Raw genomic sequence first — 72,089 nt, 5'->3', positions numbered from 1 at the left:
TCAGCACGAAACGCAGTTGAGTTTGTAATGCACAACACTGCAATAGAACACAAACTTGTACTGACTGAAAAACATGTATTACAGTAGCTGTAAAGTATTAGCCCACATTTCATGTTTGGGTTGTACACAGCTAGCTCGACAGTGTATGTAATTCATTATAGTGATGTGCTCATACTTGCCAACCCTCCCGGATTTTACGGGAGACTCCCGAAATTCAGCGCCTCTCCCGAAAACCTCCCGGGACAAATCTTCTCCCGAAAATCTCCCAAAATTCAGGCGAAGCAGGAGGCCACGCCTCCTCCAGCTCAATGGGGACCTGAGTGACGTGTACAAAGAGCGTGTCTGCCCAATGACGTTATAACTGTAGAATGATCGAGGGCGAGTTCTTGGTTTGTTATGTGGGTTTATTGTTAGGCAGTTTAATTATCGTCCTCCCAGCGCGGTAAAACACACAACAACAGTAGTCCGAATTTGTCTACCTAAAACAGCAATGTGTTGTGACACTCTTAAACAGGACAATACTGCCATCTAGTGTACATGCATATGGTTAGAAAATCAAGGATGGAATATTCAACCCTCAACTCAACAATGAGTAGATGAGTGTTATGTGTGTGTAAATGTGTAAAAAAATGAACACTGAAATTCAAGTATTTCTTTTATTTATATATATATATATATATATATATATATATATAGCTAAAATTCACTGAAAATCAAGTATTTCCTATATATATATATGAAATACTTGACTTGGTGAATCTATGAATCTAGATAATTATACTCCTCACCTCTTAACCACGCCCCCAACCACGCCCGCCCCACCCCCGATCATCCCCCCCACCCCCCCACCTCCCGAAATCGGAGGTCTCAAGGTTGGCAAGTACGGATGTGCTGCATGTTTCATGATCGTTAGTAAAGTGACTTACTCGATGGACAGTTGTCCGTTTGCTCCAGCTGGCCTGGTATTTTTTCAAGTTGACTTAGGTAAACAATCCATTAATTCTACATAGATAGATAGATAGATAGATAGATAGTACTTTATTGATTCCTTCAGGTGAGTTCAATAAAGTACTATCTATCTATCTATCTATCTATCTATCTATGTAGAATTAATTAATAGCTTGGCTGAAAAGTTCCAAATTTGCTCCGGATTTGCAGCAAGACCAAGTCACACTTTTTTCGGCTTCCAGTCTGCTTCATTGTTTCAGGCTCTTCTTGGTGCTCGCTTCTAGAAGCAGCAGTTTAAAAAAAAAATAAGGTTGTGAATCCTCATTTGTCCAAAAAATATTTTTCTTCGTTGTCTATTACCAAGTCTGCCATGATTTGAAAACCCACTTGCGTTGAGTTGGAACAAATTTGTTGCAGGAATCAGCTTTGATAAGCAAAAAAACTGATAACAAAAAATTGTCCTGAACAATTGTGGCACACTGCTTACGTCTTACCCATTTGTCTTTGTTTACATATTTCACCGAGAAGGCTGAGTGTTCTCAAAGAGGAGACTTTTAACATGGAAGAGTGTTTTCAACTTATAGATTCTCCTTGACACTATCGCTAGCAATACTCGGCAAAGGCTGGACTGCACAGTAATTGTTGAGCAAGAAGACACTTGATGCCATAAGCACTTGCTGTACTTCACCTAATGTGTATTGTATGGGAAATCGGTTCTCCTCTGTAACAAACCGACATTTTTAGAGTTTGTGTTGTGTTGTCATCTCAGAAGCGTGGTTTCTCTTTCTGATGACCTCCCGTTGGTTTGCGCTACGTCTGGACAGCATTTGCTCCGTCTTTATCACCTTCGCAACATTTGGCTGCATCTTTCTCCGAGATGGTAAGGGTGTATTTTATGTTCGTGGCAAAATTGTTCTGTCAATAATGTTGACTTGATCAATGACTCTTGTGTATTAATTTTGTAAAGAATATATTTGTTGGGAGTTGTTGATATAATGTAATGTTGTGTAACAAGCAATACCCAAAAGTTAAAGCGTGGCTATGATGTTTGTCAGGGTTGGAGCCTGGCGAGGTGGGCCTGGTGCTGACATACGCTGTGACACTTGTTGGACACTTTCAATGGACCGTGAGACAAAGTGCCGAGTTAGAGAACACGGTATGAATTGTTTACTTTTGTTTTTTTAAAGACCTGACATCCCCTTGAATACTCTGCTCAATATACCCAATGGCTTTGCGATGGATTGCAATCATGTGACTTAGAGGCACTTCTAGGTTTCAGGCGATGGTCCAGAGTCCCATTAGGCTGCTGAATCAGTGCAGATTTGGGCATATTTTGAAAGGTTTGAGGCAAACATATACAGTGGGGCAAAAAGGTATTTAGTCAGCCACCGATTGTGCAAGTTCTCCCACTTAAAATGAGGACAGAGGTCTGTAATTTTCATCATAGGTACACTTCAACTGTGAGAGATAGAATGTGAAAAAAAATCCAGGAATTCACATTGTAGGAATTTTAAATAATTTATTTGTAAATTATGGTGGAAAATAAGTATTTGATCAACCATTCAAAGCTCTCACTGATGGAAGGAGGTTTTGGCTCAAAATCTCACGATACACGGCCCCATTCATTCTTTCCTTAACACGGATCAATCGTCCTGTCCCTTTAGCAGAAAAACAGCCCCAAAGCATGATGTTTCCACCACCATGCTTCACAGTAGGTCTGGTGTTCTTGGGATGCAACTCAGTATTTTTCTTCCTCCAAACACGACGAGTTGAGTTTATACCAAAATGGATTGGGAGAATGTCATGTGGTCAGATGAAAGCAAAATACAACTTTTTGGTATAAACTCAACTCGTCGTGTTTTGAGGAAGAAGAATACTGAGTTGCATCCCAAGAATACCACACCTACTGTGAAGCATGGGGGTGGACACATCATGCTTTCGGGCTGTTTTTCTGCTAAGGGGACAGGACGATTGATCCGTGTTAAGGAAAGAATGAATGGGGCCATGTATCGTGAGATTTTGAGCCAAAACCTCCTTTCATCAGTGAGAGCTTTGAATGGTTGACCAAATACTTGTTTTCCACCATAATTTACAAATAAATTCTTTAAAATTCCTACAATGTGAATTCCTGGATTTTTTTTTCACATTCTGCCTCTCACAGTTGAAGTGTACCTATGATGAAAATTACAGACTTATGTCATCATTTTAAGTGGGTGAACTTGCACAATCTGTGGCTGACTAAATACTTTTTTTGCCCCACTGTATACATAGAAGAGATCATGATCTTTTTTTTTAATGAGATGGAGTGGATTTTACACTCTGAAGAAATATGTTTTTTAATGCCTTAAATCATTTATCATCACCAATACGTTACTGCTCGCACCAACCTCACTTCTTTCGACACTCATGGTATTTAGAGAAGAAAAGATTAGCACGGCATGCCTTTACATCTGGAGGGTCCACAAATTGGACCTATTCGTGCATCGGTAAGTACCGTATTTGATGGACATAACGAGTGCTGTGCTGCTGAGATCGTGACGTTAATTACAAAAAGGATAAGTTTGTTTGCAGTTGATTTCCTGCTACAAATAATAGTATGTCATTTACAATTCATAACTGCAGTTGTTTTTATGGTGTGAAGTTCATATTTTGTCTCATTATTTAGACTTAGACTCCCTGTTATTGTCATTCAAATTTGAACTTTACAGTACAGATAAGAACGATATTGTGTTGCATTAGCTCGTTGTAGTGCAGGATAATAGAGAAATAAGGTGCAGATATTAAAAAAAATGGATTACTGTACAGATGAATATATTGCACTTTTGCATATGCATCCAGGTATATGGATGTATTTTTTTTTGTATTCCAGCGAGTTAATACATTTTTGGGGGGTATGGAAGGAATTATAATGATATTAGCTATATATATATATATAGTATCTATATCTACAAAATATAGTATATTCTGTTGAGCCTAAGAGAGATTTATTAATCTAGTTTATCAATGCTACTAAGGATATTTTCTTGATGCTACTAAATAGCACCGAATACGCTAATGTGGTCATCCGTGTCGAATAAAGCACTTGGCTTTCCTGCTCATCAACAAGAACTAAGCTTTTAGTTCCTGTTATGAAAATGGACAAAAATACGTTGGATTGGACCAACAATCACAATATTCACTATTAGGACTTAAAAGGAAATTAGATTATTTACACAACCAGGTCCTCGTGGTTATATTTAGGCATAGCAACCACAAAATAACACAAACTAATGTGATCTATTGTCCTTTCCTTACGTTTAGTTCTGCTCTCAAATACTACTATTATAGCAGAGAATAAACTCTTATTGCATCACAGAAAGTTTCTCAAACAAGGCAAATGTACAAACATTTTACAAAGTGATCGCTGCAGACACTAGCAAGGTCAGATCGTATTCCACAAGATGATAAAAGTGATTATTTTAAGAGCTGTTTTCTTCGACGCACTTCTGTTTTTTTCTTGACTTTTTTGAATATGAACAACTTATTTCGGGACTAAATGAAATATCTTTCTTATCTCTCTGTTTGAACGATTGGAACGCCCGAGAACAGAACAGCAACGTGGCATTTATTGCTCAAACGCTTCACTCACTCTCACTTGTTTTAATGCTTTGCTCAAGCTGCTTGACCATTGTGCGAATTAAGCTGTGAAGAATGAAAATGGACGACATATGTAAACCGGCTATTGTTATAATAATAACAATCAATGTTGTCAAGCAATTAAAAAAATTGCAATTCGCCTACCGCCCTATTGTAGCTGAGATAGGCTCCAGCGCCCCCCCACGATCCCGAAGGGAATAAGTAGTAGAAAATGGATGGATGGATAAATATGATCCGTAAATGATTCAACTTGGTAATTGTTTCATCTCATTTAAAATGCTGAAAAAAGCCCTCAACTTGAAGTATTTTCATTTAAATTCATTACATTATTATAAAGATAGATAAATAAACAAAAAGTGACTTCATGAAGTCATATGTTGATTCTAACAGAGAAAAACAGATGCAGGCTGTTTTTAATCACCAAAATAAAAAAAACAGATCCATATAAAGTTAACATAAAAAACAGTAAGCTTTTCTGAGCATGCAATGATGAACTTTTTGCTTTTCTTCTGTTTCAGATAATCCATCTTTCCATTTTCTATATTAAATAAATAAAACCGACACATCAACCATGAATTCATTAACGTGGACCCCGACTTAAACAAGTTGTAAAACTTATTGGGGTGTTACCATTTAGTGGTCAATTGTACGGAATATGTACTGAACTGTGCGATCTACTAATAACAGTTTCAATCAATCAATCAAAACCACAGTGCTAGCATATGTTGCCAATAGTGGTTTAAGAGAAAACATTTACTAATAAATCTATATGTTTATCACAGTCACTGTTAACCTTTATGAAACGTTTCCCACGGATTGAAAGAAATAAATGTCCTGAGAATACATTAACCTGGATGAAGAACAACGTTTATAAACATGCTTTGTACAGCTGATAATCACATGTTTAAAACAAATGTTGCTTCCCCAGATGACATCGGTCGAGAGGGTGGTGGAGTACACCAACCTAAAGAGCGAAGCCCCCTGGGAAACCTCCAAGCGTTGTCCTCCCAATTGGCCGAGTCAGGGTCAGGTGACCTTTGACCATGTACATTTGTCGTACAGCGCCGAAGCCCCAGTGATCCTTAAAGACATCTGCGCGACCTTCTGTCCCAATGAGAAGGTGAAATATTTCCTCACTGTCGTGTGAGTCAGAGAAGAGACGGCACGCTTTGAAAGTTTTCTCTCGGTCAGGTGGGCATCGTCGGTCGAACGGGTGCTGGGAAAAGCTCTCTGGTGGCGGCTCTCTTTCGTCTGGCAGAGCCACAAGGGAACATCTACATCGATGGTGTGTTGACGTCTGAGCTGGGCCTGCACGACCTGCGACAGAAGATCTCGATCATACCTCAGGTTGACGTCAGCTGACATGTTCCTGTTTGGCTTGAACACAAACACACATACACTGTAGAAGATGAAGTTTTACAACACAGTTCTATTTGGCTAGTCAGCTGGCATAGCTCGGTTGGCAAAGTGGCCATGCCAGCAACTTGAGGGTTCCCGGTTCGATCCCCGCTTCCGCCATCCCAGTCACTGCTGTTGTGTCCTTTGGGCAAGACACTTTACCCACCTGCTCCCAGTGCCACCCACACTGGTTTAAAAATGTAACTTAGATATTAGGGTTTCTCTATGTAAAGCGCTTTGAGTCACCAGAGAAATGCGCTATATAAATATAATTCACTTCACTTCACTTGAAACTTCCTTCTCATGCAGTCGATACATTAATGTCCAAATATTGCACGCAAGGCTCGACACATTCCATTTTGACATCGAATATTTTAACACTGTTATTTTCTGAACCATAAGCCCTATCTGTTTACATGTAAGCAGCAGTCACGAAATTGCAGAAGAAAAAAAATATGTTTTTATGTATTAAGTCGCAGATATATACCGGTACATTGTGAAAATAGATATTTAAACAGAAACATTTTGTAAATGTTTATTTACTTACCTAAATTGTTTCCAATCGGCTTATCGAACAAAACAGAAAATTAATTGGTCTTTATTCATCCATTATGAGATGAATAAGATGTTGTGCTTTTTTAAAAAGGTTCAATATGTTTATCAGGATTTTTCTTCCCTGTAATTTGTAAACACTTTTGAGTTTGAACATTTTCTTTTTATATACTATATACGTGTATTTATATAGCGCTTTTTCTCTAGTGACTCAAAGCACTTTACATAGTGAAACCCAATATCTAAGTTACATTGAAACCAGTGTGGGTGGCACTGGGAGCAGGTGGGTAAAGTGTCTTGCCCAAGGACACAACGGCAGTGACTAGGCTGGCGGAAGTGGGGATCGAACCTGCAACCCTCAAGTTGCTGGCACGGCCGCTCTACCAACCGAGCTATACCGCCCTCTTAAAGTGGATTATTTTTGTACATTGTTTGAATTCTTTACTCAATCCATTCCATTAATTAGCCAGTAGCGAAGAAAAATTAATAGATTAGCCACGCCTTTGTCAATCAATCAATCAATCAATTATTATTTATATAGCCATAAATCCCTAGTGTCTCAAAGAGCTGCACAAACCACAACACAAACCACAATGACATCCTTGGTAGAGCCCACATAAGGGCAAGGAAAACTCACACCCAGTGGGACGTCGGTGACAATGATGACTATGAGAAACCTTGGAGAGGACCGCATATCTGGGCAACGCCTCCCCCCCTCCCTTCCCCCCCCAGGGGAACCGAAAGCAATGGATGTCGAGCGGGTCTAACATGACACTGTGAAAGTTCAATCCATAGTGGATCCAACACAACCGTGAGAGTCTAGTCCTAAGTGGATCCAACACAGTAGAGAGAGTCCCGTCCATTGTGGAGCCAACAGGAAACCATCCCAAGCGGAGGCGGATCAGCAGTGCAGAGATGTCCCAAGCCGATACACAGGCGAGCGGTCCATCCTGGGTCCCAACTCTGGACGAGCGGTCCATCCTGGGTCCCGACTCTGGACAGCCAGTACTTCATCCATGGCCACCGGAACCGGACCCCCTCCACAAGGGAGAGTGGGACAGAGGAGAAAATGAAAAGAAACGGCAGATCAACTGGTCTAAAAAGGGAGTCTATTTAAAGGCTAGAGTATACAAATGAGTTTTAAGTTGAGACTTAAATGCTTCTACTGGGATGGCATCTCGAACTGTTACCGGGAGGGCATTCCAGAGTTCTGGTGCCCGAATGGAAAACGCTCTATAGCCCGCAGACTTTTTTGGGGCTCTGGGAATCACTAATAAGCCGGAGTCCTTTGAACGCAGATTTCTTGCCGGGACAAATTGTACAATACAATCGGCAAGATAGGCTGGAGCTAGTCAAAGCTGGAGCTAGTCAAAGCAGCAGGTTTTTGAAACATCAGAGAGAGAAGGCTTAGCAGCGACTTTATTTCCTGAGGAGTCTAAAACAGGTCCATCTCCCTCCATCCCTATTCACAAACTTCTACAAGTCTGTCACAAAAAAACATTCTAATGTACTTCTACACTCTGGTTTGCCGGCGACACTCAAGAGATCAGGAACAACCTACTGAAGGTGGTGAGAACAGTAGGACACATCATCGACTCCCCACTGCCTGCTCTCATTGGCATTTACACTGGCGGTCTGACAAAGAAGGCCAGCAGCGTTGCACTAGATTACAATCACTCCAGCCACTATATGTTTGCCCCTTTACCTTCAGGGAATTTATTTACACATCTTAAAAGCAGAACAGACTGAAAAACAGCTCCTATCCAAGGATTGGAACCACCATCACCCCATCATCCAACCGACAAGCCAAATAGAATTGTGTTGTAAAACTTAATCTTCTACAGTGTATGTGTGTTTGTTCTAATCTTCACTTCAGTTTGGTCTTTGTACCCCTGTAAACCAGGACCCTGTGCTGTTTACCGATTCTGTGAGGAAGAACCTGGACCCGTTTAACCAGCACTCAGATGCTGACGTATGGAAAGCTCTGGAGCAAGCAAGTGTCTGCGTTTTCCTTTAATTCACAAACACTCGCAGCTTGTCCTGACATTTTGTCCTGCATCACCTGAAGGTCCAACTTAAGTGCATGGTGAAGGACCTTCCTACAAAGTTAGAGACTGTTCTGGCAGAGTGTGGCTCCAACTTCAGCGTTGGTCAGAGGCAGCTGGTGTGTCTGGCCAGAGCCATCCTGAGAAAGAACCGCATCCTTGTCATAGACGAGGCTACAGCCAACGTGGACCCAAGGTGTATTAGAAGAACTAGGCTCTGCCATCATGATGAGTAAAGTAATCTCAGGCACTCAGGAGTAACCGCGGATGTTTGTTGCAGGACTGACGAGCTGATCCAACAAACCATCCGACAGGAGTTCAAAGACTGCACCGTGTTCACCATTGCTCACCGACTCAACACCATCATAGACAGTGACCGCATTCTGGTGAGTGTTAGACCTGTAATTCAAAGTACACTATATGGACTAAAGGACTGGGACCTACCTAGTTATTAGTTCAAGTCATCAATCAATCAATCAATCAATTAATCAATCAATTCCTTTATGGTCATTGTCATGAATAACACTTAAGTCATACATGTCAACGAGATTCCGTTTGAGCTTTGTCCAGCGGCATAGAAACTGCATTGATGTGCAGGTTGACCATAGTTTACAGTTTAGCATTTGTCTATGAGAACGCGTATAGAGGGACGTGGGGGGGTGGGAACAGTCAGATGTCTGATGGGTGTTGATGCTGCAGCAATGTAATGTCCAGAGCACAATTATTGAGGTGGTGAAGAGTGAGGTAAGAAGATGGTCGGGGGCAGTAAAGGGGCATGCTGTTCATTTAGCAGTCTCATAGTCTGTGGATACAGACTGTGAGACATTCTGGTGGTCCTGGCGCGAATCGATCTATACTTCCTTACAGAGGGTAGCAGGCTGAAGAGGCCATGTGCTGGATGGTATCTGTACTTAAGGATTTTGCATACTCGTGTTAAACAGTGAGCTGTGTACATGGCACTCATCTCTGGGAGTATAGTCCTTGTATATTTCCCCGCCGTTTTAACCACTCACTGGAGGGCCTGTTGATTTGCTTTAGTGCAGCTAGCAAACCACACTAAAAAGCCGTAGGTGAGGACACTGCTGATGGCACAGTTGTAAAAGTTTACCATTGATTTCTGCGGATTGTTTGCACATTTTAGTTTGCTTAGAAAGAAAAGACGTTGTTGGGCCTTTCCGACTGTAGAAGTAGTCCAGTCTTAGCTAATCAAGCACAGAATGCTCTTGACAAGAGCTTGTTTCAGTTTCTTGTTTCAGTTTGCGTTGCAGTGCATACTTTAAACTGCTTGAGTCTTTGTATAGTGCAAATTGGCTTGAAAAACTGCTCTGGACTTATTGGCATAACGCTAACATGACGTCATTAGCAAGAGTCTCCAGGTACAAGGCATCCTTCCAGGTGGACATACATCTGTGCTACCAGCATTTGTGTCGTTGCTTCCAGGTGCTGGATGAAGGTCGGGTTCAAGAGTTTGGTCATCCCTCCAAACTTCTCCAGAACAAAGATGGCGCTCTGCACAGACTGGTTCAGCAACTGGGTCCCACTGAGGCTGAAGCTTTGTTGGAGGCAGCTAAAAAGGTGAAGAGCATCATGCTCCACACAAAAGCCAGCACTGCTCTGGATCTAAATCAATCAATCAATCAATCAATGTTTACTTATATAGCCCTAAATCACTAGTTTCTCAAAGGGCTATGTGTCATGTGGATCACATGCAGGCAGTGCAGACCACCTGATGGGCCAATACTGGAAAACATTCGTTTGAATCCCTGATGGAAGAAGCACCACCAAAAAGGTTGAGGTTTGTCAGGGTTTCATGAGAACCGACAGTTGATAAGAAATTTCTGACTTTGTTGGTGTTTCATTGTACAGAATACCTACTGTAACTTTTTACTTTGAATAGACTACCTACATTAAGATGTGATACAAGAAGATTGTTGAACGGATAATAAAAAAACAATTATTAGCCCTTGTAGTGTATAACCAATCCATTATGTGGGGCCAAATGTCTAAAGACCAAATCCATCAGAAGATAAGGTAGAAAAATAATCATTGCTTTGCCTTTCAGTTGTACCTGATAGACAAAATAGCCTTGCTCAATAAAAGACAGACTTGCGAGAGAGTGGGAGCTTTAGGTGTGCAAAAAGTTTATTGTTAGCAAGAAATGGAACAAGGGTGCTCAAAGGTGGGGAAGAATAATCAATTCTCCGATGCATCAGGATTACAATGAAGACAATTCTGAATCGATACAAATGTCCAAATATCGATTGTTTACGTATGTTAAATAAAGTAATACAGACAGTTCTAAAATGCAAAATTAAAGCTAATGTTCTCTAAGAATTAGTTCTAGGTTCGGTTCATGGGAGATTATTTTAACATATCGTGTTAATTGTGTCAGAACGGACACACACGGTGGAGGTAGCATGAGAGGACAAGCTGTGCTAGTTGCAGCGCTAAACTAGCTTTAATGTGAAGTAGTAAAACAAGACAATAATAATTTCTACACTTCAACAGGAAGCTAATGGAAACCAGCTAAGAAGAGGAAATTATTAGCAAGTAGATTAATACATCAGCCACAGATATGAATGAGTAGATAGATGACACATTTCTTTGAACTGCAAGGTTATGGCGACTGGAGCAAAGTGTCTGAACATGCTATGGTTTTAAAAGCCAAGAATGTTAAATCAAGGACGCCTGCTCGCCAAGTAAAGACATTTACTTACTTAATCTGTTAGCAGGCAGCTACGTTTCTCACATATCTAGTCTTCATATACCTGTAAATGCATATCTATGCTGTGCGCACTATCGTCTTAAAACCGGAAATTATGCAATACTGCATACGTCAGAAGCCAAAGGAGGAGCCTTGTAGACATATTTTTGATATTATTCATGATTAAATGTAATACATTTAGGATATGCAGTGTAATAATGATAATACACTACAGTGACGATATACAATATAATAATTGAAGATGTATTTAATAATTGATTTGCAATCAAATCTTGAGGTGCCCAAAGATTCCGACCACTAACGGTACTTGCTCGTTGATGTAAGTTGAGGAAAGGTCAGACAGGGTTACTTCTCACCCAAAGTCAGATGGGATAGGCTCCAGCACACCTGAGTACAATCACTAAAGGAAATTAAAGGGGAACATTATCACCAGACCTACGTAAGCGTCAATATATACCTTGATGTTGCAGAAAAAAAGAACATTTGTTTTTTTAACCGATTTCCGAACTCTAAAAGGGTGAATTTAGCGATTTAAACGCCTTTCAATTGTTCGCTGTCGGAGCAATGACCTTTCACCCGTGACGTTACAACGGGAAGCAATTCACAATTTTCTCAAACAATTTACACACACCAAGTCAAATCAGCTCTGTTATTTTCCGTTTTTACCTTGGAGACATCATGCCTCGTCGGTGTGTTGTCGGAGGGTGTAACAACACGAACAGGGACGGATTCAAGTTGACTTAGCACGGCATGCTATTTAGGCTAGTTGTATGTACATATTGCATCGTTATGCCTCATTTGTAGCTATATTTGCATCTAGCCTTTCCCTCCACCCACATTTGATGCCAAACAAACACATACCAATCGACGAAATTAAGTTGCACCAGTGTCAAAAGATGCGAAAGTCCCTCGTTTGTTCTGCACATTTTACCGACGATAGCGATGCTACGACAGAGATGTGTGGATATCCTGCGACACTCAAAGCAGATGCATTTCCAACGATAAAGTCAACAAAATCACAAAAGTGAGTTTTGTTGATGTTATTGACTTATGTGCTAATCAGACATATTTGGTCCGGGCATGACTGCCAGCTAATCGATGCTAACATGCTATTTAGGTTAGCTGTATGTACATTTGTAGCTATATTTGCATCCAGCCTTTCCGTCCACCCATATTTCATGCCAAACAAATACTTACCAATCGACGGATTTAGGTTGCTCCAGTGGTCAAAAGATGCAATCGTTGGTTAGAAGGCGATCGTCGAATTCGTCCACGTTGCCTTTGTCCGTCATGATATGGCTCAATAGCTTCAGTTTCTTCTTCAATTTCGTTTTCGCTATCTGCCTCCACACTCCAACCATCCGTTTGAATAAAATCGTAATTTGTTGAATCGCTTAAGTCGCTGAAATCCGAGTCTGAATCAGAGCTAATGACGCTATATCTTTCTGTTCTATCCGCCATGTTTGTTTATATTGGCGTCACTATGTGACATCACAGGAAAATGGACGGGTGGATTTACAGATAGCGAAAATCAGGCACTTTAAAGCCTTTTTTTGGGGATATTCCATGATGGGTAAAATTTTGAAAAAAAACTTTGAAAAATAAAATAAGCCACTGGGAACTGATTTTATTGGTTTTAACATTTCTGAAATTGTGATAATGTTCCCCTTTAAGGAATGAATGGAATGAGGGCAGCATTTGGGTTCAAATGTCCAGTACTACATGTAATGTTATTGAATGTACTGATAATATTTGCTTGTATGTCTTTAAACCAAATCTGACATTTAATCTTTGTAAAGGACATGACTTGAAGTATTTGATCACAAAGTCCAGGATGTTGTGTGAACGCTTGGTGTGAGTTTGTACATCTTAAGTTCCATCATGTGTCCGACATGTGACTCAAGAGACCTTTTGATAGGCGTTTTGGTCGCCAATTGTTCTTTTGTATTGTAAAATGCTGTTATATTGAGGGCGGCATGGAGTAGTGGGTAGAGCGGCTGTGGCAGAAACCAGAAGGTTGCAGATTCGCTCCCCCGCCTCTGGACATCCAAATCACTGCCGTTGTGTCCTTGGGCAGGACATTGCACCCTTGCTCCCAGTGCCGCTCGCACTGGTGAATGAATGATGAATGATAGGTGGTAGGCGCAAACTGGCAGCCACGCCTCCGTCAGTCTACCTCAGGGCAGCTGTTGCTACAAAAGTAGCTTACCACTGCCAGGTGTGAATGAATGATAGGTTCTCACCACTCTGTGAAGCGCTTTGAGTGTCTAGAAAATCGCTATTAAATTCAAATCCATTATTATTATTTTCTTATTAATATATTTTGTGTTTATTTGTTTTTTAGAATTATTTTCAATGTAAGACTGTTGTAGTATTTATCATTATTTTTGACTATAATTTGATTTTATTAGGATGTCAAGAGATTGAACCCTCTAGCAATACTGCACATGTACTGAAGGTGTGGCCAAAAACATGTTGTGTGTAATATCTGCAACAAGGTGAATAAATAAGAAAATCTGAGCGTTTCATTTGTTGGTTGTGTTCAAGAGACAGTACGTCTTTTTCAAGGTGAAGCTCTTGTTGAGCTCAATGTGTCTAATTTACGTAACTAATGCCTTACATTTTTCTACACCTACGGGCTGATCCCCTGCTACGTTTGTAGGTTTTGCACAGAGATGAACAGTTTGGCTGTTTTATCATATTACCATTTTAACAAAATATATTCATTAAAAACGTTTTTTTCTAAAATACAAAATAAAGTTAATGAATACATTTGTATTATTAAGGTAAATAAGTAATTAAGCATACAATGACCCCACAGTGCAATGATGTGTCCATTTATACACACAAATGAGTGTGTACTTTCTTTAAAGGGGAACTGCACTTTTTGGGGAATTTTGCCTATCGTTCACAATTATTACAAAATATATGACGACGGATGGATTTAATGCATTCTTAGTATTAAATAAACGTAAATAAAAGTCGTCTTACAGCGGAGCCATAGGAGCGCCACTATTCCATCCATAAAATCTGTTAAATAACCACCCAATACTCAATATTCATCAATACTCAATTTACATTTCGTGACTGTTATGGTTTAACAAGAGGGGTGACGGCAAACGGACACCAGTAGGCAGTAGTGTACAGAGATTTAATATATATATATAGTTAATATATATATCAATCAATCAATGTTTACTTATATAGCCCTAAATCACTAATAAAACTAATAATAATAGACAATACTAACAAACTATAGAATGGTGTGTCAAAAACCCAAGAGTGTGTATGGTGTAAGACTATGTCAAGTATTTAATTGGAGCGTTTTACCCAAGTGTTGGAGACGCGGCGGCGTCAGACAAGGGGGAGGCAAGCAGGGAAGTCCAAGGGCGGAAGCAGGGTCGAAAAGCAGGAGCGAGTCGTCGTTGTCTGGGGGCGAGCGAGGAGTCGAGGAATGATGGAGGCAATCAGAGGAAAAAGGAAATCCGGGGAAGAATGAGACGCACGGCTCACTTTGCAGGCGACGGAGGGTACTGCGGGGGACACGGGAGAAGACAAGGGACAAGTCAAGCCACGGAGAGGAAATGACAGAGCATAAAGCTTCGCTTACGGTTCACCATATGAGAACTAAGTTCCCGTGCCGATCCTTGGGTCCACTGGTCCCTTTATACAGCTTCACGTCATCAGTCACAGGTGTGCAGGTTGACTGATGGTCTGCAGGCTTGAAGTTGCTTGGGCGATCAGGATGAGCCGGGGTGCTGTCAGCGGGTCCTCTGGGTGGACCCGCAGCAAAGGGAGACGCAGACTGCACATGTGCCACAACAGTGACTTGAATATTAACCAAGTGTTTGTGATATTGTTATTATAAGCGCTATATCACACAAACTATATAAAGCAGTGACGTGATCACTTTTGTGCGTCCCTATGTTTACATCATTGAGTGGTCTGCTGCTTCCCTGCTCCCCGGAAAATCATGCCTCTCACGTGAAAAGTAGATGGCTGAGAATATAATCTGACAAATTGGGACACTTCGACAGCCATTTAGGGCCTTTAACTGGCGAGGACGACACAAAAAGTGCTTGTTCTCTCCTCTTCTTCAAAAGGATTATGAGACATTTTTCATTCAATGGGAATATATGAACATACTAGCAGTCAATATCCTAATGACAGCAGACCTTGCACAGTAAGTGATATTTCATTATGTTTGTTGGCACTCAAAGTGTGCAGTGAGTAGCAAGTGCAATGTATGCTTAGAAATGATCTAAATGTGTAAATATTGGCCTTAGGCTATGTCTACACTAAGCCAGATAACCCCTTAAACTAATAATTATTTAGCCTAAGTCCCGTTTCAGCCACAATAAAGTATAATTTAAGGTTTCCATCCTCAAACAATTTTCAACACTAGTAAGTGTGCTTTGTATTTCTTGAATCTCCGGCTCTAAGCTTGGTATGGACTCAATGATTGTTTACAAACTAAGTTTGGAGAGGAAGTGACGCCAGGAAGACCACACCCCACACAGGAAGTGACGTCAGGAAGACCGCGCCACAGCCAGCTTCATAACAACCAGAGGTAACCACTGGAGAGATGGAGGCGAGTCATCCAGTTGTATGTCTCACTCTTGTCTGTAAAATATCCATCCATCCATTTCCTACCACTTGTCCCGTTCGGGGTCACGGGGGGTCCCTGGAGCCTATCTCAGCTGCATTCAAGCGGAAGGCGGCGTACACCCTGGACAAGTCGCCACCTCATCGCAGGGCCAACACAGATAGACAGACAACATTCACACTCACATTCACACACTAGGGCCAATTTAGTGTTTCCAATCAACCTATCCCCAGGTGCATGTCTTTGGAAGTGGGAGGAAGCCGGAGTACCCGGAGGGAACCCACGCATTCACGGGGAGAACATGCAAACTCCACACAGAAAGATCCCGAGCCCGGAATTGAACCCAGGACTACTCAGTTCCTTCGTATTGTGAGGCACATGCACTAACCCTTCTTCCACCATGCTGCAACTTTTTGCTTTTCATTTGACCCTTTTATTTGCACTGCTCTGCTTATTTCCCTCCTCTACACATTTACAACCTTCCTCCTCATGCCGGGCATTAGAAAATGCATTTGAAAAGCACTGCAGAGAACAGCGACATCTAGTGGAACAATGAAGTCAAGGCAGTCAAGGGGAAGGTTCCCCTACCCCTTTCAATGCCATATATATATATATAATTATAATTGCAGAAAAGAATGTTTATATATATATATATATATATATATATATATATATATATAGTGGAAAAGTGGCTGTGCGCAACCCGAGGGTCCCTGGTTCAAGTTCAATCCCCACCTAGTACCAACCTCGTCACGTCCGTTGTGTCCTGAGCAAGACACATCACCCTTGCTCCTGATGGGTGCTGGTTAGCGCCTTGCATGGCAGCTCCCTCCATCTGTGTGTGAATGTGTGTGTGAATGGGTAAATGTGGAAGTAGTGTCAAAGCGCTTGGAGTACCTTGAAGGTAGAAAAGGTAGTACAACTCATCTATATGAGCGGCATAGCTCGGTTGGTAGAGTGGCCGTGCCAGCAACTTGAGGGTTGCAGGTTCGATTCCCGCTTGTGCCATCCTAGTTACTGCCGTTGTGTCCTTGGGCAAGACACTTTACCCACCTGCTCCCAGTGCCACCCACACTACTGGTTTAAATGTAACTTAGATATTGGGTGTCACTAAAGCGCTTTGAGTCACTTGAGAAAAGCGCTATATAAATATAATTCACTTCACTATATATATATATATATATATATATATATATATATATATATGTATATATATAATGTCCAATCAAAGTATACAAATAGCTGTATTCTTATTTAAGTATTTTACATCAAATAAAATGTAAATATTAAAACATGTTCATAGTCCAATTTCAGGTCAGCTAGGTTCACATAACAAGGGAAACTAGTCACAGTCGCCCCATTTGATTTATTGCAATATGTTAGACATCAGGGTATTAAATGAAATAGTTGTAAGGGGCAACTCATATTTCATTACTAATCCAACTCAAAAGTTTTGACAGAGACCAAATTAAAGCAGAGGATCAGAAATTATTCCAGACACCCAAAATATCAACACAAAAACATTTCATAGAGACTAATTACAGTTATACTTGCGTAAAAGAATCTTAAATATATATAAATATAGACATGAACACTTAACATCACTTTAATCTTCAATGAAAACTCCATAGCAAAAACAACAATGTGCGGTGAGAGAGGAGAAGAGCAACATACTGTCAGAGTTTGTTGGTGACGAACCCCATGATGCAGAGAAGGAGGCAGGCCTTGAATAAGGAAACGTGGTTTTAATATAAAATACCAGTACAAAACCAAACAAAGGGTACAAACAAAAAGCACGCACATGGGCGGATAACAAACTAGGCTATGAACAAACAAAAACTGGAAGCAGGGAACAAAAAACAGTAAACCAAATATAGCTTAGCGCTACGCTGCAACGACACGTCAGGAGCGACAATACAGAAGCGACATGCAATACAATAATCCAGCTGTGACTGGATGGGAAGACAGGTCTAAATAGGAGCGGACTGATTGACACCAGGTGCTGCCAAGTGCCAATCAGCCGCAGCTGAGGGGGTAACACGGCACTCAGGGAGAAAGACAGGAAACCAACAAATTAAGAGCGCTGACAGGAAACACTACACACACAGAGGAAAGAGGAAAAAACTAAAACGTAGTCAAACTGTCAGAGGTAAGCCGGTGACATACCTTTCTACTTTGCTAAAAGTTATTTCTTGAATTCAATCGTGTTCCTCGCCTTGTGTATCAAAATGCTGGTGCTCATGACTTTATTTGATCCCATGGTAAACAAATGTGACGGATTCTTCCTTTGGGCTATCCACTCCAAGGAATGACATTTTTCCCGAAAACCGAATAATACAAATAGGGAGGCGTACAAAAACCGAAGTACCACTTCGTACGATATATTGGAAAATATGTCTGTTGTCTAATATTGGCCCCTGGAAATGGAGGAGATCTGCGTCAACTGTTGATTTATTGACCAATTACATCTGAAACGCTCACACTGCCGCCACCCGGAGCCGTCGCTTTTTATTTTATTTTATTTATTTATTTTCTAGTCCTTCACTATCAATATCATCATCCACAAATCTTTAATCCTCGCTCAAATTAATGGGGAAACTGTGGTTTTCTCGGTGCGAATAGCTCTTGCTGCTAGTGGCTCACATTATAAACAATGTGAGGACGTGAGGAGCCCTCACCCTTGTGACGTCATCGTCTGCGACTTCCTGGAAAGGCGAGGCTTTTTTATCAGCACCAAAAGTTGCGAACTTTATCGTCGATGTTCTCTACTAAATCCTTTCAGCAAAAATATGGCAATATCGCGAAATGATCAAGTATGACACAGAATGGACCTGCTATCCACGTTTGAATAAGAAAATCTATTTTCAGTAGCCCTTCAAGTATTTTGTAACTTTACAAATGTCATTTAAAGATTGAACAATTTTGGTCCCAGTATTGATCCCTGTGGTACGCCACAGGACATATTTAGCGTTGTGGATGATCGTTCGCCTAGCTTCACGTATTGTTTCCGATTGGCTAAGTAGCTTCTAATCCAGTTTAAGACAAACCCTCTGATACCATCCCGCTCTATTTTTTTAAATGAAAATATTGTGATTCATTGTGTCAAATGCCTTAGTTAGATCCATTAATACTTCTGCACATTTTTTTTTTACCATCTATTGCGTTGGTAATCTATTCTGTTACTTCCATTAAAGCCATCAAATAATTGAATAATTATTCAAAAGAAGGAACATCAATCCCAACAATCCTTCTGGAGCTTCTGTTAACTAGCTGCAGACGCTGCAATTGAGTCACGAAGGCAGAATAATACATTTATTGACAGTGCAGTGTGAGAGCTGATGTGTTTAATTTGTAATTAGGTAAACTACATCTCAGAGGAATTTAACCTGCGAAGACACTTCTTGACGAAACATCCACATTTCGACGTCCAATCCCCAAGCCCTTGGACTCTTGAAGCTGCGGCCCTCTTCATTATGTTGTTAAATTGCCCTGGCATACGGCTTCGCGATCAGTAGGGGGCCCATTATGTGTGAAGAAGCACATTTAAATGTAAATTATTGAATGACAAGGCGCTTCATATGAAATTGTAGCCCAAATGTATTCTTGGCCACGTCATGCTCTCTCACTTAATGTGAAAACAGATTTTCCCCCCTTTCTTCCGGTTGTGTTGTGGCGGGCGTCATCAGTACTCGCTTTAAAAATCAGAAGGTATTGGGTTTGAATCCTGGATGTGGTATATATATATTTTTTTTATGTTCTGATTATATTAAAATAAAAATGTGGACTGTTACAAAATAATGCTTCTCCTCACACTATGTATGACACAAATCATTATATTGTGTTTTATAATTTTGTGTGGTTTTAATGGTGTCCCAATTAGGGTCTGGTCAACCCCCCCTCACAAGCTATGCTACTTCAAGATGACAACTTTGATAATTTGACATTTCATCCAAGTGGCAGCTACAAAATAACCTCGGCCTTATCTCAGTTGAAGATTTATGTGACTTTGGACAAAATAAAATGGCTGCATCCTATGGTAGAGTCCTTTCATTCTTATTGTTTCCTTGTTTTGAGAGATCACGTCAACATTACTGCATCCTCCCCAGTTATGAGCACTTACTTTCACGGATTAATGACAGACTCAAAAGATGGTTGTCAGGACTGTGACTTGGATTAGTTTTGCTTCTTTGATGCAAAAGGAATTTGGTACGAGCCAGGCGTGAATTCGGGTAAATGATTAATTTATTAATACACTAAATACAAAAATAAGCAAACACAGGGCGCTCACAAGGAGGTACTAATGCTAGACCACAAAATACGAACATGGAACAAAAACACTTGCTCGATGGCATGAATAATAAACTATAAACAAAACTAGCACAATGGCTTAAATAACAAAAACTTACTTGACGTGGACAAAACCGAATGGCATGGCATGAAGGTTGGAGCAGCAAAAAGTATGCAAGCAATAACAGAATGCAAAGTTCCCAGGCTGAGGAACAGAAAACAAATGACTTAAATAGTGGCTAAAACAAGAAAGGGCAAAACGGGATACAAGAGTCCAAATACCAAGACATAATATGATCAAACATAAAACGGATTTACAGGCATGACAATGGTAACTTTAAGCGCAAATGTTTAGTTATATTATTGTTTTTGCTCTAAGGGAAATCTTGAGACTAATCCAGGACCTGATACACCTACACCAGGCGTCGGCAATCCAAAATGTTGAATGAGCCATATTGGACCTAAAATACAAAAACAAATCTGTCTGGAGCCGCAAAAAAATAAAAGCCATAATACATACAGATAGTGTGTCTTGAGATATAAATTGAATTAAGAGGACTTAAAGGAAATCAAATGAGCTCAAATATAGCTACAAATGAGGCATAATGATGCAATATGTAATTATGGGTAGCCTAAATAGCATGTTAGCAGCGATTAGCTTGCAGTGACCAAAAATGTCTGATAAGCACTCCACACAAGTCAATAACATCAACAAAATTTCACCTTTGTGCATTCATGCGCAAAGGTGAAAGTTTGCTAGACAAAATGAGACGGAAAAAGAAGTGGCATAAAACATGTCTTAAAAAGTCGGACAAAGTTATGCATGTAAACGAACTATGGTGAGTTCAAGACAGCCAAAATTAGTAGGACAAAACGGCGCTTGCCAAATACTCGAATCAGTGAAGCATGTTTACTAAAAAACAGTGTGCTTTATAAGAATTAGGGAGGTTTGTGTCATGTTTGTCCTCCTACAGAAACTATATAAAAAAAATATATATATTTTATGGTTTTTTTCCTCCCCTTTTTCCATTTTTCATACGAATTTAAAAAGCTCCAGAGAGTCACTAGGGCGGCGCTAAAGAGCCGCGGGCTGCCGACCGCCGACCTACACAATGTTTTACACCTGCGGATTTTAAAACTAGATCTGGTCTTGGGATTATTCAAATCAATGTTTGGAGTTTACTCCCTAAACTGGGTATTATGGGTGTGGGAAAAAATCGATTCGAATTTGAATCGATTCTCATTTTTAAAAAATCGATTTAAATTTTTTTTTTTATCAATCCAACAAACCACTACACAGCGATACCATAACAATGCAATCCAATTCCAAAACCAAACGTGACCCAGCAACATTCAGAACTGCAATAAACAGAGCAATTGAGAGGAGACACAAACACGACACAGAACAAACCAAAAGTAGTGAAACAAAAATGAATATTATCAACAACAGTATCAATATTAGTTATAATTTCAGCATAGCAGTGATTAAACATCCCTCATTGACATTATCATTAGACATTTATACAAATAATAAAAAAAGGAACAAGAGTGTCACAGTGGCTTACACTTGCATCGCATCTCATAAGCTTGAAAACACACTGTGTCCAATGTTTTCACAAAGATAAAATAAGTCATATTTTTGGTTCGTTTAATAGTTAAAACAAATTGACATTATTGCAATCAGTTGGTAAAACATTGTCGTTTACAATTATAAAAGCTTTTTACAAAAATTTACTACTCTGCTTGCATTTCAGCAGACTGGGGTAGATCCTGCTGAAATCCTATGTATTGAATGAATAGAAAATCCTTTTAAATCGGGAAAAAAAATCGTTTTTGAATTGAAAATCGTGTTGAATTGAAGAAAAATATATTTTGAATCGAATCGTGACCCCAAGAACCGATATTGAATCGAATCGTGGGACACCCAAAGATTCGCAGCCCTACTGGATATGATAAAGATCTGGATAAACTCAACAAATGCTAGTCTTATCTGAGACTTGGCTTAAACCATCTGTGTTTGATAAAGATATTTACATTCATGGCTATAATGTCTATCGTACTGACCGACAAAGAAACGGTGGTGGAGTTGCCATATATACTAAGCAGATGTTTGATGTTATATCAGTGCTCTCTGAATCAATAAGTAAAGAACTTGAACTGTTAGCACTTGAAATTGAATTAGATACAAATCACCATGTTTTGGTAGTGGGGTTTTATAGGCCTCCATCTGCCCACAGTAATTCCCTATCTACTTTTTTGAAGCTTCTGTCTCAACTGAAATACAATAAAATATTAATGGTTGGTGATTTGAACTGGGACTGACTCACATCTGTGTCTGACTCTTTGAAAGCACAGTGTGAATCTCAAAATTTAACACAATTAATTAACTCCCCTACAAGACCTAATCCTAAATGCCCTCAAAAAGCTACACTCATTGACTTAATTCTGACAAATATGCCCTTTAAATGTGTTGCATCTGCTGTTTTCGCTAATGATGTGAGTGATTATTGTGTGATTGCAGTAGTGTGAGACACAAGGATTCCTAAAAGCAAGCCTCGTCTTATTGAAAAACGTAATATGAAATTATTGGAGACGCAAGCTTGCATCTTTTGAATTGGGATATAATTGCTCTTTTTGATAACGTTGAACTGGCTTGGAAATATTTTCACGAAAACTTCTTGAGGAGAGTGAACAAACATGCCCCTTTTAGAAAATGTAGGGTTAAAGGTACGTGACAATCATTGATTTACATCGGACCTGTCAGATGTATTGCATGTCTAGAGGGTCAGGGTTAGAAGCAGATTGGTTGAATTTTAGACAATTAAGAAATCAATTGACCTCTCTCCTTCGGAAAATCAAATCAGAATTTTATTTCTCCACAACAACTCCAAACCTCAAACATCCAAAGAAGTTTTGGAAAATCATCGAATCTTTATCCGCCTGCTGTAATTCAGTAAGTCTCCCGCCTAGTATATGTCATGACGTGGACTATGGTGTGGTTTGTTTTCCCGTGGTGCAAATCGACTGGACCGGACATGGCGTGAAGGTAGACATTTTTCAATTAATCACTCAAAAAATACCAAACAAAAGGGCGCGCACAAGGCGGGGAACAAATTTAACGCAGGAACAAACGAAAGGCGCTCTCAGCGGAGGTACAAAACTTGTCTATGAAAACAAAAACTGTTACTATAACATAAACTATGGACATAAAACAAAACTTGCGAACTATGGCATGAATAACGAAAACTTACGTGGAACAAGAAAAGAGCATGGATCTTCAGCATGGGTAACAAGGGTGTGTACAGGGTGATGTCGCCAGGCTGCCTGCCTGGCAACTGCAGGCTTGAATAGTGCTGTGGTGATTAACAGCTGCATGAGTCCAAGTGAATCAGGTGCGTGACATGACAGGTGAAAACTAATGAGTTGTCATGGTGACAAAAACGAACAAGAGTGCAAAATGAATCCAAAACCAAACAGAACCTGACCACAAAACATGACAATATACTTGTTAATGGTGTCAAAGTAAGTGACAGAAGAGAAATGGGTCGTCATTTTAATAACAATTTTATTTCCTCTGGTTTTCTCTATAATTCTGACAACTCCACTGAAGTTCCGCTAACTCCGAAAAGAACCGTTGAAAATACCCAGGTTTTTAACTTTACGCCCTTTACCACAACAGAGGTCATGAGGGCTCTAAAACAACTTAAACCTAGAAAGCCAGCTGGCTCAGATAAGTTGGAGCCGCTCTTTTTAAAGTTGGCAGCTGAAATTATAGCTGAACCACCGACTCTCATTTTAACTTTACTCTAATTTCAAATGAAATCCCCCTTGGATTGGAAATCTGCCTTTGTAATCCCCCTATTAAAAGGAGGTGACCCTAGTCATGTAAATCAGTGGTTCTCAACATTTTTTCAGTGATGTACCCCCTGTGAAAATTTTCTTAATTAAAGTACCCCCTAATCAGAGCAAAGCATTTTTGATTGAAAAAAATAGATAAAGAAGTAAAATACAGCACTATGTCATTAAATTCTGATTTATAAAATTGTATAAAAGTGCAAAATATTGCTCATTTGTAGTGGTCTTTCTTGAACTATTTGGAAAAAAAAGATCTAAAAATAACTAAAAACTTGTTGAAAAATAAACAAGTGATTTAATTATAAGTAAATATTTCTACACTTTGAAGTAATCATCAACTTAAAGTGCCCTCTTTGGGGATTGTAATAGAGACCCATCTGGATTCATGAACTTAATTCTAAACATTTCTTCACAAAAAAAGAAATCTTTAACATCAATATTTATGGAACATGTCCACAAAAAAATCTAGCTGTCAACACTGAATATTGCATTGTTACATTTCTTTTCACAGTTTATGAACTTACATTCATATTTTGTTGAAGTATTATTCCATCCATCCATCCCTCCATCCATTTCCTACCGCGTATTCCCTTTGGGGTCGAGGGGGGCCCTGGTCCCTATCTCAGTTACAATCGGGCGGAAGGCGGAGTACACCCTGGACAAGTCGCCACCTCATCGCAGGGCCAATACAGATAGACAGACAACATTCACACACTAGGGACAATTTAGTGTTGCCAATCAACCTATCCCCAGGTGCATGTCTTTGGAAGTGGGAGGAAGTCCGAATACCCGGAGGGAACCCACACAGTCCCGGGAAGGACATGCAAACTCCACGCAGAAAGATCCCGAGTCTGGGATTGAAGCCAGGACTGCATGACCTTCTCATAGGTGTTAAAAAAATAATATAAAAATCAAATTACAGGATGTTATTTATGTAGTTTGCTCATTTTCCTTGACTGGTGCACTAACATCATGTAGTTTTTTGTTGTTGTTTTTTTACACATGTAGCCTAATCTACAAAGATACAAATAATTGCTATTGTGACATCCAGTGGACACATTCAGAACAGCAGTTTCTTTCATTCAAAAATTTTTGCTCATTTTTATGCTTAGCAAACACATCCCGCGGGCCGGATAAAACTGGATCAGGTTCCCGGACACCCCCGGACTAGATTAAAAGTCCTTCCATTTTCTACCGCTTATTACCTTCGGGGTCGTGGGGGGTGCTGGAGCCTATCTCAGCTACAATCGAGTGGAAGGCGTCTACACCCTGGACAAGTCGCCACCTCATCGCAGGTCCAACACAGATAGACAGACAACATTCACACTCACATTCACACACTAGGGCCAATTTAGTGTTGCCAATCAACCTATCCCCAGGTGCATGTCTTTGGAAGTGGGAGGAAGCCGGAGTACCCGGAGGGAACCCACGCATTCACGGGGAGAACATGCAAACTCCACACAGAAAGATCCCGAGACTGGGATTGAACCCAGGACTACTCAGCACCTTTGTATTGTGAGGCAGACGCACTAACCCCTCTTCCACCGTGAAGCCATGTGTGAAAATCTTTATTTATAATTGAATCACATGTTTATTTTTCAACAAGTTTTAAGTTATTTTTACATATTTTTTTCCAAATAGTTTAAGAAAGACCACTACGAATGAGCAATATTTTAATATAATAAATCAGAAACTGATGACATAGTGCTGTATTTTACTTCTTTATCTCTTTTTTTCAACCAAAAATGCTCTGATTAGGGGGTACTTGAATTAAAAAAATATTCACAGGGGGTACATCACTAAAAAAAAGGTTGAGAACCACTGGCCTATTCTACAAAGATTCAAATAATTGCTATTGTGACATCCAGTGGACACATTCAGAACAGCAGTTTCTTTCATTCAAAAATTTTTGCTCATTTTTATGCTTAGCAAACTCATCCCGCGGGCCGGATAAAACTGGATCAGGTTCCCGGACACCCCTGGACTAGATTAAAAGTCCATCCATTTTCTACCGCTTATTCCTTTTGGTGTGGCGGGGGGTGCTGGAGCCTCTCTCAGTTCCATTCGAGCGGAAGGCTTGGAACGGAAGGCGGGGTACTCTGTGGACAAGTCTCCACTTCATCGCCGGGCCAACACAGATAGACAGATAACATTCACACTCACATTCGGTAGGTTGTGAGTTCAAACCCCGGCCGAGTCATACCAAAGACTATGAAAAAATGGGACCCATTACCTCCCTGCTTGCCACTCAGCATCAAGCGTTGGAATTGGGGGTTAAATCACCATAAATTATTTACGGGCGCGGCACGGCTGCTGCCCACTGCTCTCCTCATTTCCCAGGGGGTGATCAAAGGGATGGGGGTGATCAAAGGGATGGGTCAAATGCAGAGGACAAATATCACCACACCTAGTGTGTGTGTGACAATCATTGGTACTTTAACTTTGACACACTAGGACCAATTTAGTGTTGCCAATCAACCTATCCCCAGGTGCATGTCTTTGGAAGTGGGAGGAAGCCGGAGTACCCGGAGGGAACCCACGCAGTCACGGGGAGAACATGCAAACTCCACACAGAAAGATCCTGAGCCTGGGATTGAACCCAGGTCTGCAGGACCTTCTCATTGTGAGGCAGAAGCACTAACCTCTCTTCCACCGTGCTGCCCTAGATTAAAAGTATCTATCAAAAATAATCCGGATTCGAACTGAAAATCCCTTTTTTTTTTTTTGAACACCGGCGCTGCGTTTTCAAACATTTAAATGAAGTGGATGAGCCTGCGGGGGGGCGGAGCTTGTTGCAGTAGAGCCCTCATTGTGAGAGGATGCAGAGGAGAGAGGGAGGAGGAAGGCTGGAGCGAGCTAACAAAGACTGGGAGGCCAGGAAGGAGAGACAAAGAGGAGGTGGCAACAACTCGCTTTCTTCATGTGGGGGAGGAGAGGGGCAGGATTAACCGGCTGATCTGCGACACACACATTTCTATATGGACACACCAAACACACACACGCGGCTGAGCATCAGCAGGATCAACATCATCACCAGTGGTGGCGAGCCAGAGACAAAGAGTGAGACGGGGTGGGGAGAGGAGGAGGGAGCATTTCACCATCTGAGGACAGACAGACGGAAGGACTGGCGAGAGGATTGACGGACGGATGTGAGGAGAGACAGGCGACCTGAGGAAGGACAGAGGGGTGGAGGGACGGACACACGGCCTTCATCACCTCCAGTTGTGTTCGAGCGCGATGGCCGACCACATGTTTGTGTGTGTGTGCTGAATGTGTGTGTGTGTGGTGGGTGTGTTCTTCATACGAGTGTGAAGTGTGTGTGTGTGTGTGTGTGTGTGTGTGATGGGGAACACGGAGAGCATGGAGAGCCAGCTGGCTGTGATCCGATCCAGAGCCGCACCAGTCCGACTCCCAATGCCTGATGCCGCCGAGCTGGAGGAGAGGTTTTCCATTGCCCTGGTAACCACTCAAACACTCACACAGATGCACACACCGAGAAAGAACACACTACACAACTGCATGTGCACCAGATACCTAATCGTTGACAGGTAGATCCCGTACTGACGGCTTTAGATGCCTGTAGGATACTCGGATCCGGACGGGAGTTTTATCAAAAATAAACGTGTATTTTTTGGGAAAATGATATTTCAGAATTCCATGAACCTTCCTCCAGACAAGGTGCGTCTGTTGCGTTCCTATGACAACGAGAAGAAGTGGGAGCTGATCTGTGATCAGGTAGGAGATTTGATTGACGCTTGTCTTTCCTCACTAAGCAGCATCTTCACCTTTTAAACCCTACAGCAGTGGTTCTCAACCTTTTTTCAGAGATGAACATTTTTTTTAATTCAAGTACCCCCTAATCAGAGCAAAGCATTTTTGGTTGAAAACAAGAGATGAAGAAGTAAAATACAGCACTATGTCATCAGTTTCTGATTTATTAAATTGTATAACAGGGCAAAATATTGCTCATTTTTAGTGGTCTTTCTTGAACTATTTGGAAAAAAGATCCAAAAATAACTAAAAACTTCAAAAAATTCAATTATAAATAAAGATTTCTACACATAGAAGTAATCATCAACTTAAAGTGCCCTCTTTGGATTCATGAACTTAATTCTAAACATTTCTTCGCAAAAAAAGAAATCTTTAACATCCATATTTATGGAACATGTCCACAAAAAAATCTAGCCGTCAACACTGAATATTGCCTTGTTGCATTTGTTTTCACAGTTTATGAACTTACATTCATATTTTGTTGAAATATTATTCAATAAATATATGTATAAAGGATTTTTGAATTGTTGCTATTTTTTTAGAATATTTTCAAAAAATCTCACCCCTTGGCTTACCTTCAAGTACCCCCAGGGGTACGCGTACCCCCATTTGAGAACCACTGCCCTACAGTACTGGGGGCAACATGTGTTGCTATGGTAACGCTTGTATCAATATACCCATGCTCTGTAACTGGAAGAACGTTAGCCAAAAGCTCAAGAAAAGCAATTTTATAGGAAGAGAAGACAATTCAGGGCACGAGCATTTAAATGTACAGATGTGTAAAACAAGCAAGGGGTCGGAGAGCAACATTTGTCATGAATAAATTTGGAAGACAAAACATGAATGAAACAGACTTAGCAGTGTTTGAAAGCTAACACCCTTGAAGTATCATTCCTCTCCGGCTAAAACCTTTATTCTGATCCACTAGTAAAGATACTGTAATACTAACCAAGTACAAACCCCGTTTCCATATGAGTTGTGAAATTGTGTTAAATGTAAATATAAAAAAAATACAATGATTTACAAATCATTTTCAACCCATATTCAGTTGAATATGCTACAAAGACAACATATTTGATATTCAAACTGATAAATATATATATATTTTTTGCAAATAATCATTAACTTTAGAATTTGATGCCAGCAACACGTGACAAAAAAGTTGGGAAAGGTGGCAATAAATACTGATAAAGTTGAGGAATCCTCATCAAACACTTATTTGGAACATCCCACAGGTGTGCAGGCTAATTGGGAACAGGTGGGTGCCATGATTGGGTATAAAAGCAGTTTCCATGAAATGCTAAGTAATTCACAAACAAGGATGGGGCGAGTTGTCGTATTTTACGCTTCATAATGCGCCACATATTGTCGATGGGAAACAGGTCTGGACTGCAGGCGGGCCAGGAAAGTACCCGCACTCTTTTACTACGAAACCACGCTGTTGTAACACGTGGCTTGGCATTGTCTTGCTGAAACAAGCAGCGGCGTCCATGATAACGTTGCTTGGAGGACATATGTTGCTCCAAAACATGTATGGACCATTCAGCATTAATGGTGCCTTCACAGATGTGTAAGTTACCCATGCTTTGGGCAAGAATGCACCCCCATTCCATCACAGATGCTGGCTTTTGAACTTTGCGCCTATAACAATCCAGATGTTTATTTTCCTCTTTGTTCTGGAGGACACCACGTCCTCTGTTTCCATATATAATTTGAAATGTGGACTCGTCAGACCACAGAACACTTTTCCACTTTGCATCTGTCCATCTTAGGTGAGCTCCGGCCTTGGTGTTGTTGATAAATAGGTTTGGCATTGCATAGTAGAGTTTTAAGTTGCACTTACAGATGTAGCGACCAACTGTAGTTACTGACAGTGGTTTTATGAAGTGTTCCTGAGCCCATGTGGTGATATCCTTTACACACTGATGTCGGTTTTTGATGCAATACCGACTGTGAGATCAAAAGTGCGTAATATCATCGCTTACGTGCAGTGATTTCTCCAGATTCTCTGAACTTTTTGATGATTTTACGGACCGTTGATGGTAAAATCCTTAAATTCCTTGCAATAGCTCGTTGAGAAATGTTGTTCTAAAAATGTTCAACAATTTGCTTACAAAGTGATGACCCTCACCCCATCCTAGTTTGTGAATTACTTAGCATTTCATGGAAGCTGCTTTTATACACATTCATGGTACCCAACTGTTCCCAATTAGCCTGCACACCTGTGGGATGTTCCATTTAAGTGTTTGATGAGCATTACTCGACTTTATCAGTATTTATTGCCACCTTACCCAACTTCTTTGTCACGTGTTGCTGGCATCAAATTCTAAAGTTCATGATTATTTGAAAAAAAATATATATTTATCAGTTTGAACATCAAATATGTTGTCTTTGTAGCATATTCAACTAAATATGGGTTGAAAATGATTTGCAAATCATTGTGTTCCGTTTATATTTACATCTAACATAATTTCCCAACTCATGTGGAAACAGGGTTTGTATTTACTTTCACAACATCATCCATGACACAAAGTTGAATTTGTTTGATCTTTTTAATAGCAAGTCTCTTAAGCCCAGGATTTAAGGGGTCAAGTAAACATACAAACTATTTCAGTAAATGGTAAATGACATAATGTTTGATGTTTGAAACGTAGGAGAGATTCCAAGTGAAAAACCCTCCACACACGTACATCCAGAAGCTGCGAGGATTTCTCGACCCAGCGGTCACACGCAAGGTAAGCCTGGGAAAAAAGGATGGACGCTGTGTTTGTGTGTTGTCAAACCGAAAACCAAAACCCTCAGCTCCTTTGTGAAAAGACTCTTCTATGTTTATCATCCACATGCGTCACTTTCACCTACATGGTACCTGGAAACCAACAAAAACGCCCTCTGTGGAAAACAAATTGTAATTTCCAGAACCTGGTTGACATATCTTCTTCCCCTTCTACAAATACCAGCACAACAACTGTGGAGTACCCCAAGTCTCAGAACCAGTTGGTTTTCCAGTTACACATTAAACACGATCCTCTCGATATTGCTTGAAGAAGTGTCACATATTTTCAGTATGAGAGGACAAGCTCAAGCCAGAACCTTTGGTGCCATATGTGGCCACAACTGAAACTTTTTTATGCTTACATTGTGAAAGTCGGAAGGCCTGAAGTCTTGAAAGGAGCCTCAGACTTGATCAAAAGCTTGTGCTTTTTCATGGTCCTGTCACAGACGATCAATCAATTTATTTGCTTGGCGTCTCAAAGATGTTTTTAGATACCTCTAAAAACTTTGGCATGTGGAGTTTTGGGGAGTGTTTACAAAAGTGACTCTCATATCTTTCTCTACACATCCACTCGCCATTGTCCTTCTTCAAATACTGCTTTAAACCCACTTTCTTTGTTTTTGCCTTAGAATATTTGCCATTATACCATAAAAAAAAGTGAATTCAAAAGAGTGTGGAACCTTCCAAGTGTTGAAGAAAGACAGCTGTTACCATATTCTTACTTTAACATCAAGAAACCTACTTTTTTTATAATCCAGATCTTTTATAAAATCCAACACTTAATCCTGACTACGTCTTCGTCTGCAGAAATTCCGGAGAAGGGTCCAAGAGTCAACGCAGACACTCCGAGAACTTGAGATTTCTCTTCGCACAAACCACATCGGGTACGATTTGATTTTGCTTGTCTCTGTCTGACCTATGTGTGTGTCTGACCTCATCTCTTGTGTGCAGTTGGGTGAGAGAGTTTCTAAATGAGGAGAATCGAGGTCTGGACGTTCTGGTGGAGTATTTGTCCTTTGCACAGTATGCTGTCACGTGAGTCCACAAAATTCATTGGTCTCAGGCAATCATCTTGAGAAGTCTTGACAAGCTAGAGTTTATTCAAGACCCAACTTTCTCACAGTGTGAATCTTAAACTCATTTGATGTCAGACCTTCATAACGGCTTTTGTTCTGTTACTGTTTCTGAACTGTTCAACTGCATCCCTGACACTGGGCCACGCTCCACTAGTCAATAACAAAAAGTAAAGCAACATCTTATTTGTCCAGTCGGCTAAGACCAACATTTACTCTGCAGGTTTGATGGCGAGCAGTCAGAGTCTGGAGGAGATGCAGCTTCTATTGACTCTCCATGGAGTCGGTCCATAGAAGATCTCCATGGTGACTGCAGTCTCCCTTCCCCGTCTTCCTCTGTACCCAGAACAGCACGACACTCCATCAGGTAATAAAGAGAAAAGGAGAAGGACTCTTGGGAGGTTGTAAAATCCCTGATAATGTTACAATTTGTTAGTAGTTCCACGTTGGTGACTCGCTCCAACACGCTGCCCAGTAGTCGCACTCTGAAAAATTCCCGACTGGTGTGTAAGAAAGATGACGTCCACGTGTGCATCATGTGTCTTCGAGCTATCATGAACTACCAGGTGAAGCTTTCTCTGTTTCTCCTGTATGTAGAATTTGCAGAAATGGATGGAATCTAGAGATGTAAAAATACATCATCGGAACAAACCAACTCTAAATGTCTCTTAAGACTAATGCACAGATTGTTCCTTCTCAGTACGGTTTCAACATGGTCATGTCTCATCCACACGCTGTCAACGAAATTGCTCTGAGCCTCAACAACAGGAATGCAAGGTCACTAGAACACACATACTATAAGTACAATGTACATTTTAAAACAAGCCATAAAAAACACATAAAACTGGATAATTGCAAACTGAACTTCTCTACTTCTCCTTTCCCTGCAGGACAAAGGCTCTCGTGTTGGAATTGTTAGCGGCGGTGTGTTTGGTCAGAGGAGGACATGAGATTATCTTGTCTGCCTTTGACAACTTCAAAACGGTAACCTCTCAAAGACAATATGGCCAAGGGTCACTCGATTTACTGGGTTGCCTCACCAGCTAACGTGATGGGCAGACCGGTTAATTGGTTTATCTTTTGCAGGTGTGCTCAGAGTCGATGCGTTTTGAGAAACTCATGGAACATTTCAAAAATGAAGACGACAACATTGATTTCTTGGTAAACTCTATAAACTATGGTCTTACCATGAAAACAACAAACAACCAATCCATTCATCTAGAATTTAAATAGGACTCGTTTTTTTTTTTTTTTGTCCCTATTGTTAATTTTTAGGTGGCCTGCATGCAGTTTATTAACATTGTGGTCCACTCAGTGGAAGACATGAACTTCAGAGTTCATCTGCAGTACGACTTTACCAAACTAAACCTGGATGAACACCTAGAGGTAACAAGAGGGTCTTCAGTCTTTCTGGATGTATAACAACAGGACAGGATGCAAAACAAAGAACATTATTAACTTGTCTCGCCTCCATCTACCAGAGGGTGAAGCACACAGAGAGTGACAGACTGCAGGTGCAGATTCAGGCATATCTGGACAATGTGTTTGATGTCGGGACCCTGCTTGAAGATGCAGAGACCAAAACTGCTGCACTGGAAAGAGTCGAAGAGTTGGAGGAGAACCTGAGCACCGTGAGACAAGCTGCCAAGACAGAAATAAAGAAACAGCCGACTCTGACTCGCTACCGTCTTTCTCTATTCAGATGTCGGAACGTCTGCTCGATGTGGAAAACGAAGCAATGCTGAAGATCGTCGAACTTGAGAAGCAGCTGATGCAAACCAACAAGGAGCTGGACCAGCTTAGAGTCAGTACTGTTACTAAGAACAAAGCCAATTCTTCAAACACTTCACAGGGGACTTAGATGATGACATTGCAGGGCTGCTCACTGGATTACTGGAATTTTGGATGATGGTTGATTAAATTTGACAATTGCTCTGTTGCACAGGATGTATATGCCAACACCAACACACAGGTACACACACTGCGGCGGATTGTTCGTGAGAAAGACCAGACTATCCGTCGTCAAAGTCGTCTAGAGCGTCAGGCCCAGGAGGCGCAACAAGCAGGAGGCCCTGGAGCTCCTCAACCCCAAAGAGGGGAAGGTGATGGGGGTGTGGTCAATTGTGCCTCACCCTCACCTCCCCCCTGCTCCAATCTCTCCCCCAGGTAATGTAGTAGTTGTTTTCTTTCCAGTGGGACCTTTACCTTTATGGTAATGTTCTAATAGACACAGTTATTTATTGTTTCAATTTGTAAATATGCCAACAAACGGGCCAACAAAAACAAGATATGGGCTGAAAATGGCCCCCAGGTTAGACTTTGGACACCACAAATAACTATTTGTACTTTCTATCCAGCCCAGAAACAGTCGCCTATCATGCCATGGGATCAGGAATGGGGGGAGCTCTAGATATGCCAAACCTACCCGCGCCTCCTCCACCGCCACCCATGCCAGGTTCGGGTGAGTGAACTACACCAATCCCACTGCAAATATTTACTGATTACTGTTGTGGAATACTTCCTGTACAACACTGAACAGTAAAGGAGGATATTCTTCTTGACAGTGTCCAACGGGTTGTACCCGGCACCGCCACCCCCTGCTCCCCCTCCTCCCCCACCTCCTCCGCCCCCTCCATGTCGGACTAGCGAGCTCTCCTCCACTCTCCCTATGCCTCCTCCTCCTCCCCCAGTGGCTCCCCCACTTCCGGGGTCAGGAGGGTCGCCCACGGTCATCTTCAACTCTGGGCTGGCAGGTGAGCGCAGACAAACATATTTATGTGTTGAAATGTCGTTCAACAAATTTACTTTGGTGTAAGTTTGCTTTTGGTTTAGGCAAAACTAAGGCGCTTTTAAGAACATTTTTTTCTTGGTACGTCACTAACACATGTTCTTTTTTGTTCTGCTGTCAGAGGGACCACTCAAGTTATTCTGTAGGTTTACTTGACTGTCCACCTGTCAAACAACTGTCCATCTTCTCCCCTTCTTCCATCCATAATTTTACAATCCATCATCCACCTGTCAATCAATTCTGCCACTCATCCATCCATCATCCAATTATCCGCCAGCGTCTAAAACCACCAACTTTGTTTGAAACATTAATATCACTGTCAAATGATGGTCTGTTTGCTTAATACTCACAGCGGTGAAGATAAAGAAACCAATCCAGACCAAGTTTCGGATGCCAGTCTTGAATTGGGTTGCTCTGAAACCGAGTCAGATCAACGGCACGGTCTTTAACGACATTGACGATGAAGCCATCCTGCAGGTAACACCTGTTTGGTTTGATCAGGTTGAACAGAAACCGAAAGGTGGCGTTCCAAACAGTGGTTACTAAGCCACAGTCCCTGCTGTAGTGTCCTAGGGGAAGACACTTAGGCCGGGTGCATAAAGGTTAATGAATATTTGTCAGTCCAGCCCAGTACAAACGTGTCTACAGATCCAGTTTACTACCATCACTTCAGGGGTGTGGACTGAATGAATACTGGTTTTCGTTGTAAAGTCTAGAAAGGCCAAAAATCCAATCAAATCTAATTATGATATTCTTCAATCTTGTCGGAGCATGTTCTTACTCACCTTGTTTGTGTCCAGGATTTGGATGTGGAAGTCTTTGAGGAGCTCTTTAAAACAAAGGCTCAGGGTCCAGCCATGGATTTAACGCTATCCAGACAGAAACTTCCGCAGAAGGCTGCGTCTCGAGTTTCTCTGCTGGAGGCCAACCGAGCCAAGAACTTGGCCATCACACTGAGAAAGGCTGGCCAGGGCCCAGAGGTCATCTGCCGTGCCATCCACACGTACGACTGACATGAGAACCGAGTCCGTGTCAGATAATGTTGCTAATTTGAACTCTGCTCATGCAGGTTTGATCTGCGGACCGTTCGAGTTGACTTTGTGGAGTGCCTGATGCGTTTCCTGCCGACAGAAGCCGAAGTGAAGCTTCTGCGTCAGTACGAGCGAGACCGAAAACCTTTGGAGGCTCTGAGTGACGAAGACATCTTCATGATCCAGTTCAGTCGCATTGAAAGACTCAACCAGCGCATGTCCATCATGACCTTTATGGGCAACTTCTGCGACAATGTGCAACTGCTAACACCGGTAGAAGGAAACGTTCACACTAAATAATAAATCTGTCAAGAGAGTAGGTCTTGTCAAACAATGTTGCATCTTCTTATAGCAACTCCATGCCATGATTGCTGCATCCGTTTCCATTAAATCGTCTCAGAAACTGAAGAAGATACTTGAGGTCAGTTCGTTTCCATTATGAGTGGGATCCCTGGTGTTGTTTTTCCTAACATCTTCTTGCTGTTTGTTGTTGCAGATCATCTTAGCGCTTGGGAATTACATGAACAGCAGTAAGAGAGGTGCTGTGTATGGATTCAAACTACAAAGCTTAGACCTGGTAACTCACACACACACACACACACACACACACTCACACATTTTATTTCCACCTTAACAATATTGACTGTGTGGAGTTTAAATGTGAGTTTATACGTTCTCCCTGTCCTTAGATGATTTTATTCTGTGTCCATACTGTAGGAAATGAAGTGTTTGATTTCTTGTTGGGGCAGCACGGGGGAAGAGGGGTTAGTGCGTCTGCCTCACAATATGAAGGTCCTAAATAGTCCTGGGTTCAATCCCGCGCTCGGGATCTTTCTGTATGGAGTTTGCATGTTCTTCCAGTGACTGCGTGGGTTCCCTCCGGGTACTCCGGCTTCCTCCCACTTCCGAAGACATGCACCTGGGGATAGGTTGATTGGCAACACTAAATTGGCCCTAGTGTGTGAATGTGAGTGTGAATGTTGTCTGTATATCTGTGTTGGCCCTGCGATGAGGTGGCGACTTGTCCAGGGTGTACGCCGCCTTCCGCCCGATTGTAGCTGAGATAGGTACCAGCGCCCTCCGCGACCCACAAGGGGAATAAGCAGTAGAAAATGGATGGATGGATTCCTTGTTGATTTAGTAAGTTGTACCTTTAAAAAGATGAGAACAATGCAATACACACACACACACACACACACACACACACACACACACACACACACACACACACACACACACACACACACACACACACACACACACACACACACACACACATTTTGATTCCACCTTAACAATATTGACTGTGTGGAGTTTAAATGTGAGTTTATACGTTCTCCCTGTCCTTAGATGATTTTATTCTGTGTCCATACTGTAGGAAATTAAGTGTTTGATTTCTTGTTGGGGCAGCACGGTGGAACAGGGGTTAGTGCGTCTGCCTCACAATATGAAGGTCCTAAATAGGCCTGGGTTCAATCCTGCGCTCGGGATCTTTCTGTATGGAGTTTGCATGTTCTTCCAGTGACTGTGTGGGTTCCCTCCGGGTACTCCGGCTTCCTCCCACTTCCAAAGACATGCACCTGGGGATAGGTTGATTGGCAACACTAAATTGGCCCTAGTGTGTGAATGTGAGTGTGAATGTTGTCTGTCTATCTGTGTTGGCCCTGCGATGAGGTGGCGACTTGTCCAGGGTGTACGCCGCCTTCCGCCCGATTGTAGCTGAGATAGGCACCAGCGCCCCCCGCGACCCACAAGGGAATAAGCAGTAGAAAATGGATGTATGGATGGATTCCTTGTTGATTTAGTAAGTTGTACCTTTAAAAAGATGAGAACAATGCATCATTTCATAGTTCTGTGTAACAGAGAGTGTAAAAAAATACTGTTTATAAAGATTGAAAATTAATTTCTGTTTGGACCATGTAAGTAAGTATTTGATGCCAATACAAAACGTAATTTAGTAACTGGTGCTGATAGCATTGTTGGCAAGCACAGAGATCTGTTAATTATTTTTGATGTAGCACTTGCACTTTCTTGAAGTTGGTCTGCAGGGATGCAAGGGTTTTGGTGAGAGAAAGATTACAAAACAGAATATTTGCACCTCCATGTCTGACAGTAGTGATGTTGTTAGATTTGGTTTGTTCAACATTTCTCTGCAAAGAAACACATCCAGCTTACTTGAAGCCAAACCCATCTATTTTGCTGTCATATGAGCTCTCCACAGTCTTCTTGTCGCCTTGTGTGACTCATTCAGGTGTTAATTGTAAAACTTGTAGTCCATTTTAGTCTTGTGCTGGTCTATAATCTTATCCTTGAGGTCAGTTCTTTGGTTTTGCCCGAGGAGGTGTGTCGAGCAGTATGCCCACAGAGTAAGCCATGCCCGAACTGGGCTGGAAGCTGTTTATTTTATTTTATTTATTGATCTATTCTTTTACATCAGAGCAGGTAAAAAAAAATAGGATGATCAGTAATCAAAACAAAGGCACATTGACTAAGGCAATAAGTAACTGACATGTTAGTTTACGAGGCAAAAAATGTTGACAGAAAAGAAATACAATCATAATAATTTTCGTCTTGTCAATGGGTGGGACAAGTTTGAAATGTATCCAATCGCAGCTTATCAATGGTGTACATTGAAAAGGGGGCGAGGGGTCAGTAATGAACAAGAGCCAATCAGATGCTTTTCCTTGCAAGGTAAGGAAGTCGCTGCGATAAACAAAATGTGTGGCTTTAAAGTTAAAGTACAAATGATTGTCACACACACACTAAGTGTGGCAAAACTTTTCTCCGTATTTGACCCATCACCCTTGATCCCCCCCTGGGAGGTGAGGGGAGCAGTGGGCAGCAGCGGTGGCCGCGCCCGGGAATCATTTTTGGGTGATTTAACCCCCAATTCCAACCCTTGATGCTGAGTGCCAAACAGGGAGGTAATGCGTCCCATTTTAATAGTCTTTGGTATGGTATGGTCTTTGGCACATATCACCGTGTTCTACAGGAGATAGTAAAGGGCCCACATTTCATTTTTACTGCTCTGATTCCATCTCAATAATGTATTCCCGCTGCCGCGTCGCAGGAGCACGGATCGTGTTTTAAGGTTTTGTCTGTCCACAACTGATTACCACATCCAAAACAAACACTTATAGTTGTGGTTATCATTAGGATGTGTGTTATTTAAGCCTTTATCGTGTTTGAACAATGACAGAGTTGGCCATTTCTATGATGATAATGGGACTGTAAGGGACTCTTATCAATCAATCAATCAATCAATCAATCAATCAATCAATCAATGTTTATCTATAAAGCCCCAAATCACAAATGTCTCAAAGGACTGTACAAACAACTATGACTACGACATCCTCGGCAGAACCCACATAAGGGCAAGGAAAACTCACACCCAGTGGGACGCCAGTGACAATGATGACCATGAGAACCTTGGAGAGGACCTCATATGTGGGCAACCCCCCCTTCCTAGGGGACCGAAAGCAAATGGATGTCGAGCGGGTCTAACATGATACTGTGAAAGTTCAACCCATAGTGGCTCCAACACAACTGCGAGAGTTCAGTTCAAAGCGGATCCAAGACAGCAGCGAGAGTCCCGTCCACAGGAAACCATCCCAAGCGAAGTCGGATCAGCAGCATAGAGATGTCCCCAACCGATACACAGGCGAGCGGTCCATCCTGGGTCCCAACGAGCGGTCCATCCTGGGTCCCGACTCTGAACAGTCAGTACTTCATCCATGGCCATCGGACCGGACCCCCTCCACAAGGGAGGGGGGGACAGAGGAGAAAAAGAAAAGAAGCGGCAGATCAACTGGTCTAAAAAGGAGGTCTATTTAAAGGCTAGAGTATACAAATGAGTTTTAAGGTGAGACTTAAATGCTTCTACTGAGGTAGCATCTCAAACTGTTACCGGGAGGGCATTCCAGAGTACTGGAGCCCAAACGGAAAACGCTCTATAGCCCGCAGACTTTTTTTGGGCTTTAGGAATCACTAATAAGCCGGAGTCCTTTGAACGCAGATTTCTTGCCGGCACATATGGTACAATACAATCGGCAAGATAGGATGGAGCTAAACCGTGCAGTATTTTATATGTAAGTAGTAAAACCTTAAAGTCCATCCATCCATTTACTACCGCTTATTCCCTTTGGGGTCGCAGGGGGCGCTGGTGCCTATCTCAGCTACAATCGGGCGGAAGGCAGTCGCTACCTCATCGCATGTGCTAAAAACCTCTTTCTTGTTTAGAAGCTACATACAATAATAACTGCTCTTTGTTCATGCACACAATAAATATTAATCAGGTGTTTGGATGTATTCATCCAAGCGAGTTACATGTATGATAATGAAGTATATACTGTACTGTTTAGGTGTTGAAGTACCTTTTAAAAAGCTTGAGATCAACTTCAAAAAACATTTTAGTGATTAGAAATAATATTTTGATATTGACACATGTCATCTGTACATCTCCTAAGGGTATTCTAGTGACTTATGGATAGATGACATCTGTCAATATCAAAATATTATTTTGCATCCTTTTTTGGCAACCAATAATACATTGAATTAATGAATACATCCAAACACTTTATTAATAATGAGTATGAACAAATTACAGTTAGTATCGTATGTCGCTTTTAAACAAGAAAGAGGTTTTAGCACATCAACATTGGATCAACAACAGGCCTTTACAAGTAATACCAAAGAAATGGCCATCTCTTTACATTTTCAGACATGATAAAGGCCTGAATATTTTCCAACCCACATCCTTATGATAACCAGAAATATAAAGTGTTTGTCTTGTATGTAGCAATCAGTTGTGGACCGACAAAGGCCAGCATTAAAGCTTTAAAGGGGAACATTATCACAATTTCTGAAGGGTTAAAACCAATCAAAATCAGTTCCAGTGGCTTATTTTATTTTTCAAAGTTTTTCTCCAAATTTTACCCATCACGCAATATCCTGAAAAACGGCTTCAAGGTGCCTGATTTTAACCGTCGTTATGTCCATTCGTCTATTATCCTGTGACATCAAAGCGTGACCACACAGAAACAAACATGGCGGATAGCACAGAAAGGTATAGCGATATTAGTGTCAGAGGTATTTGTTGATGAACCCCAAGATGCGGAGATGTAGAAGGCATGGAATGAGCAAACATGATGTAATAAAGATACTAAGACAAAATCAAACAAAGGGTTCAAACCAAAAACGCGCACGTGGGCGGACAATAAACAAAAGGCCTTTAGCATAGAAGCTATCAAGAAACAAAAAGGAACTTTAGCATGGAAGCTAGAGGATAACAAACAGAAAAACTCGAAATAGCTAATGGCTAACAAAAACAGCTTACCGCTACGACGACCAGGACAAGATGTAGCACGACAGGTAATAGCTGAAATGATGCCAGACACGACAGGTAGCAAAGACACAAGAGTGACATGAGGCAACGACATTACAAATGACAATACAATGATCCAGCAACTGACACAAGACAAAGGAGGTACAAATAGGAGCCGGCTGATTGGCAACAGGTGTGGCCAGATGCCAATCAGCCGCAGCTGAAGGGGAGCACAGCACTCAGGGAACAAGACAGAAAGCTGACAAAATAAGAGCACTAGACAGGAACTAAGGACAGGAAATACTAAACACACTGAGGAGGAACACAACACTCAGGGAACAAGACAGGAAGCTGACAAATTAAGAGCACTTGACAGGAACTAAAAGACAGGAAATACTAAACACAGGAAACCGACAAATGCAGAGGAAAAAACTAAAACATAGACAAACTGTCAGGGGCAAGCCTGACAATTAACTCGGATTTCGACTCGGATTTCAGCGCCATAAGCGATTCAACAGATTACGCATGTATTGAAACAGATGCTTGGAGTGTGGAGGCAGGTTCCGAAAATGAAATTAAAGAAGAAACAGAAGCTTTTAAGCCATACCACGACAGATAGCGGCACGGGAGGAAGCGCGGACGAATTCGGCGATCGCCTTCTAACCAACGATTGGTATGTGTTTGTTTGGCATTAAATGTGGGTGGAGGGAAAGGCTGGATGCTAATACAGCTACAAATGAGGCATAATGATGCAATATGTACATACAGCTAGCCTAAATAGCATGTTAGCATCAATTAGCTTGCAGTCATGCCGTGACCAAATATATCTGATTAGCACACTCCACATAAGTCAATAACATCAACAAAACTCACCTTTGTGATTTCGTTGACTTTATCGTTGGAAATGCATCTGCTTTGAGTGTCGCAGGATATCCACACATTATTGCCATCTCTTTCGTAGCATAGCTGTCGTCGATGAAGTGTGCGGAACAAACGAGGGACTTTCGCATCTTTTGACCACTGGTGCAACTTGAATCCGTCTCTGTTCGTGTTGTTACACTCTCCGACAACACACCAACGAGGCATGATGTCTCCAAAGTACGGGAAAACAGTCGAAAAAACGGAAAATAACAGAGCTGATTTGACTTGGTGCGTGTAATGTGTTTGAGAAAATGGCGGGTCGCTTCACGATGTGACGTCACGGGTGAAAGGTCATCGCTCCGACAGGTGAACAATTGAAAGGCGTTTAAATCGCCAAATTCACCCTTTCAGAGTTCGGAAATCGGTTAAAAAAACATATGGTCTTTTTTCTGCAACATCAAGGTATATATTGACGCTTACATAGGTCTGGTGATAATGTTCCCCTTTAACAGGTGTGCGCTTTACCGCGGCGGGAATCAATTGTTGACAAAGGCCCCAAATATTTTCCTGCAGCTGAGTCTGGTGTAGAGGTTTCAACGAAAGAGAGTGTTTGTGTAATATATGTATTTTATACACATAGAGCCTTGCTCAATAACAGGTTTGTGTGTATTAAAACACATGCACATCTCTTAAATGATCAAAATATTAAGCACAATTTAGCACGTCTGTCTTTATGAGCTGAATGTGTAGAATATAAAAAATATATTAAAAATACCTAGGTGTTCATTGTCTATAGTGAGCGAACTGTGGTGCTGAATTTCCCCCAGGGATCAATAAATCAATCAATCAATGTTTATTTATATAGCCCTAAATCAAAAATGTCTCAAAGGACTGTACAAATCCCTACGACTACGACATCCTCGGATGAACCCACACAAGGGCAAGGAAAACTCACACCCAGTGGAGAGGACCTCATATGTGGGCAACCCCCCCCCCCCAGGGGACCGAAAGCAATGGATGTTGAGCGGGTCTAACATGATACTGTGAAAGTTCAATCCAGTGTGGATCCAACACAACCGCGAGAGTTCAGTTCAAAGCGGAGACAGCAGCGTGAGTCCCGTCCACAGGAAACCATCCCAAGCGGAGTCAGGTCAGTGGCGTAGAGATGTCCCCAACCGATACACAGGCGAGCGGTCCATCCTGGGTCCCGACTCTGAACAGCCAATACTTCATCCATGGCCCTCGGACCGGACCCCCTCCACAAGGGAGGGGGGGACAGAGGAGAAAAAGAAAAGAAGCGGCAGATCAACTGGTCTGAAAAGGAGGTCTATTTAAAGGCTAGAGTATACAAATGAGTTTTAAGGTGAGACTTAAATGCTTCTACTGAGGTAGCATCTCGAACTGTTACTGGGAGGGCATTCCAGAGTACTGGAGCCCGAACGGAAAACGCTCTATAGCCCGCAGACTTTTTTTGGGCTTTAGGAATCACTAATAAGCCGGAGTCCTTTGAACGCAGATTTCTTGCCGGCACATATGGTACAATACAATCGGCAAGATAGGATGGAGCTAGACCGTGTAGTATTTTATACGTAAGTAGTAAAACCTTAAACTCACATCTTAAGTGCACAGGAAGCCAGTGCAGGTGAGCCAGTACAGGCGTAATGTGATCAAACTTTCTTGTTCTTGTCAAAAGTCTCGCAGCCGCATTTTGTACCAACTGTAATCGTATCAATAAAGTACTTTTTTTTCTATTCTATTCTATAAGACAGCACGGTGGCAGAGGGGTTGGTGCGTCTGTCTCACAATACGAAGGTCCTGAGTAGTCCTGGGTTCAATCCCGGGCTCGGGAGCTTTCTGTGTGGAGTTTGCATGTCCTCCCCGTGACTGCGTGGGTTCCCTCCGGGTACTCCGGCTTCCTCCCACCTCCAAAGACATGCAGCTGGGGATAGGTTGATTGGCAACACTAAATGGGCCCTAGTGTGTGAATGTGAGTGTGAATGTTGTCTGTCTATCTGTGTTGGCCCTGCGATGAGGTGGCGACTTGTCCAGGGTGTACTCTGCCTTCCGCCCGATTGTAGTTGAGATAGACACCAGCGCCCCCCGCGACCCATAAGGGGAATAAGCGGCAGAAAATGGATAGATGGATGGATTCTATACTGTATGCTGATCAATGGAGGGTGCTGGTATTTCAGTTTTTTTCCGCTACTTTTTAAACACTCTCTTAAAATAACAGATAAAAGACATAAATATTTTAAATTTTACGAGGAAAACATAACTTAGAAATTGTATGATTATCCAAATTAAATTGGAATAACATGACAAAACTTGAAAAATGCTCTGTCAGTGCTTTATATTACAAGGTCGCAGGTTCGCTTATTTTGCTGTTGATCAAAAAGGGATTTAGCCTCGGAGAGATTATCCAATCATCATTCAGAAGCGTTAGATGGGCAGGACGAAGCCGAGCATTTATCCAGTGATTGTCGAGTTTCTCTGCAGTGGAAGAACCCACTCTATGGTCCCCCTTTGAAGTCAATGGACGCTCCGCTTCAACACTGTTTAATGCACTGTGACACTACAAGAATGAATGCGAAAATAATAGATGATTCTAAACAAAAGTTGAATCCATTTTGGCACATATTTAGTCAATGAAATGTAAACACAAAAGTAAATATTAGATCACTTATTTTTATTACAAACCCCGTCTCCATATGAGTTGGGAAATTGTGTTAGATGTAAATATGAACGGAATACAATGGTTTACAAATCATTTTCAACCCATATTCAGTTGAATATGCTACAAAGACAACATATTTGATGTTAAAACTGTTGAACATTTATTTTTTGCAAATAATCATTAACTTTAGAATTTGATGCCAGCAACATGTGACAAAGAAGTTGGGAAAGGTGGCAATAAATACTGATACAGTGCAGGCTAATTGGGAACAGGTGGGTGCCATGATTGGGTATAGAAGCAGCTTCCATGAAATGCTAAGTAATTCACAAACAAGGATGGGGCGAGGGTCACCAATATGTAAGCAAATTGTCGAACAGTTTTAGAACAACATTTCTCAACGAGCTATTGCAAGGAAATTAGGGATTTTACCATCTACGGTCCGTAAAATCATCAAAAGGTTCAGAGAATCTGGAGAAATCACTCCACGTAAGCGATGATATTACGGACCTTTGATCCCTCAGGCGGTACTGCATCAAAAACCAACATCAGTGTGTAAAGGATATCACCACATGGACTCAGGAATACTTCATAAAACCACTGTCAGTAACTACAGTTGGTTGCTACATCGTGAAGTGCAAGATAAAACTCTGCTATGCAAAGCGAAAGCCATTTATCAACAACACCAAGGAATGCCGCTGGCTTCCCTGGGTCCGAGCTCATCTAAGATGGACTGATGCAAAGTGGAAAAGTGTTCTGTGGTCTGACGAGTCCACATTTCAAATTATATTAGGAAACTGTGGACGTGGTGTCTTCCGGAACAAAGAGGAAAATAACCATCCAGATTGTTATAGGCGCAAAGTTCAAAAGCCAGCGTCTGTGATGGTATGGGGGTGTATTAGTGCCCAAAGCATGGGTAACTTACACATCTGTGAAGGCACCATTAATGCTGGATGGTCCATACAGGTTTTGGTACAACATATGTTGTTTTGCTTATTTCAGCAAAACAATGCCAAGACACGTGTTACAACAGGGTGGATTCGCAGTAAAAGAGTGCGGGTACTTTCCTGGCCCGCCTGCAGTCCAGACATGTCTCCCATCGAAAATGCGTGGCGCATTATGAAGCGTAAAATACGACAACAAGACCCCGGACTGTTGAACGACTGAAGCTCTACATAAAACAAGAATGGTAAAGAATTCCACTTTCAAAGCTTCAACAAATAGTTTCCTCAGTTCCCAAACGTTTATTGAGTGTTGTTAAAAGAAAAGGTGATGTAACACAGTGGTGAACATGCCCTTTCCCAACTACTTTGGCACGTGTTGCTGCGATGAAATTCTAAGTTATTTTTATTTGCAAAAAAAAATAAAGTTCATGAGTTTGAACATCAAATATCTTGTCTTTGTAGTGCATTCAATTAAATATGGGTTGAAAAGGATTTGCAAATCATTGCATTCTGTTTATATTTACATCTAACACAATTTCCCAACTCATATGGAAACGGGGTTTGTACATTTTCAGGGAAGCTGAGCTTCCCTTGCTGTCTTAGAGCAGTTGCCACTGCTGCTGATCTTCATAACACCTGCAACAGAAGGAGGAGGTGATGCAAATATAATCATTCAGCGGCCGCAATGTTTGGTGTTTTGCGTTTATATTTAGCATGTTTGGAAGGTACATGCAAACAGGCACACTTATGCACGAATGGCTGCGAGAAAGGAGGAGACAAGCTGCAATGACAGAAGATGGAGATAGAATCCTCCATCCGTGTGCCTGTCAACATATTTGGACTATCATTAATAAAGATAAATCCTCTACTCAGCAGTGCCATTTTATAGCTGCTCGATGACTTAAACTTTTGTCAGGTTTTGTTTTTGATTGATTGACTGATTGATTGATACTTTTATTAGTAGACTGCACAGTTCAGTACATATTACGTACAATTGACTACTAAATGGTAACACCGCAATACGTTTTTCAACTTGTTTAAGTCGGGGTCCACGTTAATCAATTCATGGTACAAATATATACCATCAGCATAATACAGTCATCACACAGGCTAATCATCATAGTATATACATTGAATTATTTACATTATTTACAATCCGGGGGGGTGGGATGAGGAGCTTTGGTTGATATCAGTAATTCAGTCATCAACAATTGCACCAACAGAGAAATGGACTTTGAAACAGTGTAGGTCTTACTTAGTAGGATATGTACAGCCAGCAGAGAACATAGTGAGTTCTGATAGCATAAGAGCAAGTAAATACATCAGAAGTACATTTGATTATTTACATTAGGTTATTTATAATCTGGGGAGATGAGATGTGAATGGAGGAGGGTATTAGTAAAGTATAAATATATATTAAAAATGTCTTGCAAAACGCTTTTCTTGCGTCTGGATCATTCTAGATCGCAGCACTTTCCTTTGGTCTGCTAAAAATAGCTTCTGTTGTCGAGATTGTGCTTCTAAGAATCCAAAAAAGTGGTACGACTCAATAGTTGTGTAAAACACCACAGGTTGGAGCTAACAATGACAGAAAGTATTCCACACAAAACTCAATTAAAAAAGGCAGTCAATACCATGTTTTGCGTGCACAGTTTTAGTAGATCAACAACACGCTCACTCATAGTACATTTATAGTTTGCACACACTATTTACCACCTATTTGTATTTTAACAGATCGGGCCCGTAATTAGTTGAGATCAGGAGTACTTTCTTAAAGGGACTTATTTAAGCAGGACAAATATGTTGATTTGATTTATACAGTGATACATATGGAATAATATTGAAAAATAAATTGTGGTATGATCGGGAAAAGAGTTTCGACTCTCGTTTTAGCTTATGCACCAAATGGCAGTTCAAAATAACCAGGTTTCTTAAAGGTCTACTGAAATTAGATTTTCTTATTTAAATGGGGATAGCAGCTCCATTCTATGTGTCATACTTGATCATTTCGCGATATTGCCATATTTTTGCGGAAAGGATTTAGTAGAGAAAATCGACGATAAAGTTCGCAACTTTTGGTCGCTCTTAAAAAAAGCCCTGCATTTCCCGGAAGTAGTGCGCGTGACGTCAAAGATTGTCGGACTCCTCACATTCACCCATTGATTACAAGCGAGCGATTCTGACCGAGAAAGCGACTATTTCCCCATTAATTTGAGCGAAGATGAAAGATTTGTGTTTGAGGATGTTGATATCGACGGACTAGAAAAAAAAAAAAAGTGACAGCTCCGGGCGACGGCAGTGTGAGCATTTCAGATGTAATTCTGGAAGATCCCTTATCTCCTTATTGTTTCAATAGTGTTTTAGTGAGATTTTAAAGATTGTACAGTAAAGATTGTAAAGACATACCTCGAGGTCGGATGCCTGCGTTGAACACACTGTGTCTCAGAGAGAAGCCGGGGAGCCAAGCTCACAGCTGCTGCAGAACGATGAATAATCCACGGATGTCTCCGGTAAGATATATATCACAATTTCCCCATCCAAAAACATGCTGGTTGACGTAGAGAAAACATGTTTGCTTGACCGCTCTTCTTTCACAACAAACAAAGAAACGCCGGCTGGGTCTCGGTGCTAAAGACAGCTGGAATCCACCGCTTTCCACCAACAGCATTGTTCTTTATAGTCTCCATTATTAAATGAACAAATTGCAAAAGATTCAGCAACACAGATGTCCAAAATACTGTGTAATTATGCAGTTAAAGCAGACAACTTTTAGCTGTGTGTGTGCGCAGCGCTATTTCCTCACAGTCCGTGACGTCACGCGTTTACGTCATCATTCCGCGACGTTTTCAACAAGAAACTCCCGGGAAATTTAAAATTGTAATTTAGTAAACTAAAAAGGCCGTACTGGCATGTGTTGCAATGTTAATATTTCATCATTGATATATAAACTATCAGACTGCGTGGTGGGTAGTAGTGGGTTTCAGTAGGCCTTTAAAGTCTCTTAGTGGAGTGTCCTACAGGATCCTTGCAGGCAACCCAATTGTTCTACTGGGAAACATTGACATCCATGTTGGCATATACCGGGGGTCGCGGCTCTTTAGCGCCGCCCTAGTGGCTCTCTGGAGGCGTGGCGCAGTGGGAGAGTGGCCGTGCGCAACCCGAGGTGCCCTGGTTCAAATCCCACCTAGTACCAACCTCGTCACATCCGTTGTGTCCTGAGCAAGACACTTCACCCTTGCTCCTGATGGGTGCTGGTTGACGCCTTGCATGGCAGCTCCCTCCATCAGTGTGTGAATGTGTGTGTGAATGGGTAAATGTGGAAGTAGTGTCAAAGCGCTTTGAGTACCTTGAAGGTAGAAAAGCGCTATACAAGTACAACCCATTTATTATTTATTTATTTATTTTAAAAAATGTGTGAAAAATGGAAAAAGATGAGGGGGAAAAAACATGATTTGTTTTAATATAGTTTCTGTAGGAGGACAAACATGACACAAACCTCCCTAACTGTCATAGAGCACACTGTTTATATTAAACATGCTTCACTGATTCGAGTATTTAGCGAGCGCCGTTTTGTCCTACTAATTTTGGCGGTCTTTGAACTCACCGTTATTTTTTTTTACATGTATAACTTTTTCCGACTTTCTAGGACGTGATTTATGCCACTTTTTTTTCTGTCTCATTTTGTCTACCAAACTTTTAACGTTGTGCATTAATGCACAAAGGTGAGTTTTGTTGATGTTATTGATGAATTGATTAACGTGGACCCCGACTTGAACACGTTGAAAAACTTATTCGGGTGTTACCATTTAGTGGTCAATTGTACGGAATATATACTGAACTGTGCAATCTACTAATAAGTTTCAATCAATCAATCAATCAATCAATTTGTGTGGAGTGCTAATCAGACATATTTGGTCACTGCAAGCTAATCAATGCTATTCATGCTATTTATTTATGTACATATTGCATCATTATGCCTCATTTGTAGCTATATTTGAGCTCATTTAGTTTCCATTAAGTCATCTTAATTCAATTTATATCTCATGACACACTATCTGTATGTAATATGGCTTTTAATTTTTTGCGGCTCCAGACAGATTTGTTTTTGTATTTTTGGTCCAATATGGCTCTTTCAATATTTTGGGTTACCGACCCCTGGCATATACCGTGTGACATGGAGTGGTGTGATTACCACGTACAGTGTTCTGTTATTGGAGTTAACCACAGTGTGCCCGACAAACACCAGGTTCCAACATATGAACTGCAAGTCCAATGCTGGGTTTGGAAGCCATGAGCTGAGACTCAAGCACATGCAGATCAAACGAGCTTAGCCCATCCAGGTGTACAGAAATGAGGTGTCTGCATATTTTTGTTCTCCTACTCTTTCTGAGTGTTGCAGGGCGTGCGGTCGACCAGATACTTTAAAAGTACACTTCCGTTAAGTTGAATCTTTTAAAGAAAACAATTGTTTCTTAAAAGGGGTTTTATTATGCATAATCAACTTTTTAGTTTACCTCGAATCCACATAATTCCCCAAAATTTGAAATCAAACCACGAAGGCATAGAAGGGATATTTATAGAACAATCTTGCCCTTTTTTAAACTTGCTCTTAACGATCAGCTTCAAATTTGAGACTTTGGTGACGTGTGTTGCCTTAGTTATGTCAGCAGATAGGTTTACCATAAGATCTTTGTACCATTTTCATTCATTTGTACCCCAAAGTAGTAGTCAATAAATTCCTTATTTTTTTCCTATCCTCTTTTTGGGGGGCAGACTGGCTCGTACACACACATGTGTGCTAAAATCCTCGACTGTTGCCATTTCTAGTCAAAAGTAGCGTATAGTTCTAACTTATACCTGTCAGTAGACTCAATATAAAAGCGCTAAAACCTACAACATGGCTGATGGGGTTGAGACGCCATTGTAGGGGGCTCAGCCTGGAGGACTTTGCCACGTGAATAATACCGCCTACAAAACAGCGCATTGTAAAGAAACAAGTCAATAAGCGGCTGGAAGATGGTCTGTAAAACAGAAGTACATGTCCACTCCATCATAGTCTGCTATTTTTGGATGATATCTGGATTGTATTTTCACCACTAAACCTTTAAAATACACTCACCTGTGCACTTCTAAAGGTAAAGAAATAATGAATGTTTCGCAACCATTTGGGAAAGGGGGACAGCCTTAAAGGGGAACATTATCACAATTTCAGAAGGGTTAAAACCAATAAAAATCAGTTCCCAGTGGCTTATTTATTTATTTTTTTATTTTATTTTATTTTACCCATCCCATAATATCCCTAAAAAGCTTTAAAGTGCCTGATTTGTCCATTTTCCTGTGACGTCATCCAGTGATGCCAATACGGATACCACAGCAAGATATAGCGACATTAGCTCGGATTCAGACTCGGATTTCAGTGGCTTAAGCGATTCAACAGATTACGCATATATTGAAACGGATGGTTGGAGTATGGAGGCAGATAGCGAAAACGAAATTGAAGAAGAAACTGAAGCTATTGAGCGAATAGCTATTGACGCTATTCGGCAATGTTTGCCTTAGCATCGCCAGTAAAATGTGCAGACCGAACGATCGGAAGTTTCGCATCTTGTGACACTGGATGAACTTAAATCCATCGATTGGTAAGTGTTTGTTTGGCATTAAATGTGGGTGGAGGGAAACGCTGGATGTAAATATAGTTTCAAATGTACATACAGCTAGCCTAATTAGCATGTTAGCATCGATTAGCTGGCAGTCATGCCGCGACCAAATATGTCTGTTTAGCACATAAGTCAACAACATCAACAAAACTCACCTTTGTGATTTAGTTGACTTTATTGTTGGAAAAGCATCTGCAGGTTATCCATACATCTCTGTGCCATGTCTGCCTTAGCATCGCCGGTAAAATGTGCAGACACTCCGGCACATTCGATGGGGGTCTGGCGGCAGATTTCTTTGACTTTATCGTTGGAAATGCATCTGCTTTGAGTGTCGTAGGATATCCACACAATATTGCCATCTCTGTAGTAGCATAGCTTTCGTCGGAACAAACGACTGACCATTTCGTCGGCTTTCACCACACCCTCGTATTTTGAACAAATTTCGTCCAATTTCTTGCCACTTTCGCATCTTTGGGCCAGTGGTGCAACTTGAATCCCTCCCTGTTAGTGTTGTTACACCCTCCGACAACACACCGACGAGGCATGATGTCTCCAAGGTTCCAAAAAATAGTCGAAAAAACGGAAAATAACAGAGCTGAGATGCGGTTTTTGTAATTTGTTCGAGAAAATGGCGGCTTTATTACCTAGGTGACGTCACGTTCTGACGTCATCGTTTCGAGAGCGATAAAAAGAAAGGCGTCTAATTCGCCAAAATACACCAATTTAGAGTTCGGAAATCGGTTAAAAACATATATGGTCTTTTTTCTGCAAAATCAAGGTATATATTGACGCTTACATAGGTCTGGTGATAATGTTCCCCTTTGAGGTCACATGGTTGTAATCCAGCAATAGGACAGACTTTATTCATACCAAATGACTGACAATGTAGTTCTATCTTGTGTTTTGGACACGTGGGTAAAGAGAAGTGCTGGGCTGTCGACTGATCACTAATTGGTGATGGGTTGGATTAGATGGCTGTCCATCTGTCCGTCTGTCAGACAGACAGACCTGGCAGACCCAAGATCATAGTGAGAGTGTGCAGGGCCTTTGGCAGTGTCTCCTGTTAGTCCAGTCTTTTATTCACGTCTGTGGCAGAGTTTCGCCTGTAACCCTCGGGAGGCAAAGGATACTGAACCAAATGGACTGTATTCCGTGTGCCCATTCCTAAGGTGACCGATCGGTATAGTGGGCGAAAGGTGATTGGTGCCACAAACAGGTTACAAGCTTTGGATAGTGAGAAAGAACAATATTAAGGATACAAGCGGTCAAAAGGTGTTTCCTCCGTAGAGTGGCTGGTTGGAGCTCAGATTAGAGCCGCTGCTTCTTCACATAGAAAGGGGCCAGATGAGCTGGCTCAGGAATTATTGTCCGAATGGCTCCGGTACCTCCTTAGTGAGGTGTTACCGGAATGCCAAAAGGAGGACCTACGGGTGAACCTACAAGGATTAGATAGATAGATAGTACTTTATTGATTCCTTCAGGTGAGTTCCTTCAGGAAAATTAAAATTCTAGCAGCAGTGTACAGAGTTGAGATCAATTTAAAAAAGAATTATGTTCCTCAGGTGGCCTGAGATTGCCTTGGGATCACCCTGGTGGAACTCGAAGAGGTGGCTGGTGACCGGGAAGTCAGCTGCCCCTAGATCAAATACCCTTTTTTTTGTACTGTATATTTCATGTACACAAATTACTAGACTTGATTGAAAACAAAATGATCCATCCATCCATCAATTTTCTTCTGATTATGAGGTTGGGTTTTGTGGGCAGCAGCCTAAGCAGGGAAGCCCAGACTTCCCTCTCCCTAGCTACTTCGTCCAGCTCCTCACGGGGGATCCTGATGCGTTCCCAGGCCAGCCGGGAGATATAGTCTTCCCAACTCGTCCTGGGTCTTCCCCGTGGCCTCCTACCGGTTGGACGTGCCCTAAACACATCCCAAGGGAGCCGTTCGGGTGGCATCCTGACCAGATGCCAGATCCACCTCATCTGGCATCACTTGATATGGAGGAGCAGCTGCTTTACTTTAAGCTCCTTCCGGATGACAGAGCTTCTCACCTTATCTCTAGGGGAGAGACTGGCCACCAAGCGGAAGGAACTCATTTCGCCCGCTTGTACCCGTGATCTTGCCCTTTCGGTCATAACCCAAAGCTCATGACCATAGGTGAGCATGGGAACGTAGATCGACCGGTAAATTGAGAGTTTTGCCTTCTGGCTCAGCTCCTTCTTCATCACAACGGAAAAAAATGATAACAATCGTTAAAAAGCTAGTAGGTTGGTACACAATAACAAAATGCTTTTGCTGGCCCTTCAAGCCGGATTTTGAATATTACAAACAGATGCCAAATGATTGAAAATGTTTGTATTCTGTTTTTAGCTAATGAGTTTACGTGCATGGTTTCAGCTCCTGGAGACAAAGTCGACTGACAGAACCCAGACATTGCTCCACTACATTGCCAATGTGGTCAGAGAAAAGTATCCTGCAGTGGCGCTCTTCTTCAACGAGCTCCACTACGTGGACAAGGCTGCTGCAGGTGAGGGTTCACTCACGTCCCTCCGACATCATCGAGCGAGCTCATACGGTGAATCCGGGTCTTTCAGTGAGTCTGGAGAACGTGTTGTGTGACGTGAAGGACCTGCAGAGAGGGATGGAACTCACCTGGCGTGAATTCAGCATGCTGCACAACTCCACCTTGAAAGATTTCATCAGCAGGAATGAATCTCGACTCAACAAACTTCAGGAGGACGCACGCATCGCCCAGGTACACAAACACACACATTTCAGTCTTCTCTTGTTTATCGCGGCAAAATGGTTAGAGGCGTGACCGTCCCAAGTAGGGTTATTATTAATAAATCACATATATATATATATATTTTTTGCAATATTAGAGCCCTCTAAAGGCCTACTGAAATGAGATTTTCTTATTTAAACGGGGATAGCAGGTCCATTCTATGTGTCATACTTGATCATTTCGCCATATTGCCATATTTTTGCTGAAAGGATTTAGTAGAGAACATCGACAATAAAGTTCTCAACTTTTGGTCGCTAATAAAAAAGCCTTGCCTTTACCGGAAGCCGCAGACAATGTGCGCGTGATGTCACTGGTTGTAGGGCTCCTCACATTGTTTACAATGTGAGCCACTAGCAGTAAGAGCAATTCGGACCGAGAAAGCGACAATTTCCCCATTAATTTGAGCGAGGATGAAAGAATTGTGGATGAGGATATTGATAGTGAAGGACTAGAAAAAAACCAACAACAAAAAACAGGCGAGGGCAAGTGAGAGCGATTCAGATGTTTTTAGACACATTTACTAGGATAATTCTGGAAAATCCCTTATCTGCTATTGTGTTGCTAGTGTTTTAGTGAGATTAAATAGTACCTAAAATCGGAGGGGTGTGGCCACGGGTGTCTTGACGCCAGAGTCTCTGAGGGAAGTCACGCAGTTGCATGGACGACGCAAGCTCTGCTGATCTCCGGTAAGAGGCGACTTTATACCACAATTTTCTCACCGAAAACTGCCGGTTGACATATTCGCTTTACCGCTCTGATCCATAGTAAAGCTTCACCTCCGGGAATTTTAAACAAGGAAACACCGGCTTCCCAACTCCATCTTTCTACTTTGACTTCTCCATTATTAATTGAACAAATTGCAAAAGATTCAGCAACACAGATGTCCGGAATACTGTGTAATTATGCGATTAAAGCAGACTACTTATAGCTTGGATCGGGCTGGAAAATAATGTCCGCTACAACCCGAGACGTCAAACGCACGCGTCATCATACAACAACGTTTTCAGCACGACACTTCACGGGAAATTTAAAACTGCAATTTAGTAAACTAAAAAGGCTGTATTGGCATGTGTTGCAATGTTAATATTTCATCATTGATATATAAACTATCAGACTGTGTGGTGGGTAGTAGTGGGTTTCACTAGGCCTCTAAACATGAAATGACACCCGTATAGTCACCTTTACAATCGTTCTTCCAATATAGTAGCCTTGAGTGTGTTCCACTGTAGATTACAGTACTCACCAGTATCCCAGAGGAGCCGGCCAATACAACAATGGCTACTACGCAGAAAGACTCATCACATTCTGGGTAATTTATCTAAGTTAGATTTGGGCTTTGAGTGTTGAAACCACTGGATTAAGTTGTTTGGGAAAAAACTTGGTCAACTTGACAGTTGCAGCTATATGTTTAGCATTCCATGTTGTTGGCATTGTGTGTCCTGTGATGTCATTTCCATGGCATGTCATGTGGGTTGTGTTATTAATGTCGAAGATGAAGATTCAGTCAAGATGACTGTCTGGGATGTCAGGGCGGGGTTTCTTAAATGCCTCAAATGGGTTTTGTGTCAAGGCTGCGTCTATTTTCAATGTACGTCCTGGGTTAAGAACGGGTTGAAAACATAACAAATTGTGAAGGTGAGCGCACGTAGCAACATTCATGAGGAAGGGGCAGAAACAGAGAGAGCGAGAGAAAGAGACACTGGAATGATTGTCAATCAAGGCATACTTGTTCAACAGCCATACAGGTCAGACTAAGGGTGGCCGTATAAACAACTTTAACACTGTTACAAATATGCGCCACACTGTGAACCCACACCAAACATATTTCAGGAGAACATCCGCACCGTAGCACAACATAAACACAACAGAACAAATAGGCAGAACCCCTTGCAACACTGACTCTTTCGGGATGCTACAATATACAATCCCGCCCCACCTCAACCCCGATTACTTCACATCAAATATTCCACTTTGAAAAAATGTTTGGTGAGTAATTTTGCATATTTTGTGTGTTTGCCATAAAAAAAAACAGTTTTGTTTGACAATAAAGGGCAGAAAACGAACAAACAAAACAACAACATGAAAAAAAAACTAAAACATTTTGAAATGAGGAATAGATGTGAAGTTGATGTAGACTCCAGAGATTTAAAGGGGAACATTATCACCAAACCTATGCAAGCGTCAATATATTCCTTGATGTTGCAGAAAAAAGACCATGTATTTTTTTAACTGATTTCCGAACTATAAATGGGTGAATTTTGGCAAATTAAACGCCTTTCTGTTTATCGGACTTTTAGCGATGACGTCAGAACGTGACGTCACCGAGGTAACACACCCGCCATTTTTATTTTCACATTACAAACACCGAGTCTCAGCTCTGTTATTTTCCGTTTTTTCGACTATTTTCTGGAACCTTGGAGACATCATGCCTCGTCGGTGTGTTGTCGGAGGGTGTAACAACACTAACAGGGAGGGATTCAAGTTGCACCACTGGCAAGAAATCTGCCGCCAGATCCCCATTGAATTTGCCAGAGTGTCTTCACATTTTACCGGCGATGCTAAGACAGACATGACACAGAGATGTATGCATAACCTGCAGATGCATTTGCAACGATTATGTCAACGAAATCACAAAGGTGAGTTTTGTTGATGTTGTTGACTTATGTGCTAATCAGGCATATTTGGTCACGGCATGACTGCCAGCTAATCGATGCTAACATGCTATTTATGCTAGCTGTATGTACATTTGAAACTAGATACCCACATTTAATGCGAAACAAACACTTACCAATCGACGGGTTTAAGTTGCTCCAGTGTCACAAGATGCGGAAGTCCTGATTGTTTGGTCCGCACATTTTACCGGCGATGCTAATAAGGCAGCCATACTATGGGCCACTTCATTAGGTACACCCACGCTATGGCCGAATAGCGTCAATAGCTATTCGCTCAATAGCTTCAATTTCTTCTTCAATTTTGTTTTCGCTATCTGCCTCCATACTCCGACCATCTGTTTCAATACATGCGTAATCTGTTGAATCGCTTAAGCCGCTGAAATCCGAGTCTGAATCCGAGCTAATGTCGCTATATCTTGCTGTGGTAACCGCCATGTTGTTTGTATTGGCAGCCCTGTATGACATCACAGGGAAATGGACGGTTGCATCGCAAATAGCAAAAATCAAGAACTTTAAAGCTTTTTTTAGGGATATTCCGGGAGGTGTAAAATTTTGAAACTTCAAAAAATAAAACAAGCCACTGGGAACTGATTTTTATTGTTTTTAACCCTTTTGAAATTGTGATAATGTTCCCCTTTAAGCATTAAATATAAAATGTACGTATGCCCTGGCACACCATTGTCATCATTTCATGACCCAAGCAAAACACTTTTTATACTTTTATAGTGAAATAAATACACCTACCACTTATTACATAAAAAAATTGAAAAAACAACCACCAGCGGCAAAGTTTAGATCCATGAAGGAAAGAAGAAAGTGAAAAAATGTTTTTAACTGAATACAATTACATATGCATACAAATTTGTCTTCTTTTTTTTAATTATTTCTTTTAATGAATTAAGTAATGTTTATGACAACCTTTTTCCAAAACACAATATAGAATGTGAGATATAACAGGACAATGCATACGTTTATCATTTGTTTTTAAAACGCTTACAAAAAATAGGAACAAAAATTTTTCTGTGGGACCCCATTTTTATGACTTGATGGGGTCCCATTTTGAAAATTCCCTGCGCCAACACTGCTGTCAATATAGGAGACAAATGCTTTATTTAAATAGATGTATTAATTATAAAGCAAGTTCAAGTATCATTGGCAAATTTTCACCTAGTCCCGGTCTTGGCGTGCTGCCCACCTTGGCACGCATATATGTGTCCTCTTTTTGGGATGTCAGATTATGGTCAGCTTAACTTAATATTGCTCAGACAGGTGCTGGTAGCTAATATCATTAAGTGGTGCGCCGAGTCACATCAAGTTCTGCTACGTCCCGCTCTTGGTTATGTCAAAGGCTCACTGATGTGGAGATGTGTTATTGATGAGGCATGGGGTCCCAGATGAAGTGCGTCAAACAATTGCTTGGCTCAAAGTTGGTCAACTGGACTGGTGCAGCGAAGATAGCGCCGATATACCCGCCATGTTATTATTGTCACCTTTAACCCGAAATCGGGTCCTGCTTGGTGACTACCATTTTTAAATCGCCACAACATAATAATGCAAAATAAGATAAATATTGCATTGTAATACATGTAGACATAAATATGTCTTTATTTTCACATTCATTTGGACAAACATGAAGATTATGCGTTAAATACAAAATCACCAATGTACAAACCCCGTTTCCATGTGAGTTGGGAAATTGTGTTAGATGTAAATATAAACGGAATACAATGATTTGCAAACCATTTTCAACCCATATTCAGTTGAATATGCTACAAAGACAAGATATTTGATGTTCAACATAATAAAAAAATGTTTGTTGTTGCAAATAATCATTAACTTTAGAATTTGATGCTAGCAACACGTGACAAAGAAGTCGGGAAAGGTGGCAATAAATACTGATAAAGTTGAGAAATTCTCATCAAACACTTATTTAGAACATCCCACAGGTGTGCAGGCTTATTGGGAACAGGTGGGTGCCATGATTGGGTATAAAAGCAGCTTCCATGAAATGCTAAGTAAGTCACAAACAAGGATGGGGCGAGGGTCACCACTTTGTAAGCAAATTGTCGAACAGTTTTAGAACAACATTTCTCAACGAGCTATTGCAAGGAATTTAGGGATTTGACCATCTACGGTCCGTAAAATCATCAAAAGGTTCCAAAAATCAGGAGAAATCACTGCACGTAAGAGATGATATTATGGACCGTTGATCCCTCAGGCGGTATTGCATCAAAAACAGACATCAGTGTGTAAAGGATATCACCACATGGGCTCAGGAACACTTCATAAAACCACTATCAGTAACTACATTATGTCGCTACATCTGTAAGTGCAATTTAAAACTCTGCTATGCAAAGCTAAACCCATTTATCAACAATATCCTGAAACGCCGCCGGCTTGGCTGGGCCCGGGCTCATCAAAGATGGACTGATGCAAAGTGGAAAGGTGTTCTGTGGTCTAACGAGTCCACCTTTCAAATTATATTTGGAAACAGAGGACGTGGTGTCCTCCAGAACAAAGAGGAAAATAACCATTCGGATTGTTATAGGCACAAAGTTCTAAAGCCAGTGCTGTGATGGTATGGGGGTGTATTAGTGCCCAAGGCATGGGTAACTTATACATCTGTGAAGGCACCATTAATGCTAGAAGGTCCATACAGGTTTTGGAGCAACATATGTTGTCATCCAAGCAACGTTATCATGGACGCCCCTGCTTATTTCAGCAAGACAATGCTAAGCCATGTGTTACAACAGCGTGGTTTCGTAGTTAAAGAGTGCGGGTACTAGACTGGCCTGCCTGCAGTTCAGACCTGTCTCCCATGGAAAATGTGTGGCGCATTATGAAGCATAAAATACAACAGCAGACTGTTGAACGACTGAAGCTCTACATAAAACAAGAATGGGAAAGAATTCCACTATGAAAGCTTCAACAATTAGTTTCCTCAGTTCCCAAACCTTTATTGAGTGTTGTTAAAAGAAAAGGTGATGTAACACAGTGGTGAACATGCCCTTTCGCAACTACTTAGGCACGTGTTGCAGCCATGAAATTCTAAGTTAATAATTATTTTCCAAAAAAAAATAAAGTTTATGAGTTTGAACATCAAATATCTTGTCTTTGTAGTGCATTCAACTGAATATGGGTTGAAAAGGGTTTGCAAATCATTGTATTCCGTTTATATTTACATCTAACACAATTTCCCAACTCATATGGAAACGGGGTTTGTAGTAAAGCCGCAAAGTTTGAAGTGTGATGTGGTGAGGGACAACTGTCTGTAACTATTTGTTTCTCTGAAGGACGCTTTTGAAGACGTGGTGAAATTCTTTGGGGAAAGCTCGAAGACGATGCCGCCATCCGTCTTCTTCCCCATTTTTGTTCGATTCATCAAAGCGTACAGGGTAAGTCGGTACCAACGCTTCCATTTGCTCACGTGACCTGTTTAACCTGTGGCTGTGTGTGTGTGTGTGTGTGTGTGTGTGTGTGTGTGTGTGTGTGTGTGTGTGTGTGTGTGTGTGTGTGTGCGTGTGTGTGCACGCATTCAGTTGGCTGAGGAGGACAATGAACAGCGACGGCGTCAGGAACAGATGATGTTGGAAAAACTGGAACAGGAGGAGCAGCAGCAGCAGGATGAAGAAACCAAGGTAACATAAAAAGCTCTGACACACGTGGTCATGTTTCATTTGTGTGGAACATGTTGAATAAGTGGACAACACGGTGGAGGAGGGGTTAGTGCGTCTGCCTCACAATACGAAGGTCCTGAATGGTCCTGGGTTCAATCCCAGGCTCAGGATCTTTCTGTGTGGAGTTTGCATGTCTTCCCCGTGAATGCGTGGGTTCCGTCCGGGTACTCCGGCTTCCTCCCACTTCCAAAGACATGCACCTGGGGATAGGTTGATTGGCAACACTAAATTGGCCCTAGTGTGTGAATGTGAGTGTGAATGTTGTCTGTCTATCTGTGTTGGGGGTTGTGGTTGGGGCGGGGGGCGTGGATAAGAGGGGAGGAGTATAATTCACCAACTTGAGTATTTCATATATACATAAATATATATATTTCAGTGAATTCTAGCTATATATATTTATTTTATTATAAATATAAATAAAATAAATAGTTGAATTTCCGACGGCACCTATCAAATACACAGTAATAAAAACACAGTTGTTCTACTAACTGTACTGTGCTTGCTGGTTACTAAAAAAAACAACAACACTTACCTTTCACTATTTGATTAACATTTGTTCTGCCATTTGCGTATTGGCGAGCGGTCTCCGAATCCGGGAACATATCCTTCACGGATTTGTTGTAGACATCCGCAAATGAGAACGAGATGTTGCTTCCAGCTATCAGCATAGCCATCTTTGTCTCAGCATAAGTTACACCATCGGGTCTCCATTTTGCGAGGTGGCCCATAATACTGGGTTGTGAACGATACTGCGCTGCGGACTCTTTGTGCTTCGTTGACCGTTAATGGCTGAGTCTATCCATTCGGCCGCCGTGTTCAATGGAGAAGTCTGTTCTACAAAATTTACAGGCAACATACCCCTTCCCTTTCGAACTCTCCTGGATAAACTGAAATTCTTGTTTCCAATCGTTCTGGAACTTGCAAGCGTATTTCTTCATTTTGCTCGTCGACGGTGTAATATATTGGGTTGGAGTCAATAACCAGGCGACCTGATGAAGTTACGTCTCTTTAGAACAGACTCCCTAATGCATGTTTCTTGACTGCACTTAAATGTAGAATATATGTAGAATATATTTACATTGTATTTTATTCTATGTACAGTAGATGGCAGTATCATCCTGTTTAAGAGGGTCACAACATTGCTGAGGCAGGTTCTCATGGAGAACCTGAATTTCAGGAGATTTTCGGGAGAAAATTTATCCCGGGAGGTTTTCGGGAGAGGCGCTAAATTTCGGGAGTCTCCCAGGAAAATCCGGGAGGGTTGGCAAGTATGTGTGTTAGACACCGTGTAATAATAGATGTATAAAAGATAAAGTGAAAGAAAGAAATACACATTTCTAAAGAAATAAAAAAAAATGTAGACATGCATAAGTGTGTAATAAGAGTACATCAAATACGAGTAAACACAACATAATAGATAAAGAAGATAACAAAGTAAATAGAAAGACGATGTATAAATAATTGAAAACACTTGACAGCTTGTGCAATAATGAAGAAAAATAAGGTGTGGTGTTCTTTACAGTACATGAGGACGTCAATAGGAGACATGACGTCAGGTTCCACAGTTAGGCTAATGATCCACATTTGTACGTTACTGTGTCTGCTAATTATAAATACCATTTTAAACTGCATTTTAGACATCACAGCTCAACTAGGACAAAATCGGGAGATTTAGTTGATGAATTAGATTTTAAATCGCGCTTTTCTATTATCATATACTCAAAGCGCTCACAGAGATGTGGGAACCCATCATTCATTCACACCTGGTGGTGGTAAGCTACATTTGTAGCCACAGCTGCCCTGACGGAAGCGTGGCTGCCAGTTTGCGCCTACGGCCTCTCCGACCACCACCCATCATTCATTCATCATTCATTCACCAGTGTGAGTGGCACCGGGGGCAAAGGGTGAAGTGTGCTGCCCAAGGACATAACGGCAGCAATTTGGATGTCAAGAGGCGGGGAGTAAACCTGCAACCCTCAGGTTTCTGGCACGGCCGCTCTACCCGCTACGCCACACCACCCTCGTAGGCTATAGTTATAGGTCCTTAGACCAAAAATACCGACTTTTACCAAAATTACAAGATTTTAAACAAACATAATTCATAAAAATTCTGGCTGTGATTTTTAAGCCGATTTTTATCACATGCATCAAAAATATTACAAAATTGTTTTATTTAACACAGAGATGTTAATGCTCAGTGGCCTTGTGGCTAGAGAGTCCGCCCTGAGATCGGTTGGTCGTGACCAAAGAAAAAATGGGACCTATTACCTCCCTGCTTGGCACTCAGCATCAAGGGTTGGAATTGGGGGGTTAAATCACCAAAATGATTCCTGAGCGAAACCACCGCCGCTGCTCACTGCTCCCCTCACCTCCCAGGAGGTGGAACAAGGTTATGGGTCAAACGCAGAGAGAAATGTCACCACACCTAGTGTGTGTGTGACTATCAGTGGTACTTTAACTTTAACTAATGCATGCTTTTATTTTCTATTGGTTGGACTATTGTAATGATTCCTGGTCTTCTCAAAAAGAATATGAGAAGTCCACAATTGTTACAAACGTTACAATACGCAACCTGACGAGGGCTAAAGGGCGGGACCACAAAACCCCAGATTTAAAGATGCTGCATTGGCTCCCTGTCTGATTTGGGGTGGATTTTATTTTTTTATCATTAGTTTTTAAATGTCTTATCTATCTGACCTGCTTTTACCATACAAAACCTCAAGGATCCTGTGGTCCTCTGGCACTAAGCATTTATATTTACTAGGGGTGTGGGAAAAAATCAATTCGAATACGAATCGAAACATTTACGTTATGCGATTCAGAATGGATTCTCATTTTTTAAAAATCGATTTTTTTGTTGTTGATTTTTATTTATTTATTTTATCAATCCAACAACCCACTACACAGCAATACCATAACAATGCAATCCAATTCAAAAACCAAACCACTCAGAACTGCAATAAACAGAACAATTGAGAAGAGACACAAACACAACACAAAACAAACCAAAAGTAGTGAAACAAAAATGAATATTATCAACAACAGTATCAATATTAGTTATAATTACAGCATAGCAGTGATTAAAAATCCCTCATTGACATTATCATTAGACATTTATAAAAATAAAAAATAAAGGTCACAGTGGCTTACACTTGCATCGCATCTCATAAGCTTGACAACACACTGCGTCCAATGTTTTCACAAAGATAAAATAAGTCATATTTTTGGTTCTTTTAATAGTTAAAACATTGCAATCAGTTGATAAAACATTGTCCTTTACAATTATAAAAGCTTTTTAAAAATAAAAAAATCTACTACTCTGCTAGAATGTCAGCAGACTGGGGTAGATCCTGCTGAAATCCTATGTTTTGAATGAATACAGAATCGTTTTGAATCGGAAAAATATCGTTTTTGAATCGAGAATCGCGTTAAATCGAAAAAATCGTTATTTAATCGAGTGGTTTAAGTGTAATTCCTAGGGCTGCGAATATTTGGGTGTCCCACCATTCGATTAAAAAATAAAAAAAGTTTATGAGTTAAACATCAAATATCTTGTCTTTGTAGTGCATTCAATTGAATATGGGTTGAAAATGATTTGCAAATCATTGTATTCTGTTTATATTTACGTCTAACACAATTTCCCAACTCATATGGAAACAGGGTTTGTAAAATACATGAGTAAAATATTGGATGAGGTATGAATGCATACAATTAATATTTTTCTTAATATTGGAAAAAATGGCATACATGTTTTTGCTCTTGAGATTAGTAATTGATCATCTGTTGTAAAATCAAAGTTAAAGTTGACCTTGAGTCATAAATCAAAGTTTGTATAGTGAAGCAAAATTCTCCATAATAAACTTTTTTTATTTTTTTAAATTATATTTTATTTTATTTTAATCTTCTATTTTTTTCTCCCATTCCCCCCACTTGTTTACCTGTATCTTACCTTTTTTGTAAGAGGCGCCTGAAGCTGGCAGACCCGTCAGCGATCCTGTTCTGTCTCCCTGTAACGTTTGTCTGATCTTGAATGCGATTGTGCTGAAAATTTTAATTTATCTACAGTAATCTATCTAGTGTAAATATGAATAATTAGTTCAAGCCTCTACACTTTGCCAACATGGTGCCCTAAAAAATGATCAGAAATCCCCCAAATCCTTAACTTAAACAACCATATTCCGACAATTATCCATCCATCCATCCATTTCCTACCGCTTGTGCCTTTTGGGGTCACTGGCGACTATCTTAGCTGCATTCAGGCCGGAGGCGGAATATACCCTGGACAAGTCGCCACCTCATCGCTGGCCCAACACAGATAGACAGACAACATTCACACTCACATTCACACACTAGGGCCAATTTAGTGTTGCCAATCAACCTAACCCCAGGTGTGCATGTCTTTAGAAGTGGGAGGAAGCCAGAGTTGCTACATTAATAAACCGGAAAAAAATAGTAAAATCCACTTACCGCAAATTAACATCGGCGAAGGAGGAGCTGACAACAAAGGATGAGAATGCGTGTATGGATGTGGTGATGTGAGTTGGAAGGTAATGTCTACAATTACCCCTCAGTCGCCATCTCACAAGGGCAAACGGCAGCAGCAGGAGCTGTTAACTGAGCTAAGACGACGACAGGGGAAGGACAGCCGGCATGTTTACGAGGGGAAGGATGGCGCCATTGAGGACATCATCACCGGTAATGACATCTCACCTTACACGTCAGCACGTGGACTGCTTCCTGTTTGTCTTTACTCTGTGTTTGTCTCTCCCGCAGCATTAAAAACTGGCCCCTTCACAGCTCGATCAGCCAAACGTAGCTCTCGTTTCTTCTGTGACCCCGCCCACACTGAAGAACACTACTGATGTTGGGCTCCCCATGAATTCATGGCAACAAATAAGCACTTTGAACATTTGGACATCATGCTATCTAATTGGTCAGTTTGTGAACCAAATTGTTGGAGCATGCATTTTGTATGCTGTCGATCAACAAAGCACTGGAAGATAAGTCCATTGCAGTTATGGTGAACAATTGTTTTGTGTCCAGCTAAGAGTGATGCAGCGAATCGTATAAAATAGCAACAAAACGCACACGCTCAACTTAAAGCCACAAGTGAGTCCCATCAAATTGTTGCGACGTTTCTAACAATGTAGTAAAGGTTTTCCTGAAAGAAACAGGGTTCTACAAACCCCGTTTCCATATGAGTTGGGAAATTGTGTTAGATATAAATATAAACGGAATACTATGATTTGCAAATCATTTTCAACCCATATTCAGTTGAATATGCAACAAAGACAACATATTTGATGTTCAAACTGATAAACTTTTTTTTTGTTGCAAATAATCATGAACTTTAGAATTTGATGCCAGCAACACGTGACAAAGAAGTTGAGAAAGGTGGCAATAAATACTGATACAGTTGAGGAATGCTCATCAAACACTTATATGGAACAGACTAATTGGGAACACTTGGGTGCCGGGATTGAGTATAAAAGCAGCTTCCATGAAATGCTAAGTAATTCACAAACAAGGATGGGGTGAGGGTCACCAATTTGTAAGCAAACTGTCGAACAGTTTTAGAACACTTCTCAACGAGCTATTGCAAGGAATTTAGGGATTTTACCATCTACGGTCCGTAAAATCATCAAAAAGTTCAGAGAATCTGGAGAAATCACTGCACATGAGCAATGATATTACGGACTTTTGATCCCTCTGGCGGTACTGCATCAAAAACCGACATCAGTGTGTAAAGGATATCACCACATGGGCTCAGGAACACTTCATAAAACCACTGTCAGTAACTACAGTTGGTCCCTACATCTGTAAGTGCAAGTAAAAGCTCTACTATGCAAAGCGAAAGCCATTTATCAACAACACCCTGGGCCAGAGCTCATCCAAGATGGACTGATGCAAAGTGGAAAAGTGTTCTGTGGTCTGACTAGTCCACATTTCAAATTATATTTGGAAACAGAGGACGTGGTGTCCTCCAGAACAAAGAGGAAAATAACCATCCGGATTGTTATAGGCACAAAGTTCAAAAGCCAGCATCTGTGATGGTATGGGGGTGTATTAGTGCCCAAGGCATGGGTAACTTACACATCTGTGAAGGCACCATTAATGCTGAAAGGTCTATACAGGTTTTGGAGCAACATATGTTGTCATCCAAGCAACGTTATCATGGACGCCCCTGCTTATTTCAGCAAGACAAGTGTTACAACAGCCTGGATTCGTAAAAAAAGAGTGCGGGTACTTTACTGGCCCGCCTGCAGTCCAGACCTGTCTCCCATCGAAAATGTGTGGTGCATTATGAAGCGTAAAATACGACATCGAAGACCCCGGACTGTTGAACGACTGAAGCTCTACATAAAACAAGAATGGGAAAGAATTCCACTTTCAAAGCTTCAACAATTAGTTTCCTCAGTTCCCAAATGTTTATTGAGTGTTGTTAAAAGAAAAGGTGATGTAACACAGTGGTGAACATGCCCTTTCCCAACTACTTTGGCACGTGTTGCAGCCATGAAATTTAAAGTTAATTATTATTTGCAAAAAAAAATAAAGTTTATGAGTTTGAACATCAAATATCTTGTCTTTGTAGTGCATTCCATTGAATATGGGTTGAAAAGGATTTGCAAATCATTGTATTCCGTTTATATTTACATCTAACATAATTTCCCAACTTATATGGAAACGGGGTTTGTACTTTCTACCGTATTTAACGGATTAACAACCACATTCCACTTCATGAAACTTTGACAAAATCATCCAACAAACTTTCTGACTGAACCATTTGAGAATAAGTGTGTACGAACGACACTTTGGATCATTCATACCGTGATTGACTTGGGTTCCATTCCCCTCCGTCTCCTGGTCCTGCTGGCCTGTGTTCACTGATCATTTGTGTTGTGACATGTTTACTTGTCCTTCACTTCTGCTCTGCGGTTTTTAGGCTCTTTCACTATGTATTAATGCTAGTCTTTTTTTGGCGTATTTCTGATTATTTATGTTGTGCAAGGTAGTGGCTGTCATTAATTATTTGTGAGAGGAGCAAGAGCATTTTTTTGCCAGTAAGCAATCATGCTGTTAGCATTGACTTTTGGGTTGTTTTGAGTCGTTGTACTTTATTTCTATTGTCATTCATGTTCATCATCACTAATCTGTGAGGGGTGATTGTATTCTAGTAATTCTGTAGGCCGAATCTACTAAAGCCAAACCTGATAGCATACACAAAGCGGATCTACTACACTTGTGCATCTCTTACGTGAGCCAAATATGGAGTGCAATCCATGAATATTCAGAATATATGCTGATCGTCAAAACGCTTACAATACTGGGAGAAGATGCAAATATAATCATTCAGCACGTGTGATTTATCAAGGCTGATCACTGTTCTGCCGGCACAATTTTGCATACGTATTTAGCACATCTGAAATCTACGTACATCTACGTTATATCTCCTGTATGAAAAATAGTCTCGCAATATGCATTTTCCGGGAGCCAGTAGACATCTAAAGGAACAATCCATATCTTCTATGGAAAAAGTTCATGTAATCCTGCTTTTTCTTGCGTCTAGATCAGGCCTGGGCAATTATTTTTACTCGGGGGCCACATTTAGAGACAAAAATGTGTCTGGGGAATACTCATTTAAAACCTCACAATAATGTCTGATCGAATGCTTAAAAACATTATGACAGACCGCCTTAAAAAACGTAATGGAATTTTACATATTTCTATGAACGATAAAACACTGAATATTAGTGAAACGCAATCCCGTGGACCCAGACTTACCATGAATTGATTAACGTGGACCCTGACTTAAACAAGTTGAAAAAACTTATTCGGGTGTTACCATTTAGTGGTCAATTGTACGGAATATGTACTGAACTGTGCAATCTACTAATAAAAGTATCATTAAATCAATCAATAAATGCAACAAACAGTGAAATATGAACGCGAAGGGTACAAAATAAACCAACCTACAATCTGATATATATGATATTTGCTGAATTTCCCCCAGGGATCAATAAAGTACTTTCTATTCTATTCTATATATCACTAAGATTTAGAACTTTGTTGTGAAAATCTCTTTCCGCGTCTGTAGAATCGCTTTTCACCCACGCTGTTTGATGCCTCGTCTGAGCCGCTGTGACGTAGATTACCATAGTCACTGGTATATTGTCCATAAGCGCAGATTCCAACCATTGAAATACTTTGTGTAGTTGAAGACTTACAATCATTAGAAAACTTGACTGCACATCATGATGGCAGCTACAGTTTCCATACTAAAGATCTAAAAAAATGATTTGGTAATGTCCAGCGGCCCAGATTGAAAAGGTCAATGGGCCGCATGTAGCCCCCCCGGGCCTTAATTTGCTCAGGTCTGGTCTAAATCATTCTCACGCACCATCACAGTTAGTGTTGCGGACTTTTGGATCGCTATATTGTTCACATTCGAACGAGACATTTCCTGAAGTGCACTTTCAGCGCGCTGAAACATGGATTCTGTTGTCTGGATCGCAGTAAAGGATCGTCTATATAGCCCAGAAAAGTTGGTGCGGATTAAAGTTGTGTGCTACATGTTACATGGCATTGCAAAATACCACAGGTAGATATAATGGTAAATGGGTTATATTTATATCGCGCTTTTTTACCTTTAAGGTACTCAAAGCACTTTGACACAATGTCCACATTCAACCCTTCACACACACATTCCCACACTGATGGCGGGAGCTGCCATGCAAGTCCCTCACCACGACCCATCAGGAGCAAGGGTGAAGTGTCTTGCTCAAGGACACAACGGACTTGATTAGGGTGGTGGAAGCCGGGGTTCGAACCAGGAACCCTCAGGTTACAGTCACAGCCGCTCTCCCAACCGGTGTGCTCAAACTAGGAGAGGGGTTAACATGCCTGGTCCCACTTCACACCTTATGTCCGGTACGGTTGACTTATGTGAGCGCACGAGTCCACACCTTGGCACGGTAAACTTTGCTTCCTTGAGCATGATTGGAAGACGGGGTACTCTGCACATGCATATTAACGTGGACCCTGACTTAAACAAGTTGAAAAACTTATTCGGGTGTTACCATTTAGTGGTCAATTGTACGGAATATGTACTGTACTGTACTATCTACTAATAAAAGTCTCAATTAAAGGGGAACATTATCACAATCTCTGAATGGTTAAAACCAATAAAAATCAGTTCCCAGTGGCTTACTTTATTTTTCGAAGTTTTTCTCCAAATTTTACCCATCACGCAATATCCCGAAAAACGGTTTCAAAGTGCCTGATTTTAACCGTTGTTACATCCATCCGTCCATTATCCTGTGACGTCACAGCGTGACCACACAGGAACAAACATAGCGGATAGCACAGAAAGGTATGGCGATATTAGCTCGGATTCAGACTCGGATTTCAGCGCCGTAAGCAATTCAACAGATTACGCATGTACTGAAACGGATGGTTGGAGTGTGGAGGCAGGTACCGAAAACTAAATTGAATAAGAAACTGAAGCTATTGAGCCATATCACGACAGACAACGGCACGGGAGGAAGCGAGGACGAATTCGGCAATCGCCTTCTAACCAACGATTGGTATGTGTTTGTTTGGCATTAAATGTGGGTGGAGGGAAAGGCTGAATGCAAATATAGCTACAAATGAGGCATAATGATGCAATATGTACATATAGCTAGCCTAAATAGCATGTTAGCATCGATTAGCTTGCAGTCATGCCGTGACCAAATATGTCTGATTAGCACACTCCACATAAGTCAATAACATCAACAAAACTCACCTTTGTGCATTCATGCACAACATTATAAGTTTGTTGGACAAAATGAGACAGAAAAAGAAGTGGCATAAATCATATCCAGGGGGTTTACCTCGCTCGTCTGCGGGAAGAGACTGCCGTCGTCCCTGAATAGCTCGCACTCCGGCAGATTCAGAGGTGATCTAGTTTCCAATATTGCAGATTATTTCGTTGACTTTATCGTTGGAAATGCATCTGCTTTGAGTGTCGCAGGATATCCACACATTCTTGCCATCTCTGTCGTAGCATAGCTGTCGTCGGTATAGTGTGCGGATCAAACGAGGGACTTTCGCATCTTTTGGCCACTGGTGCAACTTGAATCCGTCTCTGTTCGTGTTGTTACACCCTCCGACAACACACCCACGAGGCATGACGTCTCCCAGGTACGGGAAAACAGTCAAAAGAACGGAAAATAACAGAGCTGATTTGACTCGGTGCGTGTAATAACATTGAGAAAATGGCGGATTGCTTCATGTTGTGACGTCACAGGTGAAAGGTCATCGCTCCGACAGGCTATCAATTGAAAGGTGTTTAAATCGCCAAATTCACCCTTTTAGAGTTCGGAAATCGGTTAAAAAAAACATATGGTCTTTTTTCTGCAACATCAAGGTATATATTGACGCTTACATAGGTCTGGTGATAATGTTCCCCTTTAATCAGTCAATCAAAGCCGAGTCACAAAAGGACTGCAATGCAATTGCTTCATGCAGGTTAATAATGATAAGTGACTCAATATTATTGAAAAGGTCAACCCACAGCATTCTATCTTACCCATGATTTGTGTGATGATTGTGACTACCCCTCTTGCAAGTAATAAATGACAACAGTCTTGCAGAGAACAAATGAAAGCCTGAAAATAATCCACAAAATCATGTAAATTGCAGTGAAACATCATATAAGGAGTGATAGGGTGAAGGGATAGCTACGTAAACAGAATAAAGCACAAATAATCAGTAAGTACACTCTAAACATCGGCAATGTTGCACATGTGCATGTCTCTGAAAAGCGGTAATTAGCTTTGCTTAGGTTCAAATTGTGAAGTGAAGTGAATCATATTTATATAGCGCTTTTCTCTAGTGACTCAAAGCGCTTTACATTGTGAAACCCAATTTCTAAGTTACATTTAAACCAGTGTGGGTGGCATTGGAACCAGGTGGGTAAAGTGTCTTGCCCAAGGACAGAACGGCAGTGACTAGGATGGCGGAAGCGGGAATGGAACCTGCAACCCTCAAGTTGCTGGCACAGCCGCTCTACCAACCGAGCTATGAGTTACCGACCATCCTTTAAAAAACGGAATAGGCACGTGAGAATGAAAAATAATTTGTAAAATGTCAATTAAAAAGACAGGGTTTTTTAGTGAAATTTTACAGCCCTTAACTGTTGTCCCCAATAACAGAATCAAATAATAAACTAAATCCTCCTGTGATTGTCTCACTGTGGTGCTCCTCATATAGGAAAAGCTTTTATTTTGCACAAAAAAAAAAATGTATTATTGAACAATTTTCTTTGCATGTATTGGTGTAACTCCCAAACATGCATCTGTTTATACTTCTTTATGTCCATGAGCAAGATCGTTTTACACAAATTAAAAAAAACAAAAAAAAAACAATCCCCACACTGGTGAGGATGAAGACAATCGGATCAGCCGGTCCAGCCAACAGGTGTCCGTTACAGTATTTATTTTCCACTAAGTTGGCAACCCTGGTACGGATCATTGGGTTCACAATAGCCAAACGTACCAGACTTAAGTCATTGGTCATCCTGTATAGTAACTGGTGACCACAAATCTCCACTGTTAAAGGTGAACTGCACTTTTATTTATTTTTTTGCCCATCGTTCACAATCATTATGAGAGACATGACGAGGGATCTATTTTTTTTTAATGAGTTCTAACTGGTAAATAAAAGTCTGCTTACAGAAGAGCCAATGGGAGGTCCTCATTTCCGCCCATTATACCCAATAAAAATAAACATCCAGAAACCGCCAAAAATACTCCATTTACACTTCGTGACTTGAATATTAACCAAGTATTAGTGGTATTGTATTATAAGCGCTAACGCAGGCAAAGTATTTATAGCAGGGCCGTGATAAAAATTTTGACATCAACTGTTGTGCTGCTTCCTTGTTTCTTTACTTATCAAACTTTATTACAAATTATAAATAATGCCTCTCACCTGGAAATTAGAAAAACAGTGGCATATTTTGACAAGTTGG

General features: G+C 41.1%; 2 protein-coding genes across 3 annotated transcripts in view; both read left to right on the top strand.

The window, feature by feature from the left end:
* The window catches only part of LOC133555134 (ATP-binding cassette sub-family C member 4-like), a 153,607-nt gene extending 139,783 nt beyond the window's left edge, over positions 1 to 13,824 (top strand). Inside the window, exons 23-31 of the mRNA XM_061904647.1 lie at positions 1,718 to 1,828; positions 2,004 to 2,104; positions 5,513 to 5,704; positions 5,776 to 5,931; positions 8,438 to 8,527; positions 8,603 to 8,775; positions 8,860 to 8,965; positions 10,020 to 10,154; positions 10,292 to 13,824. Coding sequence (XP_061760631.1) covers positions 1,718 to 1,828; positions 2,004 to 2,104; positions 5,513 to 5,704; positions 5,776 to 5,931; positions 8,438 to 8,527; positions 8,603 to 8,775; positions 8,860 to 8,965; positions 10,020 to 10,154; positions 10,292 to 10,309 — 1,082 coding nt within the window. The 3' untranslated portion in view covers positions 10,310 to 13,824. The remainder of the gene's footprint in view (positions 1 to 1,717; positions 1,829 to 2,003; positions 2,105 to 5,512; positions 5,705 to 5,775; positions 5,932 to 8,437; positions 8,528 to 8,602; positions 8,776 to 8,859; positions 8,966 to 10,019; positions 10,155 to 10,291) is intronic.
* Positions 13,825 to 26,884: 13,060 nt separating this feature from the next.
* Positions 26,885 to 69,227, top strand: fmnl2b (formin-like 2b). Of its 2 annotated transcripts, none has more exons than XM_061904637.1 (28): positions 26,885 to 27,511; positions 27,704 to 27,787; positions 30,478 to 30,558; positions 31,404 to 31,480; positions 31,548 to 31,631; positions 31,893 to 32,036; positions 32,109 to 32,235; positions 32,370 to 32,446; positions 32,560 to 32,653; positions 32,756 to 32,830; positions 32,945 to 33,055; positions 33,151 to 33,300; positions 33,372 to 33,473; positions 33,615 to 33,835; positions 34,027 to 34,130; positions 34,234 to 34,422; positions 34,579 to 34,599; positions 34,810 to 34,934; positions 35,258 to 35,460; positions 35,527 to 35,761; positions 35,841 to 35,909; positions 35,985 to 36,065; positions 53,340 to 53,469; positions 53,537 to 53,697; positions 59,693 to 59,794; positions 59,939 to 60,037; positions 64,648 to 64,771; positions 64,850 to 69,227. In XM_061904637.1, exons 1-28 carry the CDS (start codon positions 27,395 to 27,397, stop codon positions 64,936 to 64,938), a joined length of 3,276 nt encoding a protein of 1,091 aa, XP_061760621.1. In that variant the 5' UTR covers positions 26,885 to 27,394; the 3' UTR covers positions 64,939 to 69,227. The 2 variants fall into 2 exon arrangements, with proteins under 2 accessions (XP_061760621.1, XP_061760620.1); XM_061904636.1 differs by having other exon boundaries at positions 32,106 to 32,235.
* The last annotated feature ends 2,862 nt before the right edge of the window (positions 69,228 to 72,089 follow it).

This window comes from Nerophis ophidion, linkage group LG06, assembly GCF_033978795.1.
Source record: "Nerophis ophidion isolate RoL-2023_Sa linkage group LG06, RoL_Noph_v1.0, whole genome shotgun sequence".
In the NCBI taxonomy this organism is placed as follows: domain Eukaryota; kingdom Metazoa; phylum Chordata; class Actinopteri; order Syngnathiformes; family Syngnathidae; genus Nerophis; species Nerophis ophidion.
The sequence above is the reverse complement of the archived record's forward strand: the minus strand, read 5'-3'. Positions and strand labels throughout refer to the sequence as shown.

What these genes read in the sequence shown, in the direction of transcription:
- fmnl2b (XM_061904636.1), top strand. Translation starts at nt 27,395, where the DNA reads ATGGGGAACACGGAGAGCATGGAGAGCCAGCTGGCTGTGATCCGATCC. An exon ending in GCCACCCATGCCAGGTTCGG is followed by an intron (nt 34,131 to 34,233) that starts GTGAGTGAACTA and finishes TCTTCTTGACAG; the next exon opens with TGTCCAACGGGTTGTACCCG. An exon ending in CTTCAACTCTGGGCTGGCAG is followed by an intron (nt 34,423 to 34,578) that starts GTGAGCGCAGAC and finishes TTCTGCTGTCAG; the next exon opens with AGGGACCACTCAAGTTATTC.